Source organism: Diadema setosum, chromosome 11, assembly GCF_964275005.1.
Source record: "Diadema setosum chromosome 11, eeDiaSeto1, whole genome shotgun sequence".
Classification (NCBI taxonomy): Eukaryota; Metazoa; Echinodermata; class Echinoidea; order Diadematoida; family Diadematidae; genus Diadema; species Diadema setosum.
The window spans coordinates 8,373,141-8,434,088 of NC_092695.1; the positions used below are offsets into that span (position 1 = coordinate 8,373,141).

The following is a 60,948-nucleotide window of genomic DNA, read 5'->3' on the forward strand; positions in this document are numbered from 1 at the left end:
TTTTTGAAGACATACATAATTATGAAATGAGGAGACATTACTTGTTTGTACAAAGACTGAATAACACACAATAAGAGCTTTTCGTCAAGAAAGAAATGGAGTTGATATCATTTTGCATGCATGGTATGGGAGACTAGCAATACGACATCATCATTATATGTAATTTGCATTATTGTAAAATTCCATGGCTTTCTCATCTCAACTAAAACTATACCATCCCTTTAATGTGGGGTTACCTTTCACGTGTGAAACTGTATACGGGCAAGTTTGTTGATTGCAAATGGCTGAAAAACATATCATTCTTCTCGTGCAAAGATGGGACAGTCACGAGGAATCGCTCAGGAATCAAACCAAGTTTAAAAGAAGACCATACACGACGATAAATCAAGTCTGCAGACGTCAAGGAATGCCATTAACACTATAACGGCAAATAATTGGTTCAAGCACCTGACAATCTCGCATTGTTAACACGTCTGGAGTTCCATGTCATACAGAGGCAAATTCGCAGGAAAATCCCTAAAATGGCGCCATAAGAAGGCTGCAACAAGATATAAAAAATCATCTTCTGGGGGATGATTTTGCTTCTTTACTTCCTCCTCAATAGAGTGCCGAGGTGATGATGTCGAAGTCTTTTGTTATAGCTGGGGCTGGAACCAGGTGCGCGCATAAACACTTGGCCCAGGCGAGGTTGCTTAGAACCAGTTTCCATGGTGATGAAGGGCTATGACATCATACTTTGGTACTTCATTGCTGAGTAATTACAACTTACAGTGATTTGAAGACGAGGGTGTAGATAATTCTTCTTGAGAATTCGCTTTCAAAAAGAGAAGATTTAGTGAAGTCAACTCGAATATGGAGTGGAATTTCAATATTGACCCGTTTAGAAGTGAGTGCCTATTTCTAAATCGAGTGCAAAGGCGATGTTAATAAACTTCTCAAAGCCACTTGATATATCGCAAGTCGGCCTTCGATCAAGACATTGGCTAAGTCGAACAAAAATTCTAATCCCGGATGGATATAATATATGTTAGTTATGTCGTGTAAGTCGAAATTCACGTAAGTCGAATAATATTCACGGGTCCCTTTGGATCTGACTTTTTAGGCGAGGTTGACTTTATCTTCCAACTTAATCAATTTCTTCCGGAAACACGATAGGTTTGGTCCCAGATCTGTGGGGATTTAAAATTTAGTGACAACTGAGTTAACCTATGAAATAATGTCCAAATTGAAAAACAAAATATGAGTAAATTGATTTATACTTGAATGCTGTCTATCTTTCAAAGACACTGAGATTCATCAAAGGCAAACTCTAGCACGGCTATAATACTAGTACTATAAGAGTAAACAGATTTTGGTCAATATTGACTGAAGATGACTCTTTAGTGATTGATATATGCGATAAGAATGGATGATCTGCATGTGTTGTGACGCGGTCTGTGGTGTGATGACTTCAAGAAACACCCCTTAAAAACATGGTACATATAGAATATCTGTGTGACAGATGTACCACCATACTAGTTAAGCCACACAAAGCATTCCACTTTGTAGTTACGCTGACATTAATTATTCTGCAAAAAACAAAAAATTGTTAACAAGTTGGAAAGAGCTTGCAAAGATGGCGCGTAACATCTGACCTTACTTGCTTGCATGTGATAAGTCATATAAACAACCACGTTACTTGGACGGTGCTTGGAGTATGTATGGGAACTTCTATAAAGGCAGTCATGCGCTTGTGGTTATTATGTTGATATTTTATAGGCCCCTCTACCCTTTTGCAGCTATAATTGAAAACCGCTGCGACAATTTTGATTTTGCCAATTTCGACATGCACATTGTTGGTGCGTCAACGTCATGCTAAGTTCTGTCCCTTGCAATCAGCGTTCTCATAATTGAGTAAAACGGGAACCAGAGAGAGAGAGAGAGAGAGAGAGAGAGAGGGGGAGAGGGCATGTTCTATTTTATTTCAATCAACATGCTGCGAATTCTGCATAAATCCGAATGTCTACTCCCAAACAGTGTTGGGATATCACATTAAAATGCACATAAATCAAGACTCCTTGAGATGATCGTCGTAAAGTATACCTTCACGACCAAAATTTGTCGCTTCGATGAGCAGTGCGATTCACATTATACCCTCATAAAAAATGAAATCATTATAGTTTTATCCCCACATAGGATCCATCTCCAGGTTCGTACTTTCCAAGATCAACCGTTCTCTAGGGAAGGCTTTGGAATTTTGCTTTCATATGCTGTTGGTCCACACAATTCAGACTATTGTCCCTTCGGCAAACAAATATGCAGAGCATCAAGATGTCACTGCATATTGAAATTCTATCCGACACCGAAACGAAGCATACCATGGTTTAGCTTAGGTTACACTCCATCCCACTTGGAAAAAAAAGAATCCCTTACATTTTGTTCCTTTCCTCCATTTTTGTAAGTATTTAGCAGTAATGAGCAAAATAAAAAAACACACAACAATATCAGCATTTTGATAGTCATTATCAAAGTGCCCCCTCCCATTTTATGAGAATAGAATGTGACGATGTCGATGTAACGCATTTTTTTTTCTCACAGTGGTGATAACTACACTCGCGACCTATCTAATATACAGCGTATACGCCATGGGGCTAAACCAGAATATACATAAATAGACATAATAACAAAAGGAGTGGCTTAGTTTAATAATAACTGGAGAAAACATTCATGCCAGACTACACGTTCAAAGCAAAAAACGCAAAAAAAAAAAAATGGAGCGGAAAATAAGGAGGTATAATGGCCCCAGCTGTTTGGGAGTGAAAACAAGTTTGCTGGCAGTACCTGAAGTATTTGTCGTTAAGAATTGCATTCAAAGTACAGACACTCCCTTTGCTGAGTAACTAAAGAGTCCGTTGCTCTCAAAGTAAAAAGCACTTAAAATCCATTTCTCGATGTATAGGAATGGTGGTTCGAAGGCATTGTAACATTGATCGGTGATTGTATTCATGCTCTGTGAGACTCCGCCAGTTTAGCGTCATTCCTACGACTCCGGAAAATCAACAATCCCGATAACGAAAGCCCCTATGCCTGGATCATATTTTCTCTTAACTTTGTTGACTGGCCCAACACTCGTTCGTTATGGTGACCCTCGCACGCTGTGCCAAGGAAGATGGAAAGATCCACACCCCTCGTACACCACAAACCTTTACAAATGGTTTACGCTGCTGACTTTTGACCAACAAGATTTATCACTCATCGGTCCCGTAATGCTTCCATATCTTCTGCCACACCAACCAACCTCTTGTCTAATCCAACTCGCAAGATAATCCGAGGACTTTCATTTCACAATTCCTACCTACTTTCTTCCTCTCTTCTCTTCACTGGAATTTAGCATCCTCTTCGGATCTGTAATGAACCCACACTACTTTCAAAATCCCGCCAATGACGTATTATCTCTTTTTACAAAAATACTGCAGCAGCAACATATTATTATCATATCTAACTGCCAGAACCATAAAAATTGAAATACATCAATTTGAATTGATTGCATGATACAAAAGCTGCATCATTTTGGTAATCCCTCGAAAAGAGTCGAAATTATATTCCCAAGTTGACTTCTTTTGGGTTTACGTCAGGTTTTTATAGCTCCTGACCATGAGCAACGGTAACTAGGGAGTGCAGGGACGAACACCGTAAACACATAGGGATTTCACTAGCTAAGTCGGTAGGATCACTGATCCTGCAATTCGGAGGTCTCTGATTCGAATCCATTTGGATTCCTATTCTCTTTGTTCATTTTCATTTTAAACATTATGATTGGGGCATTCCTGCGTCGGATTTTCGTACTTAATCAACATGACGCATTGCAAAGTATAGACTATCATCAAAACTGTTAACGTGTCTGCTAAGCCTGTCAGAACTGTGAATGATCTCATCAGATGAACAAGAGTAAAAGCGCAATATAGTATTCAGTGTGAACTAGGCCGGGCTATTTAGGTAGATCATAGAGCCGGGGGGGGGGGGGGGGGCCTACCAGGCCCCCCTCCAGATCTCGACCGTCGATAGCGCGATCGCGACGAAAATTGGCACACACATTGCCTATGATGTAATCTAGAGTACCACGAAGTTAAATTAAAAAGAAATATATGATTTATGCTAAATTATGCTAATCTATGCATAATGATGCATGAAATCAGACAATTTAGTATAAATCACTAAATAAAGCTCAAAATGGGCACATTATTTGAGTAAATATTCTTTTTAGTGTCCTGAGCAAATATAAGAGAAAAAAAATTGTACCATCAGAAAAAAAAATTTTAAGTATTTTATTGTTTTTTAATTTCTTATGTATTTCTTTGTTTTTTCGACTTTATGTTTTTCATTGTTTTTTCGATGAAACTTGTCCGCGACATTGTTTCGAACAAGAAAATATGTTATTAATTGATTTTAATCAATAAAACCCCAAAATAATCATGCTTTTATGAAATTTGCCTGTTAAAGGGAAGGTAAACCCAATGAGCAATGTGGATTGAGTGAAAGCAGCAACAGTAGTAGAACACATCAGTGAAAGTTTGAGGAAAATCGGACAATCGATGCAAAAGTTATGAATTTTTAAAGTTTTGGTGTTGGAACCGCTGGATGAGGAGACTACTACAGGATATGACGTATTAGTGGACAACAATACAAAGAAAATATAAAGGAAATTCAACAAAAATTCACTTTTCTAGAATTATGAAAGAGCAATGGACCAACCTCTTTCAGAAAGCAGGGGGAATAATTGCTACCCTTAACATATGTCAATATCAAGTTGATGGAATTTGTAACTTTTATGAAAAATGGATTTTTGTAGAATTTTCCTTATGTTTTCTTGGTATTGTTGTCCACTCATACGTCATAACCGCTAGTAGTCTCCTCATCCAGCGGTTCCACAACCAAAACTTTAAAAATTCATAACTTTTGCATCGATTGTCCGATTTTCTTCAAACTTTCACTGATGCGTTCTACTAATGTTGCTGCTTTCACTCAATCCACATTGCTCTTGGGGTTTATCTTCCCTTTAAGCACAGTTTGCATTGAAATTGTACACGAATTCACGTTTTTGAGCAATTTTTGGTCTGACATGCACGTACATATTTATGCGCAACTTCGGAACCGCGCACCCGGGCATTGCAAATTTGGTGTCAAAAGATGCGGGAGACTCGAAAGAAAAAAGTCATGAAACGTCGCGGCGATAGCTTTTCGCGTTAGCGATACATCGCGCAAAACGTCAAGGGGGGGGGGGGGCCTCGGAGGCCCCCCCCCCCCCCCCCGGCCTAGTTAGGGTTAAGTACCGATTGTAAACCATCTTTTCCTAGCCGTCCTTCCTGAAGTAATCTAAAGGAGGTCTTGGATATCGCTACATTGGCTGTATTAGTCTAATTTACAGAGTTGATCACAACAAGTCAAAGCACAATCAAGCGTTTCATTCATCACAATAAGAATAAGAATACCTCTTTGAATACTACAGTACACCAAATTAGTGTTTATTGTATGTTTGCTTCTGGGGAGGGTATAACAGCTGCTCGGCGAATCATATCGCGGAATTCTTAAAGTTCACTGGTACCAAATCACAAAATATTCACCTCATGGCTTCGGACTCACCGTCCAAGCTTAGGGTAAATTCTTGCTCGACGAGTTGGGAAGTACTGTACGAAGTTATAACCACTGAAGCCTGTTGGTTTGCAAGCATTATTCACCCAATCAGCACGCGAAAGAATATCAATGCCAGTAGGATGACGTGATGGAATGCTCCAGTATCCTATAATAGTGATACATGGTTGAACTTCATATACGACAAACAATGTATTGTGGAGTCTTCGTGATGCGAGAAGATGCTGAGGTGCGCAGCTGTTTGCAACTTCGATTTGGGGGACAGAATAAAAGGAGTATGTTAGAGTTGATCTACAAACTTGGGTCATAAGGCCTTCCTCTGCCATGAAATATGAGCGTGGTCCCAGAGAAGAAATCCCCTGCCCTCGCATGTCAATATCAGTTACAGTTCTCTCTTCCATGTCTTCATAGTATACGATCGGTGAGAGCTGCAGATTTTACTCAATTAACCAGAATACCACACTTACACGTGAACAATGATTGCGAGAAAAGTAACCCGTTTGGGTACCATATGATTCAATCATAAAACTAATAAAGCTTGAGGATCATCTCAAACTCTCCAACTTCTGAAAGCTACGTTACACGTTTTTGTTTGTTTGTTTGTTTGTTTGTTTTGTTTAGCGTTTTATCACTCAAAATGACACGCACTTTATGAAGCCACGACGAAGTAAATAAAATCCCGAGGAATTTGAAAAACTCTTTCCAGCCAAACAAAAGGCCACACAGCAATGATGTCTTTGGAGCACAATCCATTTTTGCAAATTTATATATTTTCAAAAGAAATTTTGTCAGAATGTGGCGTTTGCTATCAGAATCAGATCTAGCTAAAAGTCTTGATTTCATTTTGTTTTTGCAGTTTCGAATTTGCGTCAAATCTTGCAGGAATCTCCATTCCGTCAGATGTGTGGTAGAAGTTCAACCTAACTCCTTGAGGCAAATCATTACTAGAGTTCGGATATTGAATGACATGTTGGTGCCTCCCATAGGCGCGCAGTGATAACAGTTTTCATGAGCCCGGGTTCTGTTCCTCACCTCACAGATGTCATTGCGGAATCTTATCTTACCACCGTTGCATGTCAGAGCAATACATTGTACCACCTAAATTTACCCACCATGCAACCCCGTTTACTTACTGATTATTTCCCACTTATGATAATCACCCAGCATTCGTCGCAACGAAAAGACATTTCGCTTATCTCATCGGGAATTCGTTATTCTCCCTGGGCAAGACAAACAAGTCTATTTGATTCGTTCAACACAGTGAATTTACATTAACCGTGGTTTCGCTATAATCTCTTCACCCTACATGATTATTGTTCGTTTGTTGTTGTTGTTGTTGTTGTTGTTGTTTTGCTTTTGTTGTTGTTTTTTTTTAGATTCAACAGCATTATCATGCCATCTTCGGTTTCTGTAACTGATCTTGTGTTACCTTCATTGTGCAAATTGTCACAAAGAACCGGTGAGATATGCATGTAGTCTATCGATAGTTATCTTCATTAGATGACTCATACGTTCTGCCAAAGACGTAAATATTATGTGATACGTGATATTGCAATTGTCTTCCCAGTAACGGAGATCGTAGAGAATCTATTAGAGCTACAAGTCTCGGACCTGACCGCACAAGAAAGTAATACTCCCTGAGAATTCGACATTTCAGGCATGATCCGACTTCGGGAAGCAGTAAAATAATACCGAGATCAGAACATTCCAGGGTAAAATTCTGCTTTTACAGGCACTGAATATCAATATAACCATAAACAGTCCATCATCTTGCGTTCAACCATGGAGGTATACTAGGCGAGCTCCGTGGTTCAACCATATTAACATGACGCCATACATATTATAAATCCACCATGAAGATTAATTTCGCGTGATGTGTTTGAACACTATATTATCTACACATCACAGGAAACAGGCAGTTCCGAACACGTCATGATCACTATTTATGACATCATGAATGTTAATTTGCCTTAACCAGTGCTCGATGCATCTCTGGTTTGAGAAACGAGATGTTACAGACAAGATCGTTATCTGGAAGAGTCAATAACTATATTACCTCAGCAACGCCATTCCTGAGTTACTCAGCACTCGCTTATATGCCATAGATGTACCCTAAAACACTTAAATCACGTCATTATAATATGCGGGGGAAGGAACTCTATACAGGTTCAAATCTGCGGGAAGTATGACAGAGATTCGTAAACTCTTCTTTCAACAAATCCACTGACAAGAAAGTGCTGTAGTCTCTACACTCTTCAATTGAAATTATGGTAAAACAGGAGTAGCAACAATCATAAACCAATGAGCTTCAAACTACATTGCCACATGATTGCGAAGAGCTGATAGCGCACTTTAATACAGGACATGAAATGCTCACAGTTTGTATACTTCAGTTTAGTCTACATAATCAGCTTCACTGTCCCAGCGAACATGATGAAAGGGATAGCTATATCCTTTCCTGTTAATTGCACTGTATTTCAGTAAGTGGTCGCGAATTACGTAATCCTCCGTTCAAATTTTCTGACATTTCGTGTAAAGGACGTTTCTCCTTTATAGTCTAAAACGACAATGCAAATAACATTTCCGTAGACAAACAAACTGTCCCCTGATCATTTTATAAATGCGATATGAAGTTATATCTTCCGTTAAACGTCATTGTTCGGGATCATTATCTCCTCAGAGGAAAAAAAAAAGAATATGCGTTTTCATAATCAGGTATTCAATAAAACATACATGCTTGAAAGTCTTTTTTGGAACCAACGTTTAAAACAAACTGTCTTGGTACCGATTATTTAAATTTCTGTTTTTATTCAGCGCATCGAATATCAATGGCGATCACTTCGAAAGACGAGCTATATACTAGGGCGGTCCAAATTCAAACTCTAAACGCGTTCTTCGTCGAATCTGGTTTACATTCATCCCGGCAAATATCCACTGCCAGCACTTTGAAAAAACAAAAACAAAAAACACTTTCAAGCGTCTGTAGATCTTACCAGCCAGCAGTGTAATTTGGGACTAAAAATACACCCACAGCAGTCAGTCGATGGAAAAAAAAAAGTATGGTGCAAAAAGAATCATGGCTTTAGCTCAAACTGCTCAACTGTTTCATCCTTAGACCTACATACATTACATTTACATGATGTCCACCCCTTTAACACCCTTTTTCGAAATGCGAGGTAAATCAGAGGGCAGCCCAACCTTGGCAACCTCTATTGTCTCCAACTCACAAACTGTAACAGCTGCTGCAACCGTGTTGTCTTAATCATAAAAGCATGTAAGTGTAGTACATTTGTATACGTTATTCGCCAAGGTGTTGGCTATATGAATATGTCTCGCTCTTTTCTAGGAACATGGGCGCTGGTTATGTCATGAGTGGCCCTATAGACATGCGAATTAAGACTTGAATCAAACAGGTATTGACATCATTATGATTTTATCTCTGTGAAACCGCTTCCAATATTAAAAAGCAGATTTATCCCTCACCCCACCCCACACATGCATGCCTTATAACACCAGAGAGGTGATTCACCTCCCTGTATGATAACACCAATACAAGTTACATGTATATATCTAGTAGCATAATATATAGGAGCCACATGGAGAAGATGTAGGTAGCCATGATCAAATTAAACTGTGCCAAAACAACTTAAATTTGAGCTACGGGGGGGGGGGGGGGGGGATAGCTTGAATGTCGCGATGTCAGATCTGCCCTTTTGACAACTGTTGAGTTTGAAAGTCCACGGAGGCCAGTTTCTCCACGAGAGAGACGGCTCTCCCTTGTAGGCGCGGAAGAAAGGGAGAGAATACGGGAGTGGCGCAGGAACCTCGGAACTCCGACAATAATTGGACGCAGTTTGTAGGAAGAGACTTCGGTAAATTTACTGAGGCATAAGAATAGAATACGTCGGGAAAGACGAGACACCGCATGTTAGTAGTGAAGCTTACCCGTTCGTGGCCGCATAGCTCAGCGCCCAAGTGGCAAACATCCCCGTGATAATGGCTACGAAGCCAAAGAGGGCGAAGAGTGAATCGAGCATAGCACCGAGTAGACATATCTTGTACACTGCACCACCCGGCATGTCATATTGACGAAGACGATCTTCGATTCCCGACATCTGTTGTGTTATTTGCTCTAGCCTTTGTTTCAGCTTACAACTGATTGTTTTCCGCTCGCTTTGTATCTGTTTACATGCTACTCACGCGCGAACTCTTGCAGACAGCAGCGATCAACATCTCCCTCACATGTAGTCATATCGATAGTGGTTTGCAATCGGTGTCACTGTCTTCCTGTCCGCTGATGTGAGTGATGAAGTGACAAAAAGGATTAGGTAATAATATGTAGCTAGGCGTCGCTGGGATGGACGGCTCTCGCTCCATGTAGGCAACCTACGCAGATGATGACAAAACGAAATCATCGTGATCCTTACCAGTCCTAAGACTAGCTGTACTGGAAGGTCTCCTGCATATCCTGGCAGAATCGATATTGATTAACAAGCCCTCGAAATCACCACCACATAAAGAATGGAGTAAATAATGTGTGGCGTTCTTGTTTTGAGGCTAAGAACGTCCACAAGATAGAGGATGAGAGCTAGATTTCCCTTCAATCCCTAGATAGCACTTGTCTCATCACACGAGGAGATTGTCAACAGACTTTTGGACCTCTCATTCACTATGCATGTTGTTGTGAGTGCAAATGATAAGAGATTACAATATAGGCTAATACTGTCATTACTAAGTTCGCTTGACTGCATCACTAGTCTTGTAAATTGGAGGGATTTTCTTTTTCTGTGCTTCCCCTCCCTTCCAGCCGAAACATTTCACCGGACTGTATTATGGTATTCATTTTCTTACACTCGATCTATTTCCACTCCACAACTTGAAGAAAAACGTTCGCAGTCTCTTTATGTGTGTCCTATTTTCTTGGTCTCTCTTTTTTTTTTTTTTTTTTTGGGGGGGGGGGTAGGGTCATGGGTGAGGGCAATAAGTATTTATCTGTAATGATAAAAAAAATAAACGTTTTTTTTTTTTTTCAATCTGAAATTCCGTGTTACTCTCTATTACATAACTAACACTGTTATGATGTATAAATAATTGTGAAGTGCCTAAAAGGATAAATTGCAATCATTTCGGTATACTGAATACTAGTACAATAATCTGACCCTCTAATATCATGAAAACTGTACACTGCATCATTACAAAATACAACTGGTCTCTAAAGTTTTTGTTTATATGTTTGTTTGTTTTTTCCAAATTCATGAATTTTTTCCGTAGAGATGTTTTTATGCAACAGATTGAAAAATTGCCCTACATCGACGTGTTTGTTTGTTTTAACATCCTCGAAGATTTTTTACATTCATCCTACAAGCAAGCAGCCTTCAAAATGCAAAATCTTAATTAATAATTTCTTTATTTCCACTGTTTTTTATTGGTGAGACATAGAAACAAATCATTTCACACGTAACTTTAAACCAATGGCAATCACATCAAAGGAGCTCAAGAAATCGAACGAAACCGCAACAATTGATTTCTTAAATATGTATACATAACGTGGTATTATAGCAATTTGGATTATTTCAAATGGAATCACTACCATTTACATTCCATAGTACTAACAAAAATTACATGATAACCTATTATTTATAATTTATGATTTATCTCTTCAAATCAAACATAAAATCAAATGTAAGCCTTGAATACAATTACCTCCTACTGGTTGAAAATCAGTTCGCATACCGGTATCTATACGATTGAACAAGCACGGTGTTTCACCTATTCATTTAGCCCCTGGGAGGTAATTTTTTTTTTTTTTTTTAATTGTGAAAAATATATGCTTGGCCCCAGTAAGTGCTATACTATATGACCACTACAGGAAAAAGTTGCTCGGAGTGATTATCGTTGTCCATTTGCTTTTATAAAGTGATGTAAAACAGATAAAACAACATGATAAGTTCAGAGTGTACATGTGCACAGGCATTTCGTTTTGCCTAACACGTGATTTGGCTAATGAGCAGTCATTAGTGAAGTATAATGACAGATCATTAGCATTTTACGTCACGATGTTGGCCGGACGAGATTTTATCGTTTGAGGGTGATTTATCAGACGCCCAGATCAAAACGACAAGTGTACTCAAGTATTCTTCATCATTTTGTTCGTCTTCTTATGTAGCCATCTATCCTTTCTCTTCCTCTCCTTGTGTAGTCTTTCTCTCTCCCGCTCTCTTTCCGCCTTTCTATCATCTATCTAGCTATCTATCAATCGAAATCCCTCCATGTTCTTCTCTTCCTTTCTATTTCATACAATGTAAGCACGTGCGCACACAATGTATACACGTGCGCACAAGAAAGTCGATTCTTGTAAAGATAACACAAGTCGTCATGTCATAATCATCAAATAGTCATGTATAGAGACTTTTTGACATGACTATTAAAGGTACTGTTTACCATTGGGAGCAAATGTTCGAGATATCACATTTGGTGCATTTGTGTAGGTCAGTTGTATCACAAAACGTTCTACTGTATAAAAATTTCGAAATAAAGTCTAAGATATAAAATTTTATAAAGAGATATCATTATTGTTCTCAATAAATTATAACTGTAGACGGTTTAGTCTAGAAACGTTTCAATTATAAATATTGTTCATATTTTGTATCTGTAACCATACGTAACATTGATTATACTGATTGAAAATTTTACATTGTTTGTTTTATCCCTGATTCACATTTTAGAACTACAATGTATTTTGAAGCACCAAGGCTAGGTGTTTGTTTCATCTGCAAATGATAAATGATGCCTTTAAGTAGATGGCATTACTGACTGAGAAGTGTGATCTACTAGAGGTACCACCGGCAGGATATCGTCTGATGTTGATAACAAATAGAGCAGGTTGAAAAAATTTCATGAAAGATATCAGTCATGTCTTTATTTCCATTTTTGAGAGGCTTTGGATTGTTGGCATGAGATTTAAAACAAGATGCAAGTGGAAATAGCCTACAAATAATGTACAAGTGTAACTTCCAAAAACAGACACCCCATAGCATACCCTACATGCATATTACTACAAAAAAAAAATTTATTATCATTGTGTGAACCAAAAATAGACAAAGGTCAAGCGCTTTTGTCTGATGAAAAGTTGACCTAACGGAATCCTAAGTCGTTTGACCGTTGTTCATTCGCAATGCGTGACCCATGGTCCATATTATAATTGCCCCTCCCCGGGATCCCCAACGATGTACCCACTTTAGTCTCTATAGAGAACTACAAATAACTTATAAATACGTTTGTAGCTTCATAATTGTTACCAAAAGGTGTTCGAAGTAGCAGGCATTCGTTGTGTGAGCCATGTACATTGTTGACAACAACTGTGCCGAACAAAGGGACACAGTAAGCCATTGTGTACAGGGGCAAACCTGTCGCAATCCTAGGCAGCGATGTAAGAAATCAAATTTATTGAATGCCGGAAGAAAGGGTTTACAGTGCTTCCCATTCATCATACAGCTCTACTTTACAGTGGAGTTTCCCCCTCAGAAGGCATGCTAAGCAAGAAGATGGATATTATATTTAGTGCATGGCGTGTGTGTTTATGCGGTTGATACCAACGTAGATCGATTGTGTACCTACCCATTGTCGGCCGTCCCCTCTTCCTCGTTACCTCCACTCAGTCGCCTCCACACGTACGCCCCTATAGAACTCGGAGAGAACATGGTGGGTACCAGGGTAGGTAGCTAGAGGTCGCGGGCGGCCCGGGTGCCTGTTCGAGATGATGGAGGGAGAAATCAATCCCTTTCAGCTCTTAGAGTGTCGGCAGTCGATGGGGCATGGTGACAATACACTGCTCCATCGAGGATAAGGAAGTAGATGCTTCTGCTTTCCACGAGCCAATGTGTCGATCTTTAGTGCTGTATTGAGTCACAAGGAATCCCCTAAAATATGAGAATTTCTCCCGGCAATAAATCACCGACCGATTTGTAAACGCGGTGGTGAGAAAATGTCCCGTCGCTTGATGCAGATGATGCAGTAGCCCGGAGATGAATGTTCCCGGGTCCAGTGATGTGCATTTGACCTAGACCACAGGTGCAGCGCGAGCAGTGATGTTGATTGTCTTTATTACTTCATTGTTTGAAGTATCCTTAAAAAATAGGTCTCACAAGTCCACGTTTACCGGAACTTTATGTCACAGTTTGTGAAAACTTCGGTGTATAGAGGAGAGATAGCTATATGCATACATGTATGATATTTGTCCTATTGGCTCAGCGCAGAGCGACAACGGTGATGCCAGAAGACGACAATAAAAATTCCTGACAAAACACTTCAAAACTCACACCACTATTCTGATTCGACGGAGTTATAAACTAGAGTTAACCTACTTTGTTCCCGATCTATCGTTTTACAATGTTAATTTTGCAGATCAGGTATGCAAACAACTTGCATGCATGCATCATAAAAATTGTCGCGATGCGGAATCGGCAGTGACGTGCTTCCTCAAGGCTGTTTCGATCCCTGCATTCACAAGTCACATGATCACTGTCTCGACGTTCCCCCAGTATCCTCGGCTGGAGTTTGTAAAAAGGTGGTGTTATGCAAATTCCAGTTTGACTTCAGATGGCAAATATAAATTGTATGATCCGCCGACGAGTTCGTGTAACACGGAGACCGCTACTGCGTAGTGATACCAATACACCAAAATGTTCTACACCCGCCCCCATCCAGTCGATAGCCCCTCGACGATTTTCCTTTGCTGATGTATTCTTTTCTGTCGGCCTTTTATGCGGCGTCACGCAGAGTGATCCCGGACAATTTGCAAACGTCTCACAGCTACCATCACGCCTCAATAAAGACTCTTATGAATACAAATGGGCGAAGGAATGTGGGTCCTTTCTTAAAGATGGAATGGGGTCTAGATATTACCCCGGAAAGAAATGCAACGCGGAATGTTTGGAACCGCTGAGCACTCCGGGGTTTTCCTCCTTGTACTTTTATTTACACTTGCTTGTAGCAAAAGATCTAAATGTACTTTAATTCCATGTAACACTTCAGGCGGTAAATGCCATGAGTATAGCTATCACCTCCGTGCTACATCTATGAACTATGAACTGAATATATTTCTGCCACTTAGTCACTCATACGGAATCCCATTGGTGTGGTAGGTAAAATTTATATGAGATAAGCATGGTAATCGTTTCGATCAGCTAATTATCAAAATCAAAATTGAATAATTGAAAGCAAAATGCTCAGAAGACTAATTTGTTCACTTTAAATCACCAATATTGAGGTTACTTCAGTCTCTAGAGACTATACGATATACATTATACAATAATTTCTTTGTCAATTTGTAATTTCAAAATACATAGAATTATTAACAACGCTCCATTCCTTTTAAAGTTTACTTTTATTAGAATGACATTTGCATGCCATGCTAATTCAAATAAAAATCAATAATCAAAAATACAAAACAGACGAGACAACCATGTAATTGCCTCAATTCTTCCATTGTTTTGTACTTGATATCATTTATATAGTTGAGTGTTACTATATAGCATACGCCCACCACCCCCCCCCCTCATGACAACTCGTCAACCCGCCAACTCAATGTGAAGAAAAGTACAGTTGTTATTCTCATAGAATCAATTTATGAAGATAAATATCGCATAATTATGAGTAATGAGACGCCATGACATTCTTACCTCTCATTTTTACACTTGACTGCGATTGACTGCAATTTTCGTGAAATAAAGTGAAACTGAATATCAATTTTCTCTTTCTTATCATTTTCTGTTTTATCATTATGAAGCATGTACTGTTCTAACTATGGGATACAGATCTATGGATTTGCGACGTATAAACTGTACTTGCAAGCCTATTTTTAGAGCTCACACGTATATGAACTGTAATTGCAAGCCTATTTTTAGAGCTACAGCATGCTTACAGAAGTGCACCTTTACAATTATTGTTTTTATTGTATTCTTCCACGAATGTTTAACAATAGTTTTACAGAGTGGCGTGGTGGCCTCCCACAGCGAGCGTCATGCCACATTGTGTTAAATTTCAGTTGGTTCTCTCCCATAGAATTATGTGACGTGCGGCAAATGCCATGGCTGCCATGATTACGTCGCACTACCGTAAGATAACACTCCACTTCACAAACTTGTTGACTGCAGGAACTTAAGTTGTGTTAAGTCAAATAATTCAAGAATAAAAAAAGTCTCAAGAAAGCCGACATTTGATAAGAAAGTTATTGCGGAATTACAAAGTTTCATATAGCTTTTGATGAACTAGTGATATCAGACGCAACCGAATATAGATATGCAAATCCGATTAGGAAGTGATGTTTTTGCTTCACAATGTTCCAGCCTGTGAGTGCGAAAGAGAACACCACATTTTGGTACATAAGCAATTTACCACCATGTACTTCTCCTTACAAGTCATTATAGCAAAATAATTACCACAATATCACAACGAATAACTTACATTTTGACGCGAATGATACGATCGTCCTTATTTTTGTGTATCAGTGTGGGACTTGTGAAGCGATAACATCATCTATACCCATGTAATTAGCGTAGGCTCATATGATTCTGAACAATACATTTTTTTTTTTTGAGAAAATAGACAAAACTGGGAATTCCCTCATCTATATATCTTAATATGCCTGACTGCGATGAAACTCTATTGTAATAATAGTTTTTTGCGCTTGATTGTTTTTTTCCCTACAATACCTCACAATTGCATTCAGAACAGTTGTGCATGTATCCAGGAGCAAGGGCGCCGGAAGCGGGGGGGGGGGGGGGGGGGGGGCAGGGGTGGCACTTGCCCCCCCCCCCCCCCCCAACCAAAATGTTGGGGGGGGGGCAAAACGAGTTTTTGCCCCCCCCCCCCCAAAGTGCCCCCTGTAACAAATAATTAATCACTGATTTAAAGACCAAAATGAACAATAAAGGCATATTTCTTGTCTAATAATGTTGTAATTTCATAACTGAAAATGCAAAATTATAATACACTAACAACATACATTATTGTATAGGTACACTAATAGTAACTTATGAGTAAATTTAGTGTATAGATGGTAGCTTCGTGTCCTCGAGTGTGCACGCTGAAACATACCTTTAGTAAACCTTACATTTTTCATTTTCTTCTTTGCTTTCTAGCAGTATAAGAATATTTTTTATTGTTCGAACGATGCGATCATGTTTTATGCTTTTAATGAGTACATTTCAGACAAATTGCAAAGTGAAAGTGGCTCGCTCGTTCTGCCCTTACTTGTAGTAAAATGAAAAGTTTTCATAAGTTATTATCATAGTCCTTCGCAGTGATTTCTTTTACTATGTTTAATTCCTCAGAAATTTGATTTAAAATGTTCTATAAAAGCGACTTTTATACTCTGTTTTTACAAAAAGTTCCTACCGTGGGAGGGGGTATCCCCCTCCCACACCCTCCCCCGCTCGGTCGCTTCGCTCCCTCGACGAGGATCTCACACCATCAAATAATATACCCCCGTATGTTAAGACCATAGTCATTCCAACTGATTTTTTTTTTCAATATGTAAATTCCCTAGAAATTTGCTTTAAATTCTCTATGAACGCGACTTTTATGCTCTGTTTTTACAAAAAGTCCCTACCGTGGGAGGGGGTATCCCCCTTCCCACACCCTCCCCCCGCTCGGTCGCTTCGCTCCCTCGCCGAGGATCTCGCACCATCACATTATTAATGTACTCCCGTATGTTATGATCATAGTCCTTCCAACTGATTTTTTTCAATATGTTAATTCCCTAGAAATTTGCTTTAAATTCTCTATGAACGCGACTTTTATGCTCTGTTTTTACAAAAAGTCCCTACCGTTGGAGGGGTTATCCCCCCTCCCACACCTCCCCGCGCTCGGTCGCTTCGCTCCCGCGCCGAGGATCTCACATCGTCACATAAAATTTAATGTGCCCCCGTTGAGATTTTGCCCCCCCCCAAAAAAAAAAACAAAAACAAAAAAAAAAACAGAAGTGTTCCGGCGCGCTTGTCCAGGAGTCAGTGAAACACAACACAACACACACACACACACACACACACACACACACACACACACACACACACACACACACACACACACACACACACATACACACATTTCGTTAACATGAAATCGGAAATAAGGTTAGGCATTTCAAGGCTCGTTAATGCGAAAATGAGTAAGGTTCCTTATCCGAATGTTCTAATCCGAAAATGAACAAAGTTGCGTACTAACAAACCATATTTTGTTTCCGAATTTACGAACTTTCGGAATAACAAATTTGTTTAGGGTCATCCCACTAGACCGACACCCACGAGTCATACAGCCCCGAGTTCGACATTGAAAACAGGTCCATGAGTCATACAGCTCACGAGTCATACAGCCTATATAATGAGTTCGACACTAGGCAAATAAAGCCCATGAGTTCGACACTATGGCCCGAATTCACGAAGGTGGTAGAAATGAAATCATGGTTTAAACCATGGACAAAAACCATGGAGCACCAAGCGTCGCATAAAATATTTCGTTGCGAAATTGGTCATTTTGTCGACAAAATGACCGTTTCGTTAACGAAATTATCATTTCGTGGACGAAATGTTCATTTAGTTATAAAATGTTGTCATTTCGTAACAAAATAATCATTTCATCGATGAAATGACTGATTTCGTAACGAAATATTCCATGCGACAATTGGCGCTCCATGGTTTTTGTCCATGGTTTAAACCATGGTTTCATTTGTACCACCTTCGTGAATTCGGGCCAGGTAAAAACAGCCCACGAGTTCGACAGATACAACACGGCGCGGAATGTGCCGGTCTCGTAGGCCTTGTTGGCTTAGTGTCGAACTCATGGGCTGTATGATTTGTGAGCTGTATGACTCGTGGGCTGTATGACTTGTGAGCTGTATGACTTGTGGGCTGTATGACTCGTGGGTGTCGGTCTCGTGCATGACGTGCACCCATTTGTTTGTTCAAATTTTGTTATTCAAATGCGCTCTTTTATTTAACATTGATACCTTAAGTTTACCATAATCATGAACACTTTAATATTTTGTACATTCCGCAAGTTTTGTTACATTCTCGACATATTGTATTCTTGAATGTTTCGTCATTTTTCGTCATTGACATATTGTACTAAACGCTTATATTGTAACTTTGGAGCCTTCATCATCCTGCAAGCTTTGCTTTGCTTTTTAGTAGGTTCCACATATCACATATTATTTATATGTCCTTGCACATTAGTGTAATTTCATCTCAAACTGACTGTTGTGTTGAACCTTTTTTTAATCAAATGGAATGTGAAGTTTGAATAAATATGTTGAATATGGAACGAGAATAAAAAAAAAAACTTTGTTTTTTCATTTTCGGATTAATAAACCTTTGATATAATGAACCTTAATTCAGAGCATTGTTGCCGGGTTCAAACAGGAGCACAGCAACAAGTGCATGCGAAGAGTTATCTTCTTCAGGAAAAACAAACAAATAAACAAACAAACAGAATGTTTTTAAAGTACAGAGGCTAATCTGTCCATTCATTTTCTGTTGTTTAGACATTTTAGTCATTATCATAACGCCAATTTTATTCCAAAACGGGGAAAAGAAAAGAATTAGGGGAAAAAAAGAAACTTGATAGGTATATTGCATTGCATATCACAGTCATTGACAGTACCGTGGATCCCAGATCGTAGTTTTGTCTGTTTGTTTGTACTTGACTTGTTTCATTTCGTGTTTGCTACGTCCTAAAATCACCTATAAGGGTTACCAAAATTCAACAAATGACATACTTCAAGGCACATGAATTTCTTGTTATTTATTCCAACAGATAAGTAACGACAAAACATAAGAAGTAACGAAGAACACTGTCCAAAATGCTTTAAATGCTTGACATTTCGTAGGTTTGAATTCTTTAACGTTCATCACGGTGGTGCTGATGCGAATTTGAATGCTTTTCACACGTTTATCATGTGAGATAAATCGCATGATGATGAAATTCAATTGAACGAACCAGCTAGCTTTTGAACGCTGATCTTGATAATCAGTCAAATTCACTCGAACTTATATGATGGAATGCAGCTCTGACGTACTTGGGAGAGAAAACCTATACTAGAAAAAGGAGGAGAGCTATACCGTATGTCCATTCCCCCCCTCCCAATATATATATATATATATATATATATATATATATATATATATATATATATATATATATATATATATATATATATAGTGTGATGATGCTGATATTCCTACCGCACGCCTCTGTCATCTTAAGTGAAATTATAGTTGAGACAATGTAGATAACAGAAGATGTCGCATGAAACCGGCAGAGTTGTGAAGCTTTCGACCGTGGTCTTCCTCAGCTTTAATGTCTGTTTGTGAAACGAAATATATGTTTTTGAGCGTAACAAATCTGAAGTCATAAACACAATATATTGAATATAAGTTGAGCATGAGTTAATAGTTACATGACATACTTGGCAATATTTTTTGGCACTTTGCAACACATTCAACAATGTATAACTGAAAATGAGTGTATAGTGAGTATATATAGCATACAAACATATCATACAATAAAAATTATCAAACATATATCATAAATAAACTAAATAATATGATTACCTGCTAAGCAGACGTTTGCGTTGCCTGGATGTCTTGTGGTTGTCTTGTGGCGGGATGTGAGTGATCATGTGATATTGGGGGAAGGTTTGTGTGCGGTGGTGCATGTCAGGCAGGAGTGGGGTAGTGTAAAGAATTAGGTTCAGTGTTACAAGTGTGTCAGTCGTGTCAGCGCAGATAAAGAACTGTTAACAATTACGGTACAATGAACATTCTCGTGGTCATTAACCCCTACAGCTGATTTACCAACAATCAAAGTAGCAGGCATGGAACCCGGGTACAGATAGAGTGTGGATAGAGAGTGGATAGTGTGTTGCCACTTGTCTCTAGGTACATAACACAGAAATATACAATATACACATTATTTTATATACCAAAATTATTACTGAAACAATCTTCATACTCTTGCCACATAATATAACAAAATTGTGTCGTACAGTATAATTTTTCTGTGCACACCTCCATCAATCTATCTATTAATCTATTCATAATTCATATTTATATATATTCATATTGAGATCGTATATATATATATATGTATATATATATATATATATATATATATATATATATATATATATATATATATATATATATATATATATCCATATACATATGTATGCATACATACACATAAACATCATATACACACATACATACATATATGATTACATAATTCCTTCTATCCACATTATATAATAACTGAGTATATAACAATACCTATCAGTTAACCAATACAACATCAAAAAATCGCAATCCTTTACAAACATTCTATCTTTTCCGTAAATACAGTCTCATTTTACATAAAACCCGGGTACAGATAAAGAGGGGATGATGTTTTGCCACTTAGAAACAAAATATATGCCAAAATTATTGCTGACAAAATCTTCATGCTATTCCCACATGATATAACAAAGCTATATCGCACAATAATTTATATATACTGTTTCTCTGGTGCACAACTCTACCTCTCTCTATCTATAATCATCATTTCTTATACATATTATATAATATTCATGCACCCATGTTATGATTATATACACATGCATACACTATATATATACATATACATATATATATATATATATATATATATATATATATATATATATATATATAACGGGACCCTCCGCAATGGTAAATTTAGAAATAGTGAATCAATTCAAATGCAATTTCAGGGTGTGAAACTATAACTTATTACCCACGTCCTACCGAAAACGCCATCCGATTTGCTTCAGTGGTAAAATAGAAATGAGGATTTTTGTAGAGCATGTCAGGAATCTCTTCCCTCCAAGTTCTGTCCATGTTCACACATTATGCAATTCCAAGAGCATCCAAGTACTAAATTTGGAAGAATCAGACCCATGTCATGCTGTACAAAGATCCACATTTCTCTTTGACCACTGAATCAAATTGAATAGGATTTTCTGAAAAAAAAAAATATATATATATATAGCTATGATGTTATATTTTAAGACCCCGAAGTAGCATTCAGACAGTTTAATTATACTGGAAGTTTTCAGTGCGGAAATCCGGTTGTATTTTTTTTTTTTTTTTTGGGGGGGGGGGGGCATACTGTACACTTTCAGAACTGATATAATGAAGCCTATATAGGTCTGTTAGCAATCTTCCAAAAGTCGGCTCCATGGATATTCTCTCATTGCGTTTTATTCAAGACATCCCCCTACACGCGCGCGCAAATACTCAAAGACACCACAAACCGATCAAAATAGTACACTCCACTCTGGGGAAAGGTGTACAGTTGTGACAGTGTGTTGGCGTAAGCCACTGATCTATATAAAAGAATTGGTAGACAGCTTTTGTCCATTATTGTTCACATTCTGTGGCAGCGACACGCCTTGTACCACCGAGTGCAGAAACACAATACGGAAGCCGACAAACAAACACCAACTTCTGATACCAAACTACTTCCCTTCTGGTCCCATAGTTGCAAACACTCTGGTGTGCTTGACTACGCAAACCGGAAAAGTACACTACATTGAACCCATTTGCGAAATTAGGCAACCGTCAATTTAATGATTCTCTAACTGGACAAGACATGTCTGTATTTTATCATTCTGCCATTATTATCATATAATTCAATTCGAAGGGATAAGAATGAAAAGAAGTTTTATTGAAATTCGAGCAGAGTCACATACAATGATAAAGTATATAGTCTAACCTTTGACAGTTAAGAATAGCGTCATTGCTGGCAAGCTTCAGTTTGTTCTTATAAAGGTTTTTGGTCTTCCTCTTCAGTTGAAATAAGTGATTAGCCATAGCGATTTGGGTGTTATTATGCACTAATGATACATCAAGGTTCTTGAAATCGTGTCATTTTCGACACTCACATGTCTGACAGTAATGTTTACAACCAACCCATTTGTCGACTTATTGGGGGCAAAGATTGTTTCAAGTGAAATTCAGTCTTATTCGATGTTTTATTTTTCCTTTTTTTTTCTTGAGAGAGAGAGAGACAGCTCCAGTTTCTTTTCTTTTCTTTTTTTTTTTTTTTGGGGGGGGTTGGGGTTTCAGAATCCATCGATTTCTCTGGCGCCAATCATTTTAATAAACCTGGTTATGTTAATGATTAATTTCTGCTCTGTTTTAAGGATATTATATTCTATCACTTTCTTGTTCACTTTTGTACAAGGCAGGTTTTAGAGTTCTGTCCAATAGTATTCTGTTCCCTCACATACTGCTATGGCCTGCGATGCCTGCAAACTGCAGATTATGCCTTATAATACAGTGGGCGTAAAGTTATCTGATATGATTTCATTTGCACAAACTGCACGTCATTGTAGGGCATTGATAACATCACAGAGACAATTTGACAATTTGATATAATAATGTTTACAATAATTATTTTCAGTCGCATGCAGGTTAAACTACAGTTACTATGGCTGCAACTGGAATACCTACAACAGAAACGTTGTTTCCTGGCTGCAGTGCTGTCACAGTAATTGTATCTACGTAAACGCAAAATACATAAGATTATCAAACGAAAATTGGTCCCAGCCATGAAAATTAGTAAAATCATACTGTATCTCAAGTATGGACCCAGCACTTAGCGGCATCAAAGAGTCGATACCGCTGAACAGTAGAGGGCATCAAAGAGTCTACCGCTGATCAATAGAGGGCGGACTGATAGAAACGTTCTTGGAGTTGGCAACCTGTGTTCCGATTGTTCATTGTCTGAAACATGTATCTGTACTTCTGTAAAGCGATGTATATCCGTAGGCCTTTAATATAACAACTCTTGGTTTGGAATAACATTTGTTTGTTACCCACGCCGATGAAAATCGGTAGGGGTTTAAAGGGTTCCTTATGTTTGTTTGTTTTTGTTTGTTTGTTTGTTTGTTTGTATTTACATGGTAACAAAATGATGATCAATTGTCTGTAAGATTTAAACGTGAAATTTAAGGGAATCGTTTTGCTGCACAGGCGCCGTTGAGATGATCCTACAGAAGCCTGTAAGGTTTCACCACAGACTGCATGTATATTGGGCTTTGTGAATCTACGCCGAGCCTCTTGTGTTTTAATTTTAAGGAAAAGCATGTTGAACTTTCCAAGCAATGTGGATATCATGAAGTAATAATTAGTCCTCATCAACAGTGCTAAATAATTCATTATAGTCTCCATGAAATCAAACTGACATGCCATATCCTTTAGTTAACATTTCGTCGATGTGTGTTGTTTTGCTATATGCAATTTGCATCTGATTGTTGCAATAAATTTCTATTGATTGTAACAAGCCGAGGAAGAAATCATGATAATGCTGCAGTGAGCGCAGCATCAACAGAGGGATTCCACCATTGCATGCATGGTGAATGAGGAAGAAGTAAAGAGGAGAAGAAGAAACAATAATCTCTCCTTTGTATCCATACCGTGCCGCGGAGAACTATACGCTATGCTCTTTATAACTGGTGTTAAAGATGCATTGATAAATGCAGCGCTTTTGTTAATTGCATCAGGCCTCAATCATAAGAAACCCAGCGAGCAGTATAGTTCGCTGTCCCTTTCAAACCTTTCGGCAGCAATTATCTAGCTTGCAGAACACAGGACACGCAACAAAATAGAAATTGTACTTCTTCAACTATAGAATGCTAATTAAGTATGCAGAAGAACGCCAGGACTAATAATTTAATCCGGTACAAAGTTTTATATAGGCTATCTTCTTGACTTATAAGTAAACCAGTTTTTTATATCTCATCTTCTCGACTTGAAGTGTAAAATTTTGTCATCTCGACTTTAGGTATATAATAGTTCGATATATACCGGTATCTCGTCTTCTCGACATTATGTACAATTTTTTTATAACATCTCATCTTCTCGACTTCAGGTATAGTTTTATATATCTCGTCTTCTCGACCTTCAGAGGTGAAATAGTTTTATATATTCATTTTCTCGTCTTCTCAACTTTTGGGCATGTATAGTCTCGTCTTCTCGACCTTAGCTACAATAGTTTTATATATCTCGTCTTCTCGCCGTTAGATATAATTATAGTTATTATTTTCTCGTCTTCTCGAATTTGGGTATACAATAGTTTTATCTGTCTCGTCTTCTTGACTTTAGATATAATAGTTTTGTATATCTCGTCTTCTCGACGTTAGGTACAATTTATTTGTATATATCTCGTCTTCTCGACGTTAGGTACAATTTATTTGTATATATCTCGTCTTCTCGAATTCAGGTATACTTTTATTAGTCTCGTCTTCTCGACTTCAGATACATTAAAATCTAGTCTTCTCGACTTGAGGCACAGTTTGATTTATTTCGTCTTCTCGACTTTTAGGTGCATGAATATTTTATATACATCATGTATATCTCATATTCTCGACTTTATTTACAATGGAAGGTAACCAATTCGTCTTTATGGTGCCACTTATAGCAAAGGTTCTTTACTATACTAGGTCCTGATTTAGTATCTTTTTTTTTTATGGCTTATGGTATGCTTCGGCAGGAACTAATTGGTGCCTTGTCTGAAGTTGTACCCGTATATGGGGGCGTTTTATGAGCTGATATCAGAGTTGTTCTCATTGTTGTTGAACTGCATGAAGGAAATGTGCTGGTTGTTCGAGTGAGTGGGTCTCTCAATCGTGTACAGAACGCCAAGACTTAAAAATACCTTTGATTTATTAGTTTCACACGTATATAATTCACTTTCTCTCTTGCTCAGATTCTACTAAGACTCATTTGTGTTCTGTAGGATTATAACTAACTTCCTCTTGATCAAGTTACGCACAAAACACCCGTGAAATCCTATCGACACAATATCTAATTTAAGTCAAAGTCTGATCTTCATTTCTTAAGAAAATAAATGATGCTATGGAGCGGTCATTATTGATTGTATACAGGACTGATATAGCGAGTTTGAACAGAGATAACAATCACATACTCACACACTGACATTTTTTGGCTTCAAATAGTAATCTATTCACTTCCATCCAAATGATACCAGAAATATCACTTCTCTTTCTTACTGTGTATATATACAACGTAACATAATAATTCATTTGACAAGCAATTGAGACATACATACCATTTTTTCAATAAAACAACTAAAATAAAAAAGGAAGTACATTTATCTAAGATAAACTCATAAAAAACCTACAATTCTCTTTAGTTATACCCTTCCTAATCGACCTTTAAGATACCCCAAAATACAAATCATCAAACACTCCTCCATATTATTTTCATCTCTCCTTTCCCTTTAAAATCCAGCTAATTGCCAGAAAGACATTATTTTGTCCTTCCTTCCGCCCCCACCCCCAACCCCCCCCCCCCAAAAAAAAAACACAACAACAACAACAACAACAACAAAAAACAACAACAAAAAAAAAACCCCAAAACTAACGAACAAACACATAAATACATCAGGTTTCAGGATTGAATACCATAAAGACATCACATCTCTCTTTCCCTCTCTCTCTCTCTCTCTCTTTTTAACCACTAAAATACTTAAATCTTCAGCACACGTTTCCATGGGAGTGTAGGTGATACCTAATTTCGCAAAGGCCTATTTCGAGTGACATGATTGTCGCTAAAAAATGTGATCCACAACACGCGCGAACGACGCACAAGATCAAGCGTGGTTTCTGAAGCGAGGTGTCGGCATCGATATCCATGGACATGCACGGCTGGCTGGCTGTCAGTAGGTCCATGCTTGGCCACAGAAACCATGCAGAAACCAATCTCATTTATATACATCTACCATGTCTACGGAGCGCTCGCTCACCACCACCAGTACTGCAGTGGGATGGGGACAAACTTGCGACACAGGTGGTAGTCAGTAACACGTATCACGTACGTATAGAGCTTAGAGAATGGGGGCTGCGGAGAGGTTCAAAGGTTAATGCTACACTGATGCTGGGACAGGTATGACAAGAAATTCCGTGGCCGAACCCTGACATATGTCGAACCGTTGTGATCAGATGTTGTGACGTCGATATCGAGCGATCTCCTGCATAAATAGAATTGTTCTTTGCACGAGGACTGTATTAATTCAAGGTATCTACTTAAAACCTTCGGTACTTTGAGTTTTACCGGTACCCTTGCCACGACACTCACATAGCAGCGGCAGTGCCCGTGGACGAAGTACAGCATTGTGCAGCACCACCCGGCATCTTCAGCGAGTGTAGAAGTGTGTCACCACTGCACTTCAGACTTGGCCGGGAGGCGACGCGCTCTTCTGTAGCGCTAGTCCATGCATCGGAACTTTTTTCCTTCGGAGATCCCTAATTAAGCTACAAAAAATGGAAGTTGGTGTGGTATGTATACCCGACGACACAGACATGGACAAATTCCGGAAATTAGTGGACAGTAACGAAGGATGGACAATCAAATATAATAAGAATAATGTCAAAGTGTGGGTGCAGAGTGGGAACGACAAGGAACAACCACAGTCGCGAATCCGAATGTTGAAGGTAGGATAAAAGAGCTAGATTTGCATTTGTAAAGTGTATCTATAACCTGTTATATGTGATATCGGCCGTGATATCTGTACTGGTATTTTAGAACAATGCATTTTATTCGTTATTATTGTTATTATATCCCAACATTCTCCCAAAGCAAATTAATAATACAGCATGTATATTTAATATCATGGTAAAGCAAGTAAGAAAACGCCCCCTTGCCTTGGCCTTGCCCTCCTGAGTCCTATTTAACCGGTTATATACATCTACATGCACACATCAAATTCTTCATTTACATATTATCAAGTAGAATTTCACAGAGTCTGAAGTATTGTACATTTACACGTTGAATTAGTATCCAAACCATCATAACTTAGACTCTAGAGCAAGACTTTTAGTTTAAGTGATTCAATACTTCAGTGGTACATTCAATGCCGAGTTCAGGAGTGTGGCGTTTAATGATGTTACTATTTTGTGTGACCTAGCCTAACCAGACGCCATGCTAAGCATGATGGTGTCTTCATGTGCCAGCATGACCCGTCGCAACACTTGCAGGGGCAGATTCAGGAACTTTGTAAAGTGGGGGCACCTTTACAAAATTAAAGGGGGGTGCACGTAGTTGTACCCCTCGCCCACTTTTTCTTTTTATGGTCTTTGTTTTAACAAAAAATAAAGGGGGGGGGGCATGCACCTGGTGTGCTCCCCCTGGATCCGCCACTAACTTGTGAACAGCGACAGGGTTGTGTATACGTGTAGTTTAATGTGTGACCCAAAGCCCAGAGGAAGTGCGACTTTAAAGGGAGTATAGTACTGGTTGAGGTGAGGATTCATGTTTTGAACATTCCTAAGTGAGATAATGAGAAACCTCTTATGAAATATGAAAGAGCATGTAATTTTAAGAAGGATTCAACATTTATTTGATGAAAATTGGTTTTCAAATGGCTGAGATATCCAAAAAAGTGATAATGATAAAAGGCAACAGGCCAAGCCTTTTAATAGGATATCTTTGTTTCACCTTATTTTTTGATATCTCAGCCATTTCAAAACCGATTTTCATCAAATAAACTTTTGATACGTCTTAGAATCGCATGCTCTTTGGCATCTCATAGAGTGGTTTCTGAATATCTCGCAAAACGTTAAAAGCTATATCCTCACCTCAACCAGAACTGTACACACCCTTTAACTTACTTTTTTTTTTTTTAAAGACCAAGTACAAAGCAAAAAGAAGTAGTTTCTCGTCCTTGCACTCATCTGATTTGGTACGGCGTCAATCTTTTTTTTTTTTTTCCTATTTACTAGTACTCAAAATGATAATGAATTTTAATTAAAAAATTGTGTTTCACATCCCTTTTTGCATCTTTTTGGAGTTGTCAATGAGGAGGAGCAAACCCTGTCACTACCTATGACTGCACATTTCTTGGTGCTAATGTACTTTGATATCCATGTAGATGTCTCAAATTCTGCGTGCCCAAATTGCACCATAATCACAGAAAAACAGCTCATTTTTTGGAACCAAATAAAGTTAGTTACCAGGAAGCGTCGATATTGACATTGACTTTCATGTCGTCATTTAAGATAACTCTTTGCAATGCTCACAGCACACATGCTGCCTGCGCAATCTGAAACTGAAGTTAGCCAACTAAATATGCAATGCATCTTTCTAAAAATGAATGTACAAATGATTTATGGCAAGTTTTTAAGTTCATTGAGAAATGCAGTGCTTACAGCACACAGGAACACAGAGACAGACACATACCAGTATACAATGTACACACACACACACACACACACACATAGTTTTGGTTGTGGCCTAACTTCAGATTTCTAACATTTTTTGGTAAGATAATGAGAAACCTTTTATGAAATGTGAAAGAGCTTGTAATTCCAAGAGGATTTCAACATTTACTTGATGAAAATTGGTTTTGAAATGGCCGAGATAGATCCAAAACAGAGCGATCCGAATAAAAGATGGGACCCGCCTTTTATTACGATCGCTTTGTTTTTCTGTTTTCGGATGTCTCCTATAGGCATTCCAAAGCCGATTTTCATCAAATAAACTTTGAATTCCTCTTAGAATGGTGCATGCTCTGTACTATTCTTAAGTGGGAGTGTTTCTTGGTATCTTGCAAAAAATTAAAAGCCTTATCCTCATCTCCACCAATACTATAGGCCTACTATCCCTTTAGGCAACTTCTTCAACTTTAATCATTGTCCCCTTGATTTTTTACTCCCAGCTAATTTAGCTAACTTTACTTGAAAGATACATTGCATGATATTAGATGGTTAATTGCAGTTTCGCATTGTGCAGGCTGCTATGGACTACCAAGCCATCCTGTCAGAGGGAAAATGAAAACAAACACACAAACAAACACACAAAATACATACATGATGTCTGAGTTCTACCTCTGGTTATGCCCATAGCGGTCAGACTGATTTAAAGTTATGGTAAAGAATTTTCATATTATGACATATCATTAGTAATTATTTTGAGTCGGTGTCTTGTTATAAAATTCAATTCATTTTTAAAGAAAAATACTGGTCAAAGATAAATTAAGTGAACTTGTGGCATGTGTACAGTGTAACAGATGACCATGTGATTTACTTTGAGGTAAAGATTTTGATGATCAAGAGTCCAGGATCATAGAATGTCAGAGTTCAGTGTCAAATTCTAGCATTTTCCAGCTTACATTGTATGCAGCAAATACACACTTGAGCCATAAATATGGATAGAACATTACAGTATCATTTATTACACGCCAATACACTGGCTAGATGAAGCCTTACATGCAGTTATTTTTGTCAATGTCAGTTGCATTTCATTTCATCATCTTTTGTAGCATGCATTTCTAAAGTACAGAGCACTTTTGTTCTGTTTGCAGCTACAGCTAATGAGTATAATGCTACCTACATTTTTTGTAGGTTTGAATTAGACATGTCTTGACTAAATATTATTTTGTAATGAGCAGTAGAGGATATTTATTATAGTAGATCTGTGCAATATGTTCTTTATTAATATAATTGTGACAGTCTATTATTATTGTTATTATTATTATTATTATTATTATTATTATTATTATTATTATTGATATTAATATTATCATGATTGTTATTATTCAGTGTTCATCATTATCTTCACTATTCTTTTGCAATCAGTGGATTCCCTCTTTTTATGCCTCCGCCACGAAGTGGTGCCGGAGGCATTATGTTTTCGGGTTGTCCGTCCGTCCGTCCGTCCGTCCGTCCGTCCGTCCGTCCGTCCTTCCGTCCGTCCGTAATGAATTTTGTGGACAAGGTAACTATCAAAACCTGTTGAGGTATCCTAATGAAACTTGGCATGTATGTGTATTAGGGGGTGAAGTTGTGCCTATCAACTTTAGGGTGCACATGCTCAAGGTCAAAGGTCAAAAGGTCAAGGTCAAATACATAAAATTTCACTATTTCCACCATATCTATTGAATGCCTGAAGATATTTTCTTGAAACCTAGTGTATACATGTATTACCCAATTAAGATTCTCTGGTGAAAGTTTGTGTCATGAGGTCAAAGGTCAAAAGGTCAGGGTCAAATACATAAAATTTCACTATTTCCACCATATCTATTGAATGCCTGAAGATATTTTCTTGAAACTTAGTGTATACATGTATTACCCAATTAAGATTCTCTGGTGAAGGTTTGGTTCATGAGGTCAAAGGTCAAAGGTCAAAAGGTCAGGGTCAAATACATAAAATATCACTATTTCCACCATATCTATTGAATGCCTGAAGATATTTTCTTGAAACTTAGTGTATACATGTATTACCCAATTAAGATTCTCTGGTGAAAGTTTAGGTCATGAGGTCAAAGGTCAAAGGTCAAAAGGTCAAGTGAAAATATTAAAACTTCTTTTTTTTTCTCCGTACCTTGGAAAATTGTTCAAGGTATCTTCATGGAACATAGTATATACATGTACTGACTGGAATTGATTATCTAGAGAATGTAGGGTTCATGGGGTCAAAGGTCAGGGGTCAAAGGTCAAGTGCAACACTTAAATTTTACTATTTCCCTCATATTTATGCAATGCCAGCAGGGTTTTTTTTTTTTTTACACTTGGTGTATGCATGTGTAACCTAATAGAAATTCTCTGGAAAGTTTTTTTTTCTTCTTTTTTTGCCTCAAAGGTCAAAAGGTCAAAGATCAAGTGAAAGTGCTGAACTAACTTTTTCCTCCATATCTCGGAAGTGGCTCAAGTTATCTTGAAACTTAGTACATATTATGCATGTTCTACCTGAAAGTGATTATCTTATGAATTTTAGGGTCAAGGGCCAGATGAAAATGGTAACAATTTACTATTCAATTCAGAAATTCACACCAACTCTCCACACCTGTAACTTGAAAATTACTCAATGCCTAAATGTACGAATGGGTCAAAGTCAAGTTAAAGTCCTTAAATCCCTAGATACATGCTCTCCTATTCATCCAATTAAACCTAGGTCAAGGAAGGTGAACATTCAACACATTTGTGACAAATTTGTTATTTCAATATTTTGCCAATTTTGTGAAAATGTAGTCACACATTGTCCACATGTACTATCTAGACCTATTGGGAAAATCATGCATTATGGCGGAGGCATACCAGTCGCCAAAGCGACATTTCTAGTTTTCTCTTTTTTTTTCTGTTTCACAATGGTTCCAAGAGAGTTTAAACCACTACCAGACCAGACTCATCTCCTTTTAACCCGTTGACAACTAGTCTCGAGTATACTACAGTGTCGGTGTCTGTGGGAAATACATGTTAGCAAATTCAGCCCGTCCTCAACGGGTTAACTATTATAACTATTATTATATACTCTTCTCCTCACCTATCTAATACAGGCCCACAAAGTGATGAGTGATGTATCTGCTCCACTGATGTACGACGTCCTCCACGATCCCGACTACAGGAAAGAATGGGACAAGCACATGATAGAGGGGAAAGAAATCTGTATGCTGAATCCAAACAATGACATCAGCTATTACTGCTGTAAGTATTCCACTTGCATTCCCTTCAATCAATATTCTTTTTAACTACAATTGTATCTGTGTACGTACCTCCTTTTTCTCTCCTTGATAAAAATCCCATACTGTAAAACCAGTAACATTCATGGCCTGAAACGTTCGCAACTTAGAGCTGATCCCATTTTTCGTGGCATGAAACTTTTGCAAATTGCGACGGGGATTTAGTAGATTGTGTACACAGAAATCTTTGTGCTCACTTTAATTTCACAAATCTTTGGTCACGACTCACAAAATTTGCAATCTATAAGTTTCATGCGTGTGAAAAATTCTGGTTTTATAGTTGTAGTTTTACAGGTCATCCCAAGCACAAGCATATGACTTTATGCAATGGATTTCACAGCAAGACTTTAATAAAGATATGAGTGGTGATGTATGATACATCTGTTTGGTATGACCTGATCAGATAATTATGCTGGCAATAAGGAAGGAAGGAAGGAAATTCAGCTTAAATGAGGATTGCTATATGATAAAAAGATATGCAGTGCTTCCCTGCGTTCAGAATGGAGGAAACATTTTGTTCGTTGATGTTTTATACTCTCCTGTTGTAGAAGGAGTCTACTAGATTGACAAGGATATTAGAAGAACACCATTATTGGTGGAAAATTTTGGAATATGTATCTCAAATATTGGAACGTTTTGATCCATTTTTAGTAGAAGTACAAAATGTAGATTACATGTACATCCAGTGTTTCTTGTGACTTATGAATGTAATGCCATTTAGATGTGATAGTCTTCCGTAATTCCTTTGCATCAAAAGGGCACCAAATTCACATATTTTAAACAGAAATTATATTATTCTATATTGTTGTGCTTATTTTGGGGATTGCAGTTACACATCAATGGCTATTTACCTTGGGCGGGCAATGTATTGATGTTGGACATCATGAGGATAACTTCATAAAAAAGTTGACATGCTTGCAGAGCGAGTATCACAAATGAAAGGTAACACTTTGTAAAATGAACAGATAGAGACCAGTGTACTGGCATTGTAACCCAAGCCCATTACCTTGCAGTGGGTGTAATTCTCTGCAAATTACTTGCAGTAAAGCAAAGGGTGAGAATGAATGAACAGGTCTACGTTCATTTCTTGTGTGTGTATGTGTGTGTGTGTGTTTGCTTTTCTTTTCTCTCAGTAGGATTAAAGGCTGTGGAGCACCACAGTGTCATGTTGGCTCCAACTATTTGCGCATGGTTAATATTTGCAAAACATGTGTTGTGCTGACAGTGCACAATGGGATGGTGTTTCTGAACAGAGATTCTCTGTGTTGTATATATATGTATGACAGGACATGCTGTTATATAACATTTAACAGCCATTAGTTCCTTTGTCATTTTTTTTTTTTTTAGTTTACCATACAATAACCACGGGCTCCAGTATACTGTTTCAGTCACTTTTCAGCTGCCTGTCTTCTTTTGATGTATTGTCCAAGGTAAATTACAGCCATTGTGCTTAGACATTTCACATATTTTCATCTTCCCAAAAATTCATGGTCATACTTTAACCAAACGTGGCTTAAACCAAACTCATTCTTAGAAATAGTGGATACAGAACCATTCAGTTTAATAGAGGGTGCTACATGTACATGAGCCAAACCTATTGATTTCAAATGTCTTGTCTAGATTCAGAAGTACTACAGTCAAATCATAATGTGGGCGGCATTCATGACTGTGGCACTGATGATGAGTTTGGTTGCTATGTGTGCGTGTGTGGAGGGGGAGGGGGGAACATTTTTATTCATTTTTTTTTTTTTTTTTTGGGGGGGGGGGAGCTACAATGTACACGATAGAATCAATTTTCCATCTTTGAAAGGAAAAGGACAAAAATCAAGAGTTACTACTTCTCAGCAATGTATAGTCGTGACTTGTGAGAGGTAAAAAGTTTTTCATTTAGAATATTCCACATTATGAAGCAGGGATCCAAATTGATACCCCAAGGCACTGATAAATAATATCCCGTTCATACCAGATGCTGAACAGTGGACAACCTGTGAACGGTGGACGTCCGGAGGTCTTCCACTGTTCACCCTAGACCACTGTTGGTATGAAAGGGATACCGAAAAAGACACCTGGGTGAACAGTGGATGAACAGTGGATGCGATGCGTGCTAGACCGTCTAGCACAAACAGTGGATAAACAGACTTGGATGAACAGTGGATGAGCACTGGATGTCATTCCGGTATGAAAGGTCTCCACACAAACACAGGACGTCAACAGGAACCGGAAAACCTAGAACGTGCTCATAAGTGCGTGCTTAGTATCAATAATTTGTAATAATAACTGATTAAGAAGTGTGATTTGGCATTTTAATCTTAAAAGCTCTACTTGATATTTTAATTTGACTTTAAGGGTATAATAAACTGCAGTAAGAAAGAAAGAAAAAGGTCATAAATAATATCATTGAAGAATTTGCTGCATCGCCCGGCCAAGCTCACCCGTGCGTGCTTGAGCGCACTCCAGATGAGCCTCCGGTATGAAACAGTGCTCTGTCCACACCTCGAGTCGTGTTTACACCCCAGACATCTGCCTAGAGTGCACTCCAGTGATGTCTGGAGAAGTTTGGTATGAAAGGGATATAAGTCATCTTTCTAGATCAAGTACTTGTACATGGAGTTTGCCTTAGTGGTAGGTTCTGTAGCTATATAAACTACGTACGTACAAGTTGTGTACATATTTGTAATGAAAGATCACAGTTTCATAGTAATTTCGGAAGTGGTTCCTGGGGTCAGAGAATTCACTAATTACACTATTATACTACAATAATGGGTACATGTGGTCCCCACATGGCCTTTTGTGCAGGGTACTTGAGGGCCAAAGTACCTGCCCTTTAAATCTCTTCTCTCTTTGTTCTCTGAAAATATTGTTTTAGTAATTATGCTCTCTTCTATTCAGTTTTTTTTATCAAAGACACACCCCTTACATTAAAGACATTATTTACCATTTGCAGATGAAATAAAAACCCCCAGCTATAGTGCTTCAAAATAGTTCTAGTGAGTCAAGGATAGAAACAATCGGTGTTAAAAATTTAAAGCAGTATAATCAATTTTAAGTATTGTTAAATGAAATATGAACAATAGCTATATATAGAAATGTTTCTAGATTAAACTGTCTACAGTTATGGTTTATTCAGGGTTAGGTTAGAGTTTTTATTATGGCTTCTACTGTACTCTGATTAATTTAGTGCTTATTTACTTTGATGTGAACAATTTGTCAGTCAGTTGCATTAAAAACAACTCTATACAAGAACTTCATAAATTTGAATAATTACGCAGTACCAGCTGCATGCCATAAGGATTAGAACCAGCACTGGCTGTTGGGTGGAAGCTCAACGGTCTAGTGGATTTTGTTTTTTACTTGTTATGTGTGCACGTTCTCTTTACTTCTGATAGCATCTGTCATGGCAGTTATGAGTATATAAGTTATCCTACTAGATGTCTTCAGTTCCTCACACCTTAAAGCAGAAGTTCACCTTCACAAACATAAAGATTGAGAGAATGTAGCAATATTAGTAGAACACATCATTGAAAGTTTGAGGAAAATCGGACAATCCGTTCTAAAGTTATTAATTTTTGAAGTTTTTGTGCAGTAACCGCTGGATGAGAAGACTAGTGCAAGTTACATTGTATGATGTCACATGCATACAACAATATAAGGAAAATATAAAGAGAATTTCACAAAATTTCATCTTTTGAAAAAAGTACACTTTCCCTTGACTTGTTACCGACATATGTCATGGGTAATATTATTTCCCCTGCCTTTAGAAAGAAAGAAGTCAAGTGCTCTTTTATTATGTGAAAAAAGTGAAAATATGTTGAATTTTCTTTACATTTTCTTTATACTGTTGTACACATATGACATCACAAGCTGTAGTAGTTTCCTCATCCAGTGGTTCCAACACAAAAATTTTAAAAATTCTTAACTTCTGCATCGATTGTCCAATTTTCCTCAAACTTTCACTGATGTGTTCTACTAATATTGCTGCATTCTCTCAATCCTTATGTTTATGAAGGTGAACTTGTCCTTTAAACATACAATGATACTTCATGGGAATCAAGTTCTGCAGGGCATCCAGGATCATTGTTTTGAATTGAACTTTCTCATCAGATAAGAAAGAATTAAAAAAACAATCTTCTCTTTTCAAGAGTATCTCATGTTTTATTATGTCTGTCTGTCCCTGATCATTCAATGCACAGTGTACTTTTGTGTTTTGAGCTGTACAGTGTGTGAGCAATTACTTGTGCACCAATGCTTATAAACACAACATGCTCACTGTTGTTCATATCAAAGTTGAATCAAGGTGCATACATGTGATTGTGTATACCACAACTCAATCCTTTTCTGGTGGCCTATGTACTGTCTTAGTTTCCATGTAATATCTCCTTGTTAGCAACCACTCTCCCGTGATGGTGTCACGGCAACTACATTGAAAGGTTCAGCTTTCGCACAAACACACACAATGACATTGCCTTGGGTTTTAAGCCTTTTTAATGAACCCATGTCTAAGAAGGGATTATCTAGCATTGTCAACAAATGCCTTACGCTCGCTTCATGTTTGTATTCAGTGGGTGTGCACTCAATCCTGACTGTAGTTTCATATTTTAAACATCTTTCCTTCAAGTTGTGTATATCTATAGACAAAGAAGTACCTAGGAGTTTTGAATTATACATAAATGTGTTAGTAAGTTTAATTTCTGGATGCTTATGGACAAGTAAAGCTCCATGCCAACAGCTCAAAGATTAATGTGCCTTTGAGATTTGGCAATATTTAGCAGGTTGAATTTCTTCTGTCAAACTGTGATTACAAGTAGAACAATTGGAACTCTCCATGTATGTGTATGTATCTAATAGAGTATTACTTGTTGGAATGCTCTCCATGTATGTGTATGTATCTAATAGAGTATTACTTGTTGGAATGCTCTCCATGTATGTGTATGTATCTAATAGAGTATTACTTGTTGGAATGCTCTCCATGTATGTGTATGTATCTAATAGAGTATTACTTGTTGGAATGCTCTCCATGTATGTGTATGTATCTAATAGAGTATTACTTGTTGGAATGCTCTCCATGTATGTGTATGTATCTAATAGAGTATTACTTGTTGGAATGCTCTCCATGTATGTGTATGTATCTAATAGAGTATTACTTGTTGGAATGCTCTCCATGTATGTGTATGTATCTAATAGAGTATTACTTGTTGGAATGCTCTCCATGTATGTGTATGTATCTAATAGAGTATTACTTGTTGGAATGCTCTCCATGTATGTGTATGTATCTAATAGAGTATTACTTGTTGGAATGCTCTCCATGTATGTGTATGTATCTAATAGAGTATTACTTGTTGGAATGCTCTCCATGTATGTGTATGTATCTAATAGAGTATTACTTGTTGGAATGCTCTCCATGTATGTGTATGTATCTAATAGAGTATTACTTGTTGGAATGCTCTCCATGTATGTGTATGTATCTAATAGAGTATTACTTGTTGGAATGCTCTCCATGTATGTGTATGTATCTAATAGAGTATTACTTGTTGGAGTGCTGAGGCATGATGGAAATTACGGCTTTGCCACCATGGTTTCAGATATCTTCTCCCACAGGGTATTTATTGCAAACATTTCAAGTTAAAAGGTACCAGTCAGGACAAAACATCCTCTTTTCTCACCAGATATAGTGGGGCTTTTCCACAACCAGGACCTGTTGAAACAATGGTTAAGTGACACCATGAAGCAGATATCTGAACTGACTACCAGTATAATATTCAGTCTTGCCAATGTGCAATTCAACATGCAATTTATCTGTACTTGCTCATATATAAACCTTGGCATTTGATATGATTCATATTTGAGCCTGTGTACCCATTTTATTCAAACTTGTCCACCTGCTTTTGGTCATCTTTACAAGGTTTGTTGTATTTGCATACATATGATATGTACATGTACACAATGTACTTGATCCCATATGCTACACACTCTCGTCAATGCGACTTATCTTCAATGATTCTAGTCATCCTTTTCCTTCAAGTTGCACTAATGATTAGCAAGGCACAGACATACTTTTACCTAGGAGGCTTGTATTCATAAAGCTCTACTCAGATTTGCATATATCACGTAGTTGAAACAATTTTATAACTATACTGTAACTAACTAACTCTAAGTCTTAAAAACTAGCAAGTACGATGTATGCAAATCTATTTTGAAGTGGATAACAGGCACCAACTTACATGTTGTGCACACTTCACCTCTAATGAGTTTTAAAAAGATATATAAACTGCAAAACCAGACATTTTTGTGGGTGTGAAACTTTTGCAAATTTCACAAGTTGACAGGATTCGTAAAAGTAAAAAGCTCACAAAAGTATTCGTTTGATACACAGTATATTGAATGACAGTATGATGCTGTACACCAGAGGCAATTTAGGAAAGTTTCATGCTGGAAATGTTTGCGGATAAGACAGTACCTTATTTTGTGACCATCCTACAGTATATTAAAGTGAGCAATGGAATACAGGCTGTATGAATACTAGATGTGGTTGTATGTTGATATTGGCAATATCATCATCATTGGGAGATTGTCTTGTGAAACAATTTTCTAGATTTCAATCAGTATTCATATAAAAATATCATCCTGTGTGAATTTTTTTTAGATCACATGAAAACATATATTTATAAGTTTTTATTCTCCTTTCTGTTTCTTAAATCGCAGTGAGGTGTCCATCCCCGATGAAGAACAGAGATTTCGTAACACAAAGGACATGGCTGGAAACGGACAGAGAATACCTCATCTTCAACCACTCTGTGTTCCACAAGGTACTTCATATGCCCCACTTAATGATTAATTTTCTGTTCACTCTTTTTACAACATTTTCAACTCTTTCTGTAATGCCGTCTGTTCAATGTTGAACAGCCAGCACTTATTCCTAGGCGCAGCTGATAGAAAGTTGTTCAAATGGGAGTGATTGGCTCAGGTGTCAAAATGGTGTCAAGATAAAACTTACAAAGATCCATGACTTTTACAGCCAAGTACTATGTTTCGTAGGTACTCTGAGTGGTGAAACCCCAAATTTCTTCTTTTTCTTAAAGCATTTATCAAACCTTTAGGAAACATTGTAGGGGGAGGGGGGACAAAGTTGTTCAAATGGTACAGATTGCCCTCCCAGTAAATTTCAACTAGTAAGCGTATTGTCCAGATCTAGAAATAAAATACAATACAGTCAGGTCATTATATCTTATGAACACAGTTTTAGAAACAAACAAAGAACAAACAATCAAAACAACAATTATAGTAATAGGAGTTGAAGTGTCAAGGATTTTGTAGAATTTTATACCATATTATAAAAGCTTGTAATATCTGATGTCCTATTGGTCTTATCATTGCCATAAGTGCTTTTAGATATAGAAATAGTGGAAAATGAAAAAGAGTGGAAAATGAGCCATTTGTCAGCCACTTATAACCATATTAAGAATATTGTCACTACAGCTGTGTGTAGTGAGATATAACTTTGATGTTTTATATTATGTAACAAGTCAAGACTAACTGTGTGTGAAACAGGTCTGAATTGACTAGGCTATACAAGAACCCCAATGTCAAGATAAGCCCCCTCTCCTTCCGGAGTTAATGTAAACATTATATAAAGACCCCTTTGTTTCATCCCAAGTTTAAGAGGTGGTCAGTGTTTGGAAGTAGCCCCCCTGTGTAACAGTGTATAGAAAGTTCAGTACAGCCAAGGACTCTGTGAAGTGCAGTTGTGTCCAGAACAAGAAGGCAAATTCTGTGATGCCAGTAAGGCCCGAATGCGGTAAGAAACAGCAATCCTTACTATGTACTTTTGTATAGTCATTGTATATATTCCATATGTGCTTCTATGTTGTAAGAAAGTTAGATGATGCTAATTATGTAAGATACTGACTTTAGTAGACAAAAGAGTTGTGGTTCAGGTGGATGTATGCTCCCATGAGTGCTTGTCTTTGTTTGTGTGTGAGTAGTGCATGCATATGAGTAGTGTGTGGAGATCAGGTGAATGCTGTTGCTGTGTGAATTGTAGTGTTCAAATTTTTATATGTAATTAGTATAGATGTTAGTGATTATCATGCACATGACCTAGTAACATTCATAATCACAGATTTTAGAATAGAACTATTCTGGGATAAATAGGCGATATTTCATATCCTCAGTCTTTTTCATGCTTGTAATATATTAGTAACACATGATAGTATATAGAGGTTACTCATTTTTGTGGTATGTGAGAGAGTTATTATAGTTACATGCATATTCTCAGTGCAGCTGTTAGATTATTAGCATTTGAGATTGACACAAGATCTTTCGTTATATAGCAGTGTCAGTTGGTATGATCAAACACATTACCTGACAAACAGATACAGATAAAGGAAGTTAGTTAAATAAGTGAGAGGAATATATATATATATATATATATATATATATATATATATACACACACCAGAGTTAGTGTGTATTCAAATCCCAATGTGAACTCAAAACAGTTTGCAAGATTACATAGAATGTTTCAGTAAATTGGATTATAGTTAAGAGTTATAACTATTTTTGATTAGGATGCATTTTAATGGTATTTGATAGCATATATTCTATGTTATTATAATGTTCTCTACGTACAGTGAAGTGAAATAAGTTGTAATAATGCTGCCTATGATAAAGCACAAAGGTTCTGACACAAATATAAATTATTTGATATTGTATTTGGTTATTATTCATGGAAATATAAAGTTAAATATGAGTTATCACAGGTGTATGTTCACACATGATGAAGTTAACATAGTAGACCAATATACGTGCAGATTTTGATATTACTATTTTATTACCTTGTTATATGAGTGTAAACAAGTATGCATTGAGTCTGTATATTGTTTTTATTGTTACAGATTGTTATCTCAAGATCGATGACAAGTTTGGATTCAAGAATTAAACCGGATTTAGCTGTAACCTATGTTTCCAGTGTCATCTGTTGCATCTTGCGAATAACGATACAGGGCATATCACAGTGAACTGAAACTCCCCAGCAACTAGTTGTAGCTGGGGCAGCCACAATAACAATCGCATGGAATAACAATCGCAGGGGATAACAATTGCAAGTGCAATTGGACAGATATAACCGTGATCAAGTGATTGAACAGGTGTTGAAAGGTATCGTGACAATGGCTACCAGTGTTACTAGTGCGGAAAATGTTCCAGTAGTCACAGAACAGACGAGTGTCAAGAGTGTCAAGGTGGCAAGTGCTGCAGGATCAAGACACTCAGTAAAAAGTGAAAAATTGGTTGACGCCTTCAATGCGGAGATGGAGGTTATGGATCAGGAGGAGGAATTAGCACGCATCAAAGCTGAACATGAGTATGCTCAGAAGATGCAGGCAGCAGAGCGTAAGCTAAGAAAGTTGAAACTGATCAAGGAACACAAGGAGAGATTGGCTCAATTAGAAGAGGAAGATGATCTTTCTCATTCTGGAGATGCAGATATTCAGCTTCCCGAGGAGAGTAAAAGTGAATCAATGCAGAGGTTTCTTGATTCCCAGGAGGAAAAGAAGGACCCAGCAGCCACTCCTATCCCTCGAGTTGAGACAATGGAAAAGAAACCTACTGATGTCAATCGAGGATCTACACCATGTGGTCTAGAGAGAGTCGCTGAGTCCTTGGTTGAAGTCGCCAAGTCAATTGCCATGCAGAATGCCAGTGCGCAGCAGGTCGCGATGACAAGTCAACTTCCAGGAATCGACCTTCCTGTCTTCAGTGGAGATCCTCTGCTCTACCCTCTCTGGAGAAACGCTTTTGGTAGTCTAGTAGACAGCAAACCGCTTCCACTCACGATGAAGTTACATTACCTCAGCAAGTCAGTGGCTGGGACACCAAAGAGAGCAGTTGAGCGCTACCTACTCTTGGGAACAGAGGATGCCTACAAAAGGGCATGTGCTACACTTGCGGAGCGTTATGGAAGTCCAAGCGTTGTCTCCTCTGCGTTCTTGGATAAACTCAAGACATGGCCAAGAGTTGGTGACAGAGATGCGTCTGGGTTGTCCAACTTCTCCGATTTCCTCGATCAGGTTGGAGCAGCAAAGCTTACAATTCCTACCCTGAATATCCTCGACTTCCCGCAAGAGAATGTCAAGTTGCTGGAGAAGCTGCCAGCATACCTTGAAAGGCAGTGGCGGGAGGAGATTTTAAAGTGGAGAGGACGCGGATACGGCGACTACCCACCCTATGCAAGGTTTGCTGACTTTGTGAGAAATACAGCTTGCAAGGCCAACATTCCAGAACTTGAAAATTTGAAACGAGAATCCAGATTTAAGCCAGCCACTTCTGGAGAGAACAAGACGAAGCCTTCAGGGAGAACAATGTTGACATCAGGTTCAAAGGTGAGCCAACATGGAGAGTATTCCTCTTGTCCTCTCTGCAAGAAGGATCACCATCTTGACGAGTGCCAAGAATTCAAGAGAAAGGATTACTCTGACAAGAAGAAGTTCTTCTTTGAAAGACGGCTGTGCATGGGATGCGGAATGGACGACAGACACCGAGTCAAGGACTGTCCTCGACGTAAAACATGCCAGGTATGCAAGGGCAGTCACCTCACATCACTCCATCGTCCAGACCAGTTGCCAAAGGAGAAGGTGTCTTCGAATTGCACCAGTGTCTGTCACCTTCCAGACCAGGAAGGAAAAGATCACGCAATGATTGTGCCTGTGTGGGTGCGACATGCCAATGACCCAGGCAGGGAGTTCCTGCAATACGCTATCCTGGATGACCAATCCAATGTGGGATTCATCACCAGGGAGTTGTGCGACAAAATGGGGGTCAAAGGTCCTGAAACTGATCTGCAACTCACTACAATGCAGAGTACTTCCATCATCAAAACATCAAAGGTGTCTGGAGTTCAAGTCCTGGACTTCAACAGAGATCAAGTGATCGACCTGCCACCCTTGTTCACGAGAGATGCCGTACCAGCAAGCAGATCACAAATACCAAAGTCGGAAGTAGTGAAACATTGGCCGCACCTGGAGTCAGTGGCTCACAAGTTGATGCCATACAATAAGAACATTGAAGTTTCCTTGCTAATTGGAAACGACTGTCCTCGTGCCATACGACCAAGGGAAGTGGTAGCAGGTGATGATGATGACCCTTATGCCCTGAGGACATCACTTGGATGGGGAGTAGTCGGAAGAGTGTGTCAAACACCATCTCGGAATGATGATGCAGTGTGCAACCGCATCCAGGCATCTCACAGGAACCCAAACTTCGTGCAACCCTTAAAGGCCAAGGAGATCCTGAACCCACAAGACATCCTCAACATCCTGGAAAAGGATTTCAGAAACACAACGGACGGGCGAGGCTCTTACTCGATGGATGAGCAGAGGTTTGTGGACATTCTCAACAAGGGAGCCACCAAGCTAGAAGATGGTCACTACGAGATACCCCTTCCTCTGAAAGGTAGCCACACAACCATCCCAAACAACAGACCGATGGTGGAAAAGCGATGGAACCAGCTGTCTGCAAGGTTCAGGAAGAATCCACAGTTCTTCGCTGATTACCTCAAGTTCATGGAGGAAGTCATCCATGATTATGCCGAGAAGGTCCCTGTGGAGAGCATGGAGAACAAACATGTAAATTACATACCCCACACGGGCGTGTACCATCCACGCAAGCCAGAGAAGATTAGAGTTGTGTTTGATTGCTCAGCTTCATATCAAGGTGTTTCCTTGAACGACCACCTCTTGCAAGGACCAAACTTGATGAACAATCTCCTGGGGGTTCTGTGTAGGTTTCGCAAAGAGGAGGTTGCCTTTGCGACGGACGTGAAGAGTATGTTTCACCAGTTTCAAGTTCCCAAGGAGGACAGAGATCTGCTGAGGTTCCTGTGGTTCGACGACAACAATCCTAAGAAACCAGTCATAGAGTACCGTATGAAGGTACACCTGTTTGGTGCCGTCAGCTCGCCGGGTTGTGCTAACTTCGGACTGAAGAAAGCAGCAGATGATGGAGAACAAGAGTTTGGATCAGATGCTGCTGATTTCATCAGGAATGATTTCTACGTGGATGATGGTCTGAGCTCGAGGTCATCCGCCGCAGAAGCAGTCAAGCTCTTGGAGGGCAGCAAGGCCATCTGTGGAAAAGCTGGACTCAAGTTGCACAAGATCGTGTCCAACAGCAGAGACGTCCTGAAGAGCTTTCCAGCAGAAGAAAGAGCCAAGAGCTTTCATGAGCTTAACCTTGATGTGGACCCCCTGGCCCTCGAAAGAGCACTTGGTATAGCATGGTGTACTGAGACTGACACATTCCAGTTCAAGTTCCAAATACAGGAGAGACCATTGACCCGGAGAGGAGTGCTGTCAACGATCAGCTCAATATATGATCCAAGTGGATTCCTGGGTCCAGTCCTGTTGAAAGGAAAAGTCATCCTTCAGGAGATGTGTCGTCTCAAGCTTGACTGGGACAGTCCGATGCCAGACTCGTTGCAAGCAGAATGGAGGAAGTGGCTAAACGACATTCGATGTGTGGAACATCTTCAGCTGCCAAGGTGCTACAAGCCAAGTGGATTCGGCAAAGTGAAGGCAGTAGAACTCCACCACTTCTCCGACGCCAGTCAGGATGGTTATGGACAGTGCTCTTACATCCGCTTCATCAACGAGCAAGACAAAGCCCACTGTTCCTTCGTCATTGGCAAGTCCAGAGTGTGTCCCCTGAAGCAAGTCACCATACCAAGGTTAGAGCTGACCGCTGCAACACTGTCTGCTCAAATGAGTGCCTTTCTGAGAGAAGAGCTGAAGTATCATGGGATACAAGAGTACTACTGGACCGATAGCCAGGTAGTCCTGGGCTACATCAAGAACGAGGCGAAACGTTTCCATGTGTTCGTGGCTAACCGAGTCCAGCAGATAAGGAACCTGACAGACCCAGATGCATGGTTCCATGTGGAAACTGCAAGCAATCCAGCAGACGACGCTTCACGCGGACTGTCATCGAAGCAGCTCACAACAGATGATCGCTGGCTGAAAGGTCCAGATTTCCTTTGGAGGGATGGCGTCTTCCACGGGGAACCAGTAGAATCTGTCCAGGTGAGCAACAATGATCCAGAAGTCAAGGTAGCATCTACAATGATGACTGCTGCATCAGAGAAAGGTAGAGCATTTCCAGATCGCTTTGAGACCTGTAGGCTGGCTAGCATTTCTTCTTGGCATCGGGCAAAGAAGGCTGTTGCCCGCTGTTTGCAGCTGAAATGGTCACTTCGGAAGCAAGCCAAGGAAGTGTCACCCGATCCAGCAGGAGATAGCAAAGCAGTGATGACTACTCCAGTCTCTGTTGGACTGCTCCAAGAAGCTGAGAAGTTGATTCTCCGCAGTGTCCAGGAAGAGAACTTCCAGAAAGAGATGCTCGTACTCAGGAAAATGAATCGCACAGGAGAAATCACTGACAGACAGAACGCTCGCACCCGAAACAACGAGATCAAGAAAGTAAGTGCTTTGTACAGGCTCGATCCATTCATTGATGAAGATGGACTTCTACGTGTCGGAGGACGATTAGACCGAGCCAGCATGTCTAGGGATGTGAGGCATCCAGTGATCCTGCCACAAAAGGATCACATTACAACACTGCTGATACAAGACTGTCACAACAGAGTCGATCACATGGGTCGTGGAATGACTCATAATGAAATCCGCCAGAGAGGTTATTGGATAATAGGTGGCTCGTCTGTGATATCTCATTTCATCGCACAGTGTGTGACCTGCAGAAAGATGAGAGGAAGCATGGTGCAGCAAAAGATGTCGGAACTTCCCAAAGACAGACTCGAACCATCTCCCCCGTTTACCTACTCTGCCGTGGACTATTTTGGACCATTCCTAGTGAAGGAAAAGAGAAGCCAGGTCAAGAGATATGGTGTGCTCTTTACATGTATGTCTTCGAGGAGCATCCATATCGAAACTGCCAATAGTCTCAGTGCAAGCTCGTTCATCAATGCCCTGAGACGCTTCATGAACAGGCGAGGAGCTGTGAGGCAGCTGAGATCTGATCGTGGTACCACATTCGTAGGAGCTCAGCATGAACTGCGAGATGCCCTGGCAGAGATGAACCAGACTGAGGTGCAGGAGTACCTCCTTCAGAATGGGTGTGACTGGGTCCCATTTGTAATGAATGTACCTCACGCTTCTCACATGGGTGGTGTCTGGGAGAGGCAAATAAAGACTGTTCGTCGTGTCCTAGAACCTCTCCTGAAGTCACTGGGAAGTCAGCTTGACGACGAGGCGCTGCGGACCTTCATGACCGAGGCAGAGGCAATCGTCAACTCAAGGCCCCTGACGACTGGTAACCTGAGCGACCATGGTGCACCGGAACCTCTAACCCCGAATCACATCCTGACGATGAAGGCCAGGATCGCTCTTCCCCCTCCTGGTGTGTTCCAGCGCGAGGACAGCTACGCTCGCAAGTGGTGGCGAAGAGTTCAATATGCCGCCAATGAGTTCTGGGCTAGGTGGAAGAAAGAGTACCTGCAGGAGTTGCAGTCTCGACAGAAGTGGGTCCGCGCCGAGAGAAACCTGGCTGTTGGCGACATCGTGATCGCGAAGGAAGGCAACGAAGCTCGCTGCTGGTGGCCCCTCGCACGCGTCATCAACGTCTATCCTAGCAAGGATGGGTGTGTACGTAAGGTAAAGATCTTGATGGCTGACAGGTCGTTGGACAATGAAGGAAAGCGGCAGCGCCAACCAACCGAACTGGACAGACCGGTCAGTAAATTAGTTTTGCTTCTTCCTGCTGACGATAAGTAAGTCACACAGAAGACCAAGGGATTCCCCTACAAGGAGCCAGACTATTTTGACATAATCGATTAATGCTATCAGGCTCAAAATATTTAAACCAAAGTGTGTTTTAATACAGTTGATGAAAATAATGCAGAAGCGAGATGCACTTTGCATCAGTAGTTGAATAAATTACGAAATAATGGTTTTGTATTTTTGGATGCTAGCAGCATTCATACTTTACTTGTTTAAGCCTTTGTTTTATGTGCTAGCACAGTGTGTTGTTTCTTTACATAGGTTTGAAAGATCGAAAATTGGTCGGCATGATATTTTTGAAATATGTATATTAACATGAATTTGTAGTAAATGGTATTACCATTTAAAGGAGCCATGTCACTACAGCTGTGTGTAGTGAGATATAACTTTGATGTTTTATATTATGTAACAAGTCAAGACTAACTGTGTGTGAAACAGGTCTGAATTGACTAGGCTATACAAGAACCCCAATGTCAAGATAAGCCCCCTCTCCTTCCGGAGTTAATGTAAACATTATATAAAGACCCCTTTGTTTCATCCCAAGTTTAAGAGGTGGTCAGTGTTTGGAAGTAGCCCCCCTGTGTAACAGTGTATAGAAAGTTCAGTACAGCCAAGGACTCTGTGAAGTGCAGTTGTGTCCAGAACAAGAAGGCAAATTCTGTGATGCCAGTAAGGCCCGAATGCGGTAAGAAACAGCAATCCTTACTATGTACTTTTGTATAGTCATTGTATATATTCCATATGTGCTTCTATGTTGTAAGAAAGTTAGATGATGCTAATTATGTAAGATACTGACTTTAGTAGACAAAAGAGTTGTGGTTCAGGTGGATGTATGCTCCCATGAGTGCTTGTCTTTGTTTGTGTGTGAGTAGTGCATGCATATGAGTAGTGTGTGGAGATCAGGTGAATGCTGTTGCTGTGTGAATTGTAGTGTTCAAATTTTTATATGTAATTAGTATAGATGTTAGTGATTATCATGCACATGACCTAGTAACATTCATAATCACAGATTTTAGAATAGAACTATTCTGGGATAAATAGGCGATATTTCATATCCTCAGTCTTTTTCATGCTTGTAATATATTAGTAACACATGATAGTATATAGAGGTTACTCATTTTTGTGGTATGTGAGAGAGTTATTATAGTTACATGCATATTCTCAGTGCAGCTGTTAGATTATTAGCATTTGAGATTGACACAAGATCTTTCGTTATATAGCAGTGTCAGTTGGTATGATCAAACACATTACCTGACAAACAGATACAGATAAAGGAAGTTAGTTAAATAAGTGAGAGGAATATATATATATATATATATATATATATATATATATATATACACACACCAGAGTTAGTGTGTATTCAAATCCCAATGTGAACTCAAAACAGTTTGCAAGATTACATAGAATGTTTCAGTAAATTGGATTATAGTTAAGAGTTATAACTATTTTTGATTAGGATGCATTTTAATGGTATTTGATAGCATATATTCTATGTTATTATAATGTTCTCTACGTACAGTGAAGTGAAATAAGTTGTAATAATGCTGCCTATGATAAAGCACAAAAGTTCTGACACAAATATAAATTATTTGATATTGTATTTGGTTATTATTCATGGAAATATAAAGTTAAATATGAGTTATCACAGGTGTATGTTCACACATGATGAAGTTAACATAGTAGACCAATATACGTGCAGATTTTGATATTACTATTTTATTACCTTGTTATATGAGTGTAAACAAGTATGCATTGAGTCTGTATATTGTTTTTATTGTTACAGATTGTTATCTCAAGATCGATGACAAGTTTGGATTCAAGAATTAAACCGGATTTAGCTGTAACCTATGTTTCCAGTGTCATCTGTTGCATCTTGCGAATAACGATACAGGGCATATCACAGTGAACTGAAACTCCCCAGCAACTAGTTGTAGCTGGGGCAGCCACAAATATCTTAGTTGTGATTAGGTGTGATCTTCAATATGCAACACCCAAATCGCAGTGATGGAAATAAATGTACATTCATTTAACTGTCTCTTCAAGAGCTTAGAAAAAAAACCCACTTTTCTGAATCTTTCAAACAATATTTCATGATTTCTATACTGTGACTCTCTACAGAATTATGGAGAATTAAATTTGTGCAAAGTTTATAAGATTGCACCTAGGAGTATTGACCGTCAAATATGAAACTCAATTCATTTATTTAGTATTGTTGTGATATGTAGCAGATAATTGATTATGTCTCTTTTGACCTTCTCTTTCACCTAAAAAGAGAAATTATGTGAGAATTACATGTTTAGTCATCACTCCCCTTTGAATTGATTCTTCTGTCCTGTACAGGATCTGCCCCCTAAGAAAGGATTCATTAGGGGCGAATCCATCTTGACTGGTTACCTGGTGAGACCAAAGGGGAAGAACGGCTGCGAGATGTTCTATGTGACGCAATCAGACCCTAAAGGTGAGTGCCAAAAATGTGCATCTGTGTGAAAAACAGTTTGCAACAAATGTACAGAAATTATATGTGTTAGTGTAAAAGTATTCATACACCTTGAAGCCAAGAATTATTTAAAGCTGGCGCACATCCATCTACAATGTACATGTATTGTGTACATTGATGCTGTATTATCCCTCCAAATTGCAACCACTTTATACGAGTCATTAAGTGCAGATCAGATTTCTGTCATATGTGTGCATTGTACACACACACACACACACACACACACTCAAACCAGTGGCGGATCCAGAGGGGGGCGCAACCGGCGCATGCCCCCTTTATTTTTCATTAAAGACAAGAGAAATAAAAAGAAAAAAAATGAAATGAAACCCGGAAGTAACACCAGAAATATAAGTTGCACCCCTCCCCCCCCCCCCCGCTTACAGAATTCCTGGATCCACCCCTGGAAACAATATGCATTATGTGCATGCAGTCACCAGCACTGTTTAGTGGAACCTTTTTTTTTCCATTTGAGCGGTGCGCCCAAGTACAGAGGTCCAGAATTAGGTCGTCTGCTCACTGGCCTTCCTGAATGTACATGACATTGGACAATTACTTCCACACTTGTGCACAGTTTATAATAATCTCTGACCATGCATTTTATGTAGTGATTGCAAGAAGTAAGGGGTGGCCCACTGTATATATTAGACCAAATATTTTGCAAGGTTTTTATTTCTGCAAATTTGTGAGTCGGGTGCTATTTGCGAATTTGAAAACATGCAAAAATATACAGACATTCTCCGTTTAATCCCGTACTCCACAATCAGGAATTTAAACACTCATAAAATTGTTAAGAAGTCCTTATTCAAGAAAAAAAAGGACTTGCTAAATATATGGTGTGTACAGTACTTTGCTTAAAGGGACTATTCAGTGCAAATGCATGTTGACTTGCATAGATTCCTAATACCCTGATCATCACTCGTACTCTATCTGAATATATGCCAAATACTTTATAATTATATTTTTATCATTTTCTTCACATTACTTGGATACGTCAAAAAACAAACCCAACTTCCAAACCAAGATTCTGCCTATGACATCATCTGTCAATCATTTCTAATGTACTAATATGATTGACAATAGACATTGGAATGTACCTTACACTACACCAATCACAATCTGAATGTTTCCCTGCAATGTCAATGATATTTGTAGTAACATGAAAACATGCAATTCATGCTCATTATACTGATAGGTGCATTTCAATGCATTTTGTTAATCATATTAGTACACTATGTACTTGAGCAAGGATTGACAGAGGAACCCATTAGCAGAATCTTGGCTTAGAAGGTTGTTTGTGTGTGTGTGGTCATATCCAAATAGTCTGAAGAAAAATAGTAAAAAAAGAATTTCAATATCTACTATGGCACATATTTAGATATTTATTTGACCACATAAGTGATGTTTAGGTTACAGCTGAATCAACACAAGTCAACATGCATAATTTACCAAGCATATTTCCTTTAACTGTGCTTAAATATGCCATAATAGGAGGATTTAACATACTCGCATAAGATTGTGTGATTAACCCGTTGAGGATGGGCTGTTTTGCTACAACACACATTTCTGATGCCTGCCCGAGTGTACTTGGGACTGGTCCTCAATGTGAAACATGAACCACATAAAAAGTTAATGTAAGAAACACTGTAGGACTAGGTTTATACACGTATCCTATCATATTTGTCTCCATCCAGCTCTCGTAGTCAGCACTGGCTGACTGCCCATGGCTAATTATCTATAAAGAACAATTCACACGCCCTGATAGCCTCTCATAGTTTTATGCAAAGTGTATCTTTCAGTTAAAGCGAACGAATGGTTTTCAAAACAAGAAGAAGATGAATACTTAACCTCCCTTAATTGTTTGCTCTTGAATGTCACACAGTAATTGAAAATATTTTCATCTCTTAGATTTTCATTATATCCTTCACCGTTTCCTTCTCTGGTTCAATTATCTTTCTGTAAAGTGCTAAACATTTTTTCATGATTAAAGCAAACTAAACATGGCAGTAGTACTCCTATAGATGTAAGGAACAGAGAAAAAGTAAGGAAAACAAACAGAAATAGATTCATAGTAGCAACCTTTTATTGAGGTTCAAACTGGTCGGTTTTACTTCAGTTCTTCTAGAAGTATCCTGATTGTATGGAAGAGGAGTAGTTTCAAAAGTTCTTGCTGATATTTTTATTGGAATGAGCAAACTGGACATGCTTTTCAACACATCCTTGATAGTATTATAAAGGGAAGGTATAATTTTGGTTGAGACCTGGCTTCAAGTTTTAAACTTTTTTGGTGAGATAATGAGAAACCTCTTGTGAAATATGAAAGAGCATGTAATTCCAAGGGGAATCTAGTGGTTATTTGATGAAGATTGGTTTTGAAATGGCTGAGATATCTAAAACTGTCGATTCTAATAAATGATGGGACCCACCCTTTCTTGAGATCTCTTTGTTTTACTTTGCGTTTTGATGTCTCAGCCATTTCAAAAATTATTTTCATCAAAAAGACTTCAAATTCCTCTTAGAATGGTATGCTCAGCATAACATTGTTTCTTTAAGTATCTTGTTTAAAAAGTTTAAAGCTTAATCCTCATTCCTGCCAAGTCTATATCATATTATACAACACCTATTTAGAATGTAGCTATCCGATTGGTCAATTGCCCATCACATGACATTTAGTGAAAAGTTCCATCGCACACTCTGGCTGTCAGCCATGCAATTTTGTTTGAGCAAAAATGGATAGCGCATGGCTGACATCGCCCACTTCCACTGACTCCTGTGTTAAACTCAAGATTGACTCGAAGTTTTTGTTCCATTGCACGGCTCTGATGTCACAAAAAACAAACATTTGCCGTGCGCACTCAACAATTACAAGCACGCTTACAAGCGCATACTTTTGTCACTCATTTTTGTAAACAACTTCGTTTCGCATACACGTACACAGTGACTGCGACTGTGTGGCTACTCATTCATCTTTCACGGAAAATGGTTGCCATTTCTGAGCTATATTCAAGAATCTGTGTGGACCAAATCTGTTGATGTTCGAGGTGTTGTATAAAACAAATAGTGTGTGGTCTTTACTTGTGCAATGGAACAAGATTTCGCACTCAGTGAAAGATAAGGCGCACTATTCAACTCAGCTTCGCCTCGTTGAATAGAGCGCCTCTATCTTTCACCTCATGTGAAATCTTGTACCATCGCATTTGTTCCCATTTGCCTTCCTTAATGCATATATTTGATAATGCAAGAAACAGACAGCAGAGAAAGCCACCTCCTTTTTGCAATCTCAATTTTTCCATTATACGATCCTGCTTCTCAGACTGCAGGGATCAAAGTGCCAAGACAGGAATGCACAATCACAATGCCATTACCTGAAAAAAAAAAATGCAATCGATACACATGTAAAGCTACACTCGACAATACCCTTGCTACACTACATAGTTTTATGAAGTCAATCACCATGGCCGTAGTACCAGTTTATGTCCTGTTATGTAATACCTGCTTGCACAAATCCTGTCTAGGCCAACCAGCACATACACTCAAAGGGCATCCTTGCATCACTAACACCCCTTTCATACCAGACGCTGAACAGTGGATGACATCGGGAGGTTGTCCACTGTTCACCCATGACCACCGTTGGTATGAAAGGGCTACCGAAAAAGACATCCGGGTGAACAGTGGATGAACAGTGGATGCGATGCGTGCTAGACCATCTAGCACAGTGTATGAACAGTGGATAAACACTGGATGTCGTTTCGGTATTAAAGGTTTCACCCGTACGAACGGTGGATGTCGACGGGAACCGGAAATCTTAGAACTCATAAGCATGCTTTGTAAATGTACGTTTAACGTGTAGGCCTGCCTACACACAATTCATCGTACGGTTTGCATGCATTGTCAATGCAGGTAATGACGTTAAAATCAGTGATGACGATATTTGTATTCTGTAATCAATAATTAAGAAGTATGATTTTGACCTTTTAGTCTTAAAAGACCTAATTAATATTTTGACTTGATTTAAGGGTGTAATATAAACTGCAGTAAGACAGGAAGAGACAATTTTAAAAGACAACGTGTGCCGAGCTCACCCAAGTGCACTCTAGACATGCCTCTGGTATGAAACGGCCCGCACCTCGTGTTTACTTAACGAATCACACCCCAGACGTCCGTCTAGAGTGTGCTCAGGTGATGTCTGGAGAAGTTTGGTGTGAAAGGGGTATAAAACTCCTGTTTGTATAAGCATATGCATAGATATGGAGAGATAAAAGAGGAGCAGAAATAAAAAACTGCCCAAAACAGGTATTAAAAAAAAGATGCTTGTACTTTATATGAATTGTCGTAAAGGTAGCATTACAGCTGTATGTGCTTAAGTATCCATTAACAATGGAATACAGTAAAGAATATAAGGATTTAACCCAAGCCATTTTGTGGTGATAAATGAGAAAGCCGGAGGTGATGACACATTTCAAATGGTACCAGCAAATAATGAAATTACTGCATATTATATATTCTCCATTAGCTTGCTGCTGAATGAAATTTCTAGATGTATGCACTTCATACCTGTAATATTTGTGAAAAAGAACAGAAACTGGTAGCAAAGCATTGGTAGTATCAAATGCCCTCAACTAGAGAAATGATGGTACCATATGTACTTAAAGAGAAATTCACCCCAGACATATGTGGATTCAGCAATTCCAGAAATATCAGTAGAAGACATCGATGAAGTTAGAGGAAATTTGGACAAGCTGTTTAGCAGTGAGGAATATATTTAAGTTTTCATTTAAATCTACATCACGGCAATGTATGTGCTATCATTTGCTGGAAGAGAAGGCTTCAAAAATATGTGATGTCACAATGGTACAGCAATATAGAGGAAATATCTTTAACATTCCTCAAAATTTGATGAGATCTTCATGAAATTAAGCAGAAATAATTCATGGAGGTGGGACAGACAAAACAAATCAAAAATTGTTCCTTGAGACCATTAAGCCAAAAACCTCATATTCTTCAGATATAGAAGACATTTATAAAAATCATGTTGTAAATGTACTGTATTTACCCATTGGCACAGGTAGATACTTCCATAAGTTGTACATGGCATTAGCAGTGATGACCTGATAATGCCCTTATACATGTGGAAGGACCAGTTGCTGAATTTGATATTTGCTATCGTAAAAATGAACAAGCAAATTGTGTTTTTATCAGAGTTTTATCGCAGCATAGCATTTAGTTATCCTGTGATGCATCAAATCAAAAGTTTCTAGTTCAAACACTTTGGGATCCAGAAACCAGGTCCCCAAGCAGCACTGGTATTGAAGATGTCTTCAGATATGGTAGTATACCATTGTGTATGGAAGAGACAGTTTAAAGATACATACACCTGTTCCATTTATTGTAAAATGCTTGCATGATGTCAATCTTTGAACTGTAAATAGTACAGGTACATGAAAGGGACATTCCATACAATTACATAATTTTATATTATGTACACTGTAGTACATGAATTGATAGTACCATGTACATGTACATCATAGATTTGTGGAATTTATTGTGGTCCTTGAGCAGACAAACTAATACTCTGAAAAAAAAGCACATTACACTGAACAAAGATGATGACATAGGAGGCTCACATATTCCAGTAATGTAGCGATGTAATGCCATCATAATACCACTTGTTTAACAGATTCACCTGTGTTGAATTTATGCATACTTTCCTCTCTTAAACCGCTTCCATGAGCGCCCATTCATGCCTTCTTACAGTGTGTGAAGCAGCTAAAGTCATCATCACTATGATTTATTATGAATTTTGAAAACATTTGTATATCTTATCACAATCACTTTGAATTATGTAAACCTGTATTTTGTACAACAAATTAATAGATGTTCAAATGCAAAAGTCCAAAAATCATTGAGAGGTCCTTTAAAATGTTACACTCACTCTATTATGAGTAGAGATGTGATCATTACTTTGCTTTTTGTTTTCCTTTTTTTTTTTAACTTTCTCTTCAGGGTCTGTTCCAAAGTGGGCAGTCAACAAGGTTGCCCAAATTGTTGCACCATCGGTAAGTACCTGCCCACAATTGTCTCAATCAATTACGTCCCCTCCCCTCCATGTTAAAGGCAGCAACTAGAGAATATGCTATGTGCTACCAGGATGAATTTTAGATAAGGGCAATACATTTGGAGCACTTTGGAGAGCATGCATAATTCAGTTACCTCATCTACAACAGCAGACAAGTCTGACACTCTGATTTATAGATGTTACTCACGAATAGCTTGGCTGGACGACAAAACACAACAACTTGCCATCAGACAAATGGTTTATGTACACTGTATATGGCTGAAAAAATTCTTCTGGTGAGAAGGTAACCTTCACAAATCTTATTATGACTATGTGTCCATCTGCACGAGGACTGCATTGTTCAAAATGATTGACAAGGTTAGACAGAGGTAAATGAATTTTGATGCAGCACTGCTGAAAAAATAGTAGATTTTCTCAATTCTCTGCTACAAACAAAAGGATAAAACAAGGGATTGTGTACTTCAATATGAGTGCCTTTTGAGGTTAACAGAATTTTGTGTGTCAACTACCACAAGGTGGACCTGCATGATATGTAGGGACCATACGAATATATATATATATATATATATATATATATATATATATATATATATATATATATATATATATTTATATATATATATATATGTTTTGTTTTGTTTTTTTTGTTATAAATTCTGTAGGTAGCTTTCTAGCATTGTTTAAGTTAGAAACATCAGAAAGCTAGAGTAAATTGCAGCATTAGCGAGAAAACACCTCCCTCAAATTTTCGCAGTTTGCCAATTTTGATGGGACAGATGCAGTCATATAAAGAAAATAGAAATGTTTTTTCTATTTTTTCTAATAGGATGTTTTTGGTTGTTTGTGATCGAAGTACCTACCTGGTAAATTCTGATGAGCAAGCTCTTACAGGACCAACATGAAGTCCCCCCCCCCCCCATTGGACAAAGCAGATGACAATTCAAATACTCTCTCTATGAAGAAGTGATACATTTAAAAGATAATTTACAATTGGGATATTGAAGAGAGCCTGAATGAGTACCACTGCCCCCCCCCCAAAAAAAAAATAAATAAATAAAAAAGAAAAATACACACTTGTAAGGCTGATAACTTTACATAGAGTCCTTGCTTGTGTGATTACAATTCAAGATATTTACAAATTCTTTGGGGATTCAGGATTTTCACATTCAAAAAATTTTGTAGCCTGGATAAAATTGTGAATCTAGATTGTATTCCTTTCTTCTCTGTTTGCTGTGGTCAAATTTTTGTCCAGCAGGTGAGATTTGCAATATTTTATTGACTTATCAACCCCCTTGCAGTTTTGATACTTGATAGTACAAACATATTTCAATTAGAGAATGCAAATATAGGTGATAGTAAACATGTGAAAGTATAGAATACAACAATCGTATCTACAAGTCAAGGCATACAGGATGTCTGACTGCTGTACATCTATTTGTTCACATATTTGCATTTTCATTTGTTGTTGTGAAACTGCTACAGGTAATGAAGACCCTGCACAAAGCCTGTCTAAGGTATCCCCAGTGGAAAAGCACGCACAATCCCGGCTTCAAGCCCTGGCTGTACCCGGAGCAGGCCCTGGGCTACCTGCCCCGCCTCAATCAGGAGGACATCCTTCCCAAGCAGGAGTACCCCTCGGACGACTCCCTGGACGAGAGCGAAATCAAGGAGGAGGACTTCACGGACGACGCCCTGGTGGTAGAGGACAAGGATCTTTGATGGCAAGTGACCCCTCCAGATGGCGACAGAAATTGGGCACGTTTTGTAGCCTGTCTCGTAATGCAGTGCAAGCCAGATGTTTTAAGGACCCGGTAGCATGGGGATACCACGGAGTGGGAAGGCTGGTATATGTGAGAATCCCCGTAATGTATCGTTTATAGCTTTCTCACTGATCTCTGCGTAAGTACACAAACAGCCAAAGAATCTCAACTGGGTTAGGCCATTATCGATGAGCGTACACTTCGATGCACATATTCGCTGACCAGTGCTATTTGTGGTTTTCGAATGTGCCCAGTGGGCAGTGATTGAATCCGGCCACCCATGAATCCGCCCACCATAAATCCCCAGGCTACCGGGTGTCTAACTAGAACAAGATGAAACCAGTGTGACTTTGAGACAAAGGCATGTGCTGTTGTTATCTCTGCAATATTTCCATAGTTCTTCCTCCAAAATTTGTACTACTTACTTTGATCTTTGACTTAAAAAGAAGCTAACTTAATCCTGGTTCCGCTGAAGTTAGGGAGCTTTAGATTTGGACACGGATGTTTGAGATGACGATCGTGTTGGATGTTCTCCTCTCTCTGCGTCATGTTAAAAAGTAGCTATATGCCATGACATAGCGTATATTTAAAAAGTAATAAAATGGCGACCCGATATGATCAGTGCATCAAGTAACCCCTGTGCATTGTGAATTGTGCAGATGTAGAAATAGCCCAGAACACATAGTGAAAACTCAGACGACGCAAGTTATAAATAGATCGCTTTTGACAAGCGATTTTGCGCATGCCCTGAACAATCTTTTCCCTCAGAACGTCCCTGTTGCGAAAAATCTAAAGCTCCCTATTAATGTTCAGTGGCTCAAAACGTCCAGGGTATTGTGTGAAGCCAACTGAGTGGATTAATTTCCCATGTGACGAGAATTCCATTTGGAAAAATTGTCTAGGATTATCACGGCCACTTGAAGTATTTGACTATTCCTGTTCAGGTGTTATTTCATTATCTGATCTGAACGTAGCCGATGGACAGGAAGATTACCTACATTGGCTGTGGTCATTGGTTAATTTCATTTGTTGTAGTTTCTATTAAGTGCCATGTCATTGTGATACTGTATTGGAGAGCAGCTTGGCAGATAAACATTCCAGGAAGGTTTAGAAGAAAAAAAAAAAGAGTACCTAGATCTGCTTGTGTTGATGTCTTCTTTTGCATTGAATAACCCTATTTTGGCTCTCTTAATGGTGTCAGGAGACATTTTACGTTTAGGGGAAATAAAATCTGAAATTTGCGTGGATTTGAGTATGTTTGAAGTCGAAAAATTCATTATCATTTTTGTTTAAATTAGTATGTATACAGTAGTTCAGCACCATGACTGATGATATGTTATTTTATGTAGCGGACATCATCTGTTGCTACAGATCAAAAAAGCTAAAACAATGCATAGTAGATTCCAAGGGCAAATATGTAAATGCTGTAGTGCCTGTAATGATGAGCATATTCGTTAGATAAAGAGAATCATTCCTCTCCATATTTTCTGTTTTAGAAATTAAAATTTACTGTCTTTTATCGAATGATATGCAAAATGGAAATTCATTCAGAACATCACTTCTCTGTTGCTGAAAATTTTCCAGGGTATTTGCTACATTCTTGAAAATGTTTATTTTATGTGTTTCTGTTTATGATGAAATGATAGGGTTTGACAAATTTTGTAGAGCTAATTGGCCTTTTGTTGTTTTTCCTGTTACCTGTAATATCTTAAATGGCTAAATGAGGCGAACTGATTTTCAATGCTCACAGTCAAGCAAAGTACTGCATGTGATGTATATGATGGTAAATCTTACATCATGAAACATTCCAATCTTAAAAGGGTACACTAGTGGTATTACAGGGAGTCATGTATACCTGCAGTCACCTTGGACAAATTCTGTACTTCTTTTATTTGACCTTAATATTTGTAGAAAACATGCTGTCTCTTCACAGCAGTTCAATCACAGGTTCTGCAATGTCATTCTTGATGAAATAGCCATGTGTTAATTCCATTTCACAGTGCATGGAAGTCCTACTTTCTGGAATCATTGAGGATATAGACAGAGACTTGGTAAAGGGGTCTGCATAATACCAGTATATAGATCGGGAATGTTGGGTTTTTGATCATTTATTTGTTTCTTTGTACATTGTAGCTCAATCTAACCTAAACTCACCTGAGAAATACTCATGTATTCATGTATGTTTTTTTTTTTTTAGAGCGTCATTTTATAGAGGAGTTACAGCAACTGAAATGAATCCTTGAAGATTATCATTTCAAACAGCAGGTCATCATTGCAAATTAATTGTCTGCTTTGCAAAGTAGTGTGTATCAATCATTGTCATGGTGTTGCAGAGATCAATGTACATGTATATTTGATTATTTTCCAGAAGAAAAGCCTAACCATGCATAAATGATGTCTCCCATGCACATGAAACTTTATTATTACTGTGTACCCCATTTATCTAACAATACTAATGTTTGTTTGTTTGTTTTTTTTTCCAAATCATGACTTCCCAAGGATTATTTTCGTGAGTGGTTAAGTTTGCCATTGTGGAGTACAGTAATGAACAGAGAAGTCTACACATGTACGGTGGCATTCATGTCGAGATGTTGAATTCACAAATAGCACCTGACTTGCAAAATTTGCGAAATTATTAATGACCCTGCAAAGTATATGTCGGATGCAGTATGGAAGAGTAAAGTAGAGAGAGAAATATGAAAAAAAAAAAATATGTTAACACAACAGAAATGCAAACTGCTTTGTTTTTAGCAATTTTAAAGTCTTCCCGAGTCGTGATGTTATTTTGAGTTAACAATTACACATTTTCCAGTTGAATGGAGCTCCGTAAAGTATTATTAATTGACTTAAGTTGAATTCAATCGAAAATTGAAAATTTAATCCTTACTCGGGATGAGTTGAAGGTAAGACCATCAAGATTATGCCACTCTCTTCATTAAGAGATCATACATTGTGTCATTCATATACTTCACAAAGCTTAATACATGGGCCTACGTATAATTCTGTAACTAGCACACACTTCACTGAGTTATCAATGAGAAATTTCTATAAAATAAATAAATAAACAAATGCAACAGTGCAGAGGACAGAATTTGCATTCTACATTCTGGAGATACATTGTATTCCAGGCAGCCCCTGTAACATCCTGTCAAAGTAACAAGTAGAAATTCAAAAAGTTAGGGCCGTTTCTAAGTGAAATGTTCTAGGAATACTCAAAGAAGAATAGTGGGTTTGCTGTGTGGCAGTGGTGTTCCTTTCACCTTCTCGTCTAAGAATCTTGATTTTTACTAAATTAGCAAATTAATCAATGCTTCCAAAACTGGAATGAGAGGAATGAGATTAGCATTGTTTTCTGTAGGTAAATTTCATGGGCAAATGAATTGGAAAGGTGAAAGGCTGTAGATAGTTGTTTATTTATTTATTTTTTTTTTGATACAAGCCAACTTGTATAGGGAGGGCAATTCTCTGAAGAAAAAGTACTGGATTTGAAAATAATAGATATGTGGTGAAAACAGCATTTATTTATTCTTTGATTTATTTTTGATGTAATTCTTAGGCTATTCAGTGTGCTCTCCATGTGAACAGATGAAGTGTAAAGCTCAGCCTTCTGTGCACACAGAACTTCCATGATGAGTGTTTGTTTGTTTGTTT

At 38.4% G+C, this 60,948-nt stretch overlaps 1 protein-coding gene across 1 annotated transcript; it reads left to right on the forward strand.

Moving 5' to 3' along the window:
- Positions 1-26,989: 26,989 nt before the first annotated feature.
- On the forward strand, positions 26,990-57,256 carry LOC140235202 (START domain-containing protein 10-like). Its single transcript, XM_072315236.1, has 6 exons — positions 26,990-27,160; positions 31,999-32,146; positions 38,881-38,984; positions 49,308-49,425; positions 55,465-55,517; positions 57,020-57,256. Exons 1-6 carry the CDS (start codon positions 26,990-26,992, stop codon positions 57,254-57,256), a joined length of 831 nt encoding a protein of 276 aa, XP_072171337.1.
- The last annotated feature ends 3,692 nt before the right edge of the window (positions 57,257-60,948 follow it).

Bases quoted from the DNA above. Each gene is read 5' to 3' on its own strand.
- LOC140235202 (XM_072315236.1), top strand. From the start codon at position 26,990: ATGGAAGTTGGTGTGGTATGTATACCCGACGACACAGACATGGACAAA. The intron at 32,147-38,880 runs GTAAGTATTCCA...CTTAAATCGCAG, and splicing joins TGACATCAGCTATTACTGCT to TGAGGTGTCCATCCCCGATG. The intron at 49,426-55,464 runs GTGAGTGCCAAA...CTTTCTCTTCAG, and splicing joins GACGCAATCAGACCCTAAAG to GGTCTGTTCCAAAGTGGGCA.